Below are 56,436 nucleotides of genomic sequence, written 5' to 3'. Positions count from 1 at the left end.
GGGTCCCCTCTCTGGGCCTCAGCTTTCCCATCTGCAGACGGAGCTCTGATAACCCACCCGGTGACTCAGTCGACACTCATTCACTAAACAAGCTTGCTGAGCACCTACTATGTGCCGGACACTGTGCCAGGTGTTGGGGTTGCAGTGGTAAGTCACAGTCTCCAACCTCAGGGTACCCAGCTAGTGGGAGATACAGTGCCCGAAGAGGGGGGCACTCCCTGAGGCTTGAGGGAATCAGGAAGGGCTTCTGAGAAAAGGTGACTTAGAAGAGAGAAAAAGCCCTTCTGAGGTTATCAATCTCTCATAAGAAGAAATCAAGGTCCAGGGGTGAATTAGCACAGAAAGGGAAAGGGACATGCCCAAGATCACCCAGCAAACTTCAGATTTCCAGACATCTTCCTCTATCATCTCAAAATCCCCAGAGGACCAGGAAAGAATTATTTCCTTATTGTGTAGACAAGGAGCTGAAGCCCAGAGGAGTCAGATGAGCTTCACAAGCTCACACAGCTACAGCAGAGCTAGGGCAGGGTCAGATCTGTACACACCAGACAGATTCAGGTGCTCTGACCCCAGTGGAAGACCCACACTGCAGTGTTGACTGGCCCTCCTGTCCTACCCTCTTCCTTCTTATCCCTAACCCAACTCTCACTTACCTTCCAGTACTGTTGTGTTCCATTTCCAACCTCTGCACCAAGGTCTGCCAAGGCTTCTCTGGAAGCCCCTGGACCTCTCACTCTCTCCTTTTTTTTTTTTTCCCCTTGCATGCATCCCATAGCATGCAGCTATTTCCCGACCAGGGATTGAACCCACTACTCTGCAGTGGAAGCATAGAGTCTTAACCATTGGACTTCCAGGGAAGTCCCATCCTTTCATTTCTTCAACCCTCATTTCCTCAGATCAGAACAAGTCTCTAATCACAGATTCCTGACCAAGGGCATCATTTTTAACGAGAATCGGGTTGTGTCACCCTACTCCTACTACTGTAACACGGGGGAAACTGAGTCCCAGAGAGGGAAAGAGAGGTGTCCCAGGTGGAGCCCTACAGAGTCTGCCCAGAGCTCCTTCCATCCTGCCCTCTGTCTACAACCTTTTCCTCCAGCACCTCACCCCAGGTGTCTGCTCATGGGGGAAGGAGGTTGGGATTTCATGCCAACCACGGTTACCAATCTTGTGCTCATTTCTTGGTCTTGTCCCAGTGGGGACTGCCCAGGAGAACATTGGGTTAGACCACAGAGGGAGAAGGGTTTTTCAGACTAGGTCCACATGATGGGGTGGGAGCTATGAGAGTCTCCCAACGGAGGGGGCTTGGTGCAGCTCAGTGGCAAGGGGGTCATAGGGCAAGTCCGGGGACTCCGAAGACCACAGAGTCAGGCCTTCCTGTCCAGATTTCATCAGTCTTTACAACTCCCCTCCTAGCGTCTGCCTTGGCCATTCACCTCTGAAGCCTTGGTCCAGCTGCTAGGACCAGGTCAGTGGGGCTGGTGGGGGAGAACAAGGAGGCATTTCAAATCCCAATACCCAAACCAGATAGTCTGGGAGTCCCGAGACCCAACTATGCATGTCTTGTGTGGCCTTGGATAGATACCTCGTCCTCTCTGAGCCTCGGTTTCCCCATCTGTTCATAGCAAGCATGGGCACACTGCGCTGGAGGGCCCTTGGGATGCTCTGTCTACAAGCCTCTTAGATCTGGACTCTAGCTAGGGAGAGGAGGCGGGTGGGCCCCAGGGCAAGGGGACAGCTGGGGGCCAGAGATGCAGCACAGAGGGGAGGGGGCGGCTGCTGGTGGCTCCCCTGGGAAGCTGACGGCCGCCGGTTTCCGGCCAGCCCATCTGGAATCACTTAGCCCCTACCACCATTAACCCTTGGCAGGCACCAGGGCTGTTACGCCTCCTCACAGCTGAGATGGGGCTGGGGGATGCAGAATCACATGGAACCCCACAGGGCACTCACCGAGGGCTGGACAGTTGAGGAAGAAGGGTCATGATTGACAGGGCAGGTTTCAGAGATGGACAGAGCTTGCTTCAAACCCCAGCTTTAGCAGTTTGAAGCTACAGGATCTTGGGCAAGTCATTTAAACTCCTGAGCCTCAGTTTCCTCCTCTGAAAAAATAGAGATAATTCAAGGAATGACTCAAAAGACTGTTGTCATTTATAATGTGCCTCAAGGGCTTAGTACACTGTCTGAATTGTTCTTGAAATTGTGTTTTTCCCTCATTCCAGCTGCAGCCCACCACTGTGTACCCCTCGGCTGAGCCCTCCACTTCCTGGGCCTCAGTTTCCCCTATGTACTCTGAAGGGGTGAGCAGTGGGCAGAGCAGTGCCGTCACACTAGGGTGGTCAGCATGGCCCCCAGCCCCACTGTGGACAGGACGAGCCACAAGCCGTCTCCCACCTGTCCAGATGCTAGGGTCCGTCCTCTGACCATCCTGTCTTGGCAGAGGCTAGGGTGAGGCTGAGCGGGCAGAGCAGGGGTGCGGGGAGCCCCGCCTGAGGTAGAGGGTGCAGGGGAAAGAGGAGCTGCAGGCCTTGGGGTTTGGTGCGTCCCCTTCCCACTGCACAGTGTCATGCTCAAGGATTAAGAACCAAGGCTCTGATATGGGTAGTTCCAATCCAACTCTGCCACTTCCTAGCTGTGTGACTGTGGACAAATTACATGAACTGAGCTCAAAGAGCCTCAGTGTTTTGAGCTGTAAAATGGGGTTGTTGAGAGGCCTGAGTAAGTGATGCACCAAAGGCATTTTGTTCAAGGACTAGGACAGAGTAAGAAAGCTCCACAAAAGATGCCTGATTCTCCGGTGTCACCGGGAGCTGCCACCACCAGGGTTGGAGGGAAGCCTGTGCAACCGCCAACTTGACACCCAGGATGTCTGAGGCCCAGGGATGGAGCGTGACTATGATGTGAGTCCAGGACAGGCACCCAGGTTCTGGTCTAGACTCTCAGGACCATGTTCTTCTCTAAAGGAGGGAATCAGGCTGAACTGACCCCCCTCCTCAGCCCCCACCCACGCCCCTTAGAGCCGGAAGCTGAAGCTCTCCGTAGGGTGAAGGAGGGGGGCCAGAAAGGGCGCCTGAGTGGGAGAATTCCCAGTAGGCCAGTTCAGCACTCACTCAGGCAGCGCCAGCAGCCACCACATCTGGCTCTCCCACGCTCCCAGCACTGCCCCTCCTCCAGGCTCCCCAGGCCTGGGGTCAGGACGCAGCATGCATGTCCCACACATTGGCACACTCATCTTGGACATCAGGGCTTGAAGAGCCCTAAGCGTGCCTCCATCAGACAGGCACAGAAACTGAGCCCCAGAGAGTGGAGGGGACTTGCCCCCGAGGTCAGCAGAGACAGAAGGGGCCGGGAAGGCAGGACTCCTGACTCCCAGTGCATTATCTTTCCCTCCTGCACACCCTGAACAGGTAGGTCCTTGTACCTAAAGGCGAGGGAACCAAAAGAGGCACACAGAGGACACTGCCCCTCCCCTTCCTGGACACTCAGCATAGTGGCTATCTGGTGGGGCAGAGGGGCCAGTGGGGACTTCAGGCCACATTCCCACCCTAGATTCCTAGAACTGCTCTTGCTGGGCCAGGCTGTTGCTACCAAGGCTTGACAGGGTTCCCGGAGATAAGGGCTTCAAGACTTTGCCCATCTCAGCCTCTCCCCAGCCTCCAGTTGGCCTTGGTCTTAGGGCCCCTGGAAACAAGGGTGTGTCCTTCTGGTACACAGATGGCTCACAGATCATCAGACCAACAGGGCCCACAGGGGCCACATAGAAGGCCAGAACCCTCTTAAGGGCTCACAGCAGGTCTGGAATGGGACCTCTGCCTCGTGGGCTGTTTCTCTCATGCGGTTCAAGTTAGTAGAACACCTACTCTGAGCCCTACCTTCATAGAGCTCATAAACAAACACTAAGGAAACCACAAATTAATAATATAAAAATTATGACAAGGACTTCCCTGGCAGTCCAGTTGTTAAGACTCCATGCTTCCACTGCAGGGGGTACAGGTTTGATCCCTGATCAAGGAACTAATGTCAAGGATCTCACATGCCTCACCAAAAAAAAAAAGTGATGAAAGAAACAGAGAATAACAGGCTGGATATAGAGGTACTTGTTTAGGTAGGCTGAGACTTCTCTGGGGAAGACATATTTCAACTGGCATCTGAGGTTAAAGGGCTACATATAATGCAGGGGCAGGAACAGTGTTCTAGACAGAAGAAACAGCATGTGCGAACGCTTGGAGGCCAGAAAGCCTGGTGTGTATGAACAGGAAGGAAAGAGAGGTTGAGGCACAGAGAGGGGACACAGTCGGGTATAAGGTTGGAGAAGTAGTAAAGTATGGCCTTTGTCCTGAGGGTCAGCAGGGGCCAGTGCAGGATTTTAAATAGGAGATCGATGGGATCATGGTGGTACATTGAGGAGGATGGGCTAACAGGGGCAAGAGGTGCGGCGAGGCAGGGGTCTAGTGGGGAGGCTGCGGTAGTCGACTATGGGCTGACTGTCCCCACCCTGACTCTGTCCATCCCAGAAGCTGGAGGATGTTCCAACTGGGAGTGAGGCTCATGGGTGTGTGCTCGCTTTAGGTACAAGTCCGTGCTTGACCTCTGACTCATAGGGTGACCTTCCTTTCCCGGTCTCTATCTCCTCTGAACAACGGGTCAACACAGTGCTCCTTCAGATGAGCACATTCCACCCCTGGACCTCTGGCTCGCGAGTCCCCCTGCTCCCTAAGTAGCTGTGTGCTGGAGACTGCCTCCCTCCCCTACGTCTCTTGTCTCTGCGCTGAGAGGAGGAGAGGAATCAGCACATCCTGTGTCACGATTGAGACTCAGCCCCCAGTGAGCCTTTGAGTAGTACCTCACAGAGCCAGCAGGTGGCACCCCCAGCCACTGGAGGGGGCAGGAGGTGGAGAGGACCGTGATGAGAGGGGAGACAGGAGTGGGAAGGGGCTCCCAGGAGCCCCAGCACACACCCATGAGCCTCACACCTGTTCCCTGGAGGTGGGCAGAGGTCGCCATCCCCACTTCCACCTCAGGAACAGCTCTGAAAGGGAGCGTTCCTTGCCCAAGGTCACAGAGTGAGGTTGAGGCTGGGCTGGGACTGGGGAGCAATCCAGGTAAGCCTCCTGCTGGCCCTGGTGCCCACCAGTTTCTCTTTAGGCAAATCACTTCCAACAGGAAGCTGAACCCAGAACCTCTTCTCTTTCAGGGCCATTAACCTCATTTAAAAACCAAGTTATCACCAAGATCTTTATGAGGCCATTGTCTCTGCACCCCACCCCAGAAGGCCCAGGTTGGGTGTGTGAGAGCAGCCCAGAGGGAGGGCTTCCAGAGGGAAGAGGGGCCCAGTAAACAGCCGCTCCCTGAGATAAGGGGCTGTCACAGAGGAAGAGGCTTCGACAAGGGCGTGGGGGCTCTCCTGCTACAGAGGGTCTCAGTGCCACAGCTAGATGGCTGTCCAAAGCAACCAGCCCACAGTGGGCACCTTGGGGACACCGAAGCCCAGGGAGGCAAGGGTTCAAGGTCACATGGTGAGTCAGAGGCCAAGGCAGGGGGAAGACCTGTGATTTCCGATGCCCAGCTTGAAAGTTTTAAACAAGGTTATAGGGTCCTCTTAACATGTAACATGACAGGTAGTTTAGGTCTCTGATTGAGGGGTCCACATAGGGGTGAGGGTGGGGGGTAGCTGAGGCTCTTTTGCATGAGGAACCAGAGGAGGAAGAAGAACTAGGTATTTGTTTAGGCAAAACCCTGGGTGGGAAGGAGAGGCACATTCAGGCTCACTATCCTTCCAGGCAGCTCAGCCAGAGAGGAAAAAACTTCAGACAAGCCCCTGACCTGCTGAGTGGGCTCAGGCAGGGAACTTCACTCCTCTGAGCTCTAGCTGCTTCATCTGCAAATCAAACCGGGGATAACAATGACCCTACCTTACTGCGTTGTGTGAGGATGAAATGAGATTGATACATGCAAACAACTTCGCATGATGCCTGGCACTCAGTAAATAATCATGCTTTATGTTATTATTTACTTATTTATATTTATTAGGCATTATTTATTAATGCTCAATAAATAATGATGCTATTATTATTATTATTTCAGCACAGGTGAAAGAGAAAACACTGCAACCTCAGAAAGATTAAGTGAAAGAGTGCTGAGCTGGGCATCAGAAGACCTGGGTCTGATTCCAGCACAGCGCTGACTTGCTGAGAGAACCTGGAAAAAAATCCTTTCTTTAGGCTCCTGGGCCTCAGTTTCTCTATCTGTAAAAGGAGTGAGTTGGAGGATCCACCGGGCTGGCTGAGAAGCCCTTGGGTACTTGGGCTGGGCAGCAAGAAAGGCACCCAGCTTCGGTGCCCAGCCATGTGTAACTTGGGCCAGACACCTAGACCTCTCCATGCTTTCTGCTTCCTTTCCTCATCCAGCAAATGAGGCCAGTTTGTCCCACCAGTACCCAGGGCTCAAGAGAGAACAGGCCCAAGATGGGGTGACAGAAAGATGGGTAGAGGCCTCTCCAGGAGATGTCTGTGGAGGGGTAGACACCTCCTGCCTCCACCCTGGGAGAGGATGGCAATGAAGGGGGCCATGGAGCCCTCCCCCAATCCCTACCCACCCCCAACCCCAGGCCTCAGGCCGCCCTGACTCTGCTCTCTCCCTGGCTAGCAAAATAGTCCCTGCTTTGCCTGGAAAGTGCCCCCTCCCTCAGCCACCACCCAAGTCCTGAACACTTCATCACTCCTGGACCCCTGCCCAGCTTCCTTGTAGCTCTTGGGCTTCCCGCCTCTCCTCTGGCTCGTTCTCCACACACCAGCCATAGCCCCCTTCTCACCATGCAAAACCCTTGATAGCAACCTCCCAAATCCCTCATCAAGCTTGTTTTGCCAAGCCTTGCTCTGTCTCTCCCCACACCCATCTCTTGCCCCCGTCTTGTGCCCCCACCACCACCACTGAACTCCAAATCAGTCTTCCAATTCTGGAAGACCACGTATCCCCAGCATCAGCCCCTCTGCTCACACTGTCCCTCTGCCCACAGTGCCCTTTCCTGCTCCCCAGGGCCCTGACCCATACATCACATCCTCTTGCAAGACTTCCAGGTCTCCTTCCCTTGGGAGAACTCTCTGGATTCCTGGCCCTCTCCAAAATGTAATTTTACCCTTATTTGTGATCATTTGTTCATACCTGCTTCACCCCCTTCCCATTCTGTAAGCACCCCAAGGACAGAGCCTCACCTAGTACCTAACACAATGTCAGCATAAAGGAGTGTTAATACACATTTTCCAAACGTATGAACTGCCTGCAAAGCAGGAGATTGCCTGCAATACAGGAGACCCAGGTTCAATCCCTAGATAGGGGAGATCCCCTGGAGAAGGAAATGGCAATCCACTCCAGTATTCTTGCTTGGGAAATTGTATGGACAGAGAAGCCTGGCAGGCAACAGTCCATGGGGTCACAAGAGTTGGATACAACTTAGCAACTACCCACCACCAAACATAGGAACACAGGAACAAATGAATTCCTATACCTACTCCCAAACTTCAAGCCTTCCATCTAGCTCTGAGGTAACATATTATTGGAATCAGATGGTACCTAGAGGGCACCAACTTTCTCACTTCCCAGGATAGGCATCCTGTAAGCAGCATCCCTGACTGGGGACCTCCAACAATCACTTGTGTACCTTCTGTGATGGTGAACTCACTCTCTCACACAGCAGCCGTTTCATGGCAGATGGCCCTTTAGAGAGCACTTTACTATGGGTGGGTTGAAATCTGTGTCTGTGCCTGCAGCTTTCTCTCTCAGGTCTTAGGTCCGCCCTGTTTCCTTCCTCAAACTCAGACCTTCAAGCCACGCTCCAGGTCTTTTCTTCCTCCAGTCCAGTCTAAGCAGTGCTAGTTACACCAGCTCAGAGAACAGAGCCCAGTCCCCTTGGGTCTCTTCTCCCTTCTCTGTGTACTTCCCGGTTTCTCACCAACCCCTTGAAAGATTGGGTCTTGGGTTCAGATGGCTTCTGATCAAACCATCCCCAACAGGTCCACTTCCTGACCTTCCCTGCTGAGGCTGTAGTGAGCTCATCCATGTCAGCCATAACCCAAGAAGCCCTCTTTCCTCTCTTCCATGAACAGCATTCATTTTGCTGCATAGAGGTGGGCACAGCCCCTTTCCTTTCTGGGTGTTGGTGCTTCCCGCTATACAATGAAAAGAGCTCCTCCAAGCAGGAAAGGGCATCCTGGGCTTACTGTCACTCACTCGGCTATGGTATCCATCAGAGTCCCAGAAGAACAAGATACTGACCAAAACCAGCTTCATGGCTGAGACAGCCGTGCAGTCACTCAGGGCCCAGTGTTTAGAAGGGTGCCGTGCTTGCTTGTGCACTCTGCGGCTACCATCCTGAAATTTAAAATGAGTTTTGAACAAGGGATCCCACGTTATCATTTTGCACTGGGGCCTGTGAACTGTATCCTCATCCTGACATATCTATCTGGTCCTGAAATGATGCTGACCTGCCCTGGCTAGTGTGGCAACTCAAGGGAGGGACAGGCTGGATAGAGAAGACTCTGATTCCACCTCTGGGGCCACATGTCCCTGCACATTTAGGGGGCTCCCAGGAAACACTGGAAGATCAAACCCCATAAGGGGTTTTTACAGGCCTTCTGATCCAGAGCCCTGTTCTTCATGAATCCTTCCCCCAAAACCCTCAGTTTCACTCCCCACTCTCAATTCACTAATGGCCTCTCAACTTTTTACCCTCACCCTGTCCCCCCACCCATCATAGCTCTGAAATGTTTGATAGTCTTTAATTGGATAGGATGGGGGGAGATGCATGAAACATTTAAAATCCAAGCGGTCCCCAGCTATAATAATAAATGGATTAGGGCTTTAGGATAAACCAACTATTAAAAAGACATTTTTAAAATCAATTGAAATACTCTGAATGTGAACGGGTATTAGATAATACACAGAAATTTGCGTTAATTTTGTTAGGTTTGATAATGGCATATTATGTAAGAAAATGACCATGTGTTTTAGAGATGCATGCTAAAGTATGTAGGGATAAAATGACACGATGTTTGAAATTTGTTTTAAAATACTTTAGCAAGAAAAGGGAGGTGAGAGTTAAATAAGTGTGGCAGAATCTTGATAATGGTTGAAGCTCATGATGGGTCTATAGTGAGTCATTCTACAATTATATTGGAAACTTCTCATTAAAAGGAAGGCAAGGGTGGGGAGGAGGGAGGGGGTTGTCAAGAGAATTGTGAAAGGTTCCCTAGAATGTCTCTGAAAGAGTGCTCCTACCCGAATTCTCTAAGAACTTCCTCTGGAGAGCCAACTCAGGTGAACTCCCCAATTGTTTGCAGACTCGCGTATGTGCATATGTGCATTTTCCCCCAGGGGAAAAACGTCCACAGCTCTCAGGAGAGACTAAGAGGGGTCGTGACCCCTCCTCCCCCCCAAAAGATTAAGGACCCGCTACCTTAAAGACGAGAACCCTGTTTGAAGTCAGCGGTTCCTCCCTTTCACCTCAAACTGGTCCCTACCGACTGCGCCACAGGCCCGGTGCGGCTGTGTGGCGCTAACCTGCAGTTGCCCCACTACCACCACTCAGGTCCCGTTTCTTCACCTGTAAGATGGGGTTGCGGAGAGGTCGGTGTGGCCGCAGCGAGGACAAGGCCGCGGGGAGGACTAGCCCCCAAGGCCGCTGGGCCGGGGCCTTGCAGAAGGCTCCCATACCTAGTGGTGCCTCGATGCTCGCCGGGATGCGCCCTCCGCGCCCCCACCCTCTCTGGCCCTAGAGTCCACCTCCCGCTTGGGGCGGCAATTTGTCTCCTTTTGAACCCCCCGCCCCCGACGGGTTTCCCTCTTTGATTCGCGGCCTGGAGGCTCCCCCCCGCTTTGAAATGCAAACCCGCCTCGGTTGGGGCGGCAGGCGGCCCGGAGCTATAAAAGGCCTGGGTGGGGCGGGCGGCAGCAGGGCTGGGAGTTCAGGTGTGCAGTTGCTCGTCGGGGCAGCCGGCTGCGGCGGCTCCAGGGCCCAGCATGCGCGGGCGGCCTCGCGGCCACCATGTACGTGGGCTATGTGCTGGACAAGGATTCCCCCGTGTACCCCGGCCCCGCCAGGCCCGCTAGTCTCAGCCTGGGCCCGCAAGCCTACGGCCCTCCGCCCCCGCCCCCTGGACCCCCGCAGTACCCTGATTTCACCGGCTACTCTCACGTGGAGCCTAGCCCCGTGCCCCCTGCAGCCTGGAGTGCTCCCTTCTCTGCGCCCAAGGACGAATGGGCTGCCGCCTACGGCCCGGGCCCCACGGCTCCCACAGCCAGCCCGGCCCCGCTGGCATTCGGGCACCCTCCGGACTTTGGCGCGGTGCCCACGCCCCCGGGGCCTGGCCCGGGTCTCCTTCCGCAACCCCTCGGCGGCCCAGGCACACCTTCCTCACCCGGAGCGCAAAGGCGGACACCCTACGAGTGGATGCGGCGCAGTGTGGCGGCTGGAGGCGGCGGTGGCAGCGGTAAGGATCCCTCTCTCGCTCTGGGCCTCTGAATGGTTCCCTTGGGCGCCAGCAGGTGCTGTCTGACCTCTGCCGTGGCCCTGCTTGGGTTCCAGAACGTGGCCCCTGACCACTCTCCCTGGAGGCTGTTCTCTCAATTTCCCCCTTCTGAATCCCGGCCTGCCAGAGCATTGGAAAGCACAACCTGTCTTTCCCTGTAGGTAGGGAACCTGAGACCCAAGCAATGAAGAAAGACGCCCTGTAGGAACTGAACACAGGTCCCCAGACCTTTATCTTGGGGTAAACTTTTGGCAGCACTGGTCCAGGTGGTCATCTGCTCCTTGCACCCCTATCCCAGCCTCGGGACATGCACTATATGTGTACACACATGTCACTTTCCTTTCCAGGTTTCAGTCCCCTATCCATATAATGAAGAGATTGGTGGGTCATATCCTTTGGGCTAAAAAAGAGCCTTCTTTGGTTAGATTGCTGGTGGTTGAGGGTCCCTACCTTACCATCCCAGGGCTCTCCCTGAACTCTTGACCCTGGGGGAGGGGACAGCAGCAGCAGTTGGGAAGGTGGCTGCTGTTTGGCTCCTGAGCCTGTGAACCTCCTGCCCCCAGGCAGGCCTCTCGGATCCACCCTCTTCAAAGGCAGGGGACAGGGCAGGACAAAGACTCAGCTTTAATAAGGGGCGGCCTGACCTCTTTATAGGTCCCCCCCTTTGTCATGTAACAGGCTGGGCCTTGGCTCGGTAGTGACTCCTGTCGGCCGGAAAGTGAGCATGATACCCCATTGTCCTGACTGTGTTTGGCCTGTCCTGACAAAGGCCACCTGGCCTTAGGGGCGGGAAGTTGGCCTGCCCACCCTTTGATGTCCAGCCCCTCCTCCCTTTCCCCCAGCTGGGAGTGAGCCTGGGCTTTCCCAACCTCCCCCTCCTCTCTCTCTTCACCCCCATGTCCCCCGACACGGACAGCTCATCTGGGGCAGATGCTGCGGAGAAGGTGATCAGCAGCTACAGGTCTGGCTGCAACTGTACCACCTCCTTGAGAGTCCCCGGAACATAGAACCTCCTATCTGCCTCCAGAGGCCTCAGAGGCCCGAGGTTTCTGCTGCAGCTGTGCCACTTGTCTCCGTGGCTAAATAATAACAGCTAATTCTTACAGAGCACCTAGTAATGCAGCAGGCTCTGACCTAAAATCTTTTCATCCTTATAACTTTATCATGGGGACTATTATCACCCCCATTTTCAAGATGAAGAAGCTATGGCCTAGAGAGATGACAAAGTAGGGCAAATATAGTTAAACTTGTGTAACCAGTACACGGTGGGGCTGGGATGTGACCAAGCCTGTGCTCTAATCCTCTCAAGAGAGTCCCTTAAATCAGCCATCTTTTCTAGGTCTCAGTTTTACCACCTGTGACATGAGTGCGAAGGGTCTTGTACATTTGTTTGAGTTACAAAAGGACTCCTTTGAAAAATGTGGTGGAAAGCATAAATGTTCTCCCTAGGAAAAAAGAAAAAGTGTTTCCTAACTCGGCAGACAATTTCAGGGGTTCCAAAGGCCCCTAGAAGCTTTATCCATAAACCTCAGTTGAGAATTTTACCTTAGAGTATATGAGAGAAAGCATCTGGGGCCACTGACACTTGGGTCCTGCGGTTCTGTGTCTGTTCTCTGAAGAAGAAAGTCCACTGTCCTGCTCCTTTATTCCAGCTGCTACTTCCTGCTCATCAGCCGACTATGGAGATGGACGGGGAGGGTCTCCAGGGGCCTGTGGCAGTCAGAGGACTGGCAGGAGCCCTGAGGAGCTTCCAGGCTGTGTGATGTCAGGCAAATCCCGGCTCTCTGGGCACTGGAGCTGCCAAACCCAGTTCGGCTCGGGTCTGGAAAGTCATCTGGAAACTGTTGCCCTGGGCACGTTGGAGGCCTAGGACTAACTCTGCCCAAAGGCGAACATTCTTTTACCCTCATTCCCAGAAAGTAGAAGGGCAGGCCAAGGGAGGTTTGGGGGTTCCCAAGGAAAGGGGCCACCCCTGGAGCCAGGCGAGAACCACTCAGCCTTTTGGAAGCTAGAAGCTGCTGCCTGTCCACTCAGGTGGAGTCTGAAGCTGACCAGTGCTCTTGAGGCGGGGGCAGAACTGGGTTGAGGTTACAGACCCTCCCTGCGAGAGAGGCCAAGCTCCTCTCCTCTTTGGCCCCAGTTTGTCCCTCTGGGGAATGAAGATGTGGGGTTTCCAGGGGTGTTTCCTGGGTAACGCTGTTGTCTGGGACAGCAGAGGGAAGGTCAGTGCATGCCACCCCTCTCAGTGCTGCTGGTCCCTGATCTGATGGTATCCTTCCTGCCCCTTCTTTGCCTTCTGTGCTTCTAGCATTCTAGAATATCTGAGTGGACAGTTAGAGACCAGACATACAGATGGGAAACTGAAGCCTGGAGATTGTAAGGGAATGTTCTAGTATCACACAGGTGGAGGCTGGGCTGGGCTGGGGTATATGTTGGATGAGTCAGTTAAAATTTTCTGATGGCTTCCCATTATATTTAGGGCAAAATTTACACTTCTTCCTGAGGTCTACAAAGCTATGTGTGCTGCTACAGGCAGGTCTTATACATTAGCTGTATTCCTTCTTCCAGGAAAACTCCTTGCAAGCTGCCTCACCTTTCAGGTCTTACTTAGCTTCATGGCCACTTCCTCAGAGAGGTCTTCCATGATGTTCTGAAGTCGGTGCCTCCCCCACATACCCATTGATGATCTTTGCCTTGTTTCATTACTTACTTATTTTGTGTTTGTGTGGTGTCTATTCCCATTACTTTACTTACTTTGTGTTTGTGTGTTTGTGTGGTGTCTATTCCCACACCAACCCACCAAGGTAAACTCCCATGAAGTCCAGAACCATGTTTATTTGACCCATGACTGTGTTTCCCTGATAGCTCAGGCGGTAAAGAATCCACCTGCAATGCAGGAGACCGCGGTTCGATTCCTGGGTCAGGAAGATCTGCTGGAGAAGGGATGGGCTCCCTTGTGGCTCGGATGGTAAAGAATATGCCTACATATAAAGAATATGCCTACAATGTGGGAGACCTGGGTTCAGTTCCTGGGTTGGGAAGATTCCCTGGAGAAGGGAAAGGCTACCCACTCCAGAATTCTGGCCTGGAGAATTCCATGGACTGTTGCAAAGAGTCAGACATGACTGAGTGACTTTCACTTCACTGCTTTCTAGGCACCCAGCTCTGTGTGTGGCATTTAGTAGGTCCTCAATATTTTCTGTTGAATGAATGAACAGGGCAAGTGTGTGAGGGACAATAAGACAGCTCTGGGAGAAGAGGGGAGAGATAAGATCTCAACCTGGAGATGGGACCCACGACTGTCCAGCTGAGCCGCTCATGCCAGTGGAAGCCTAGTTGCCCCTTTCTCCCTATTCCATGGGTGGTCAGTACTCTGTTCTTACCTGGAGAATTGGCGGAGCTGAGGCTGGGACTAAGATGCCAGTTTTACCTAAGGAGAGGGCAACAAAGCTTGGGAAGGAGAGAGGCTATTATGTTGTCCATAAACAAAATATTAGCCAGTTCTGAGTGATGACTGTCACTTGACTGAGGCCAGGATAGGAAATGACTGCAAGCAGCTCTATTTTTTTTTGTCTTCCCCTTTTGCAACTATAAATATTTTCTTTAGGAATGTTATAAATCATCCTCTAACAAAGGTTCAGTCTCTGATTCACTATCAATAAATAGTTTTTCACAGGTTAATGGCCCATTGGCGTGGCTGAAGTCCCATACAAGTAGGGAAATGTCCACTCAGATGATAAGACTCTTGTAGCAGGGTTTGGATCTTGGTCCAACTTCTTCAGCTGTCAGACAGAGAAACTGAGGCCCATGGAAGGGATGAACCCTCTTCCCCCTACTACGTTCCAGGCCTTCTCCCTTGGCCCATAGCATTAGCCACCAACCTGGCCTCTCACCTTCAGCCTCTCCCCAATACCCTGCTGCTGCTGCTCCTGCTGTTTAGTCGCTAAGTTATATCCAACTCTTTGTAATTCCATGGGCTGTAGCCCACCAGGCTGTAGCCTATCACAGCTCCCCTGTCCATGGGATTTTCCAGGCAAACATACTGGAATGGGTTGTCATTTCCTCCTCCAGGGGATCTTCCTGACCCACGGATCGAACCTGCATATCCAGTGTCTCCTGCATTGGCAGGCAGATGCTTTACCACTGAGCCACCTGGGAAGCCCCCCTACTGCCCTCAGTTCAGTTCAGTCACTCAGTCGTGTCCGACTCTTTGCGACTCCATGAATTGCAGCACACCAGGCCTCCCTGTCCATCACCAACTCCCGGAGTCCACCCAAACCCATGTCCACTGAGTCAGTGATGCCATCCAATGATCTCATCCTCTGTCATCCCCTTCTCCTCCCGCCCTCAATCTTTCCCAGCCTCAGGGTCTTTTCAAATGAGTCAGCTCTGACCTTGATGTCCTCTACACCAGGGGTCTCCACCCCCTGGTACTGGTGTGTGGCTGGTTAGGAATGGGTGGCACGGTAGGAGGTGAGCGGTGGGTGAGCAAGCCAAGCTGCATCTGCCATTCCCCACTGTTCACATTACCCCCTGAACCATTCCCCACGTCCATACTTGGAAAAATTGTCTTGCATAAAACCAGTCCTTGGTGCCAGAAAGGTTGGGGGGGGGGGCACTGTTCTAAACCACTGCTGGACTTACCTTCTCAAAGCTCATCCCCTGCCCAAGAGCATCCCATGGCTCCCCACTGCCATGGAATTGCCCTTTCGCTTTATACCGTTCAACTGCTGTAATGAAAATCTAGCCCCATTTCAGAGTCCTCTTGAGAACCAGCCCAAACCCACTCTTGAAGCCACTTTCCCATTAGTTTGTTGAGATACAGAAATGCTTACCTGGGACGGTTAAGAGTCCAGCTTCAGAGCCTCAAGCCTGGAATTGTATTTCTGTTAGAAGTTGCATTAGCTGCAGTCAAATTGATGTGGATCATTTCTCTAAGCCTCAGCTTCTTCCACTGTGATATTAAGAGGATAACAGGATTACACCTTGAAGCAATGGTTCCTGTAAAACACAGCCCTGAGCCTGGCATACAGTAGGTGCTCAGTGTACTGGTGCCTGTGACCATCTCTACCTGTCATTAGCAGGTACATGAGAGCACATACCTCATACTCCCTGCCTCTCTAGTGTGGGTTCCTTGACCTGAACTGTCCTCCTCTATCTTTACCAGGTCAAATGCTGCTTCTCCAAGGCCACCTCCTCTAGGAAGCCCTCCTTGGTTCCCTCCCTCCAAGCACTGTATCAGATCCTTGTTTGAACATTTATCACTGACTGTCTTGTTGATCTCTGCCATCTACCATCTGTTATCCCCTCAAGGAACAGTCCTAGTCAGTCTCATCCTTCTCATCGTGCCTTGTACATAGTAGGAGCTCATGATAAAGCTAATAACTGTGACATCGGCTGAGTCTCTACCACGTGCCAGGCATTGTGTCAAAAACCCCGCATGGGTGATCTCATTTAAGTCTCATAATAACTGTAAGAGGTGTGAGGATCTATTATTAGCTTCATTTTTACAGATAGAGTTAATTAGGCTCAGAGAGGGTAAGTGACTTGCCAAAGCTCACCCGGCCAGGTTTGCTGCTGCCCAGGGTTCAAACCTAGCCTCTACAGCCTGATGACCATCTATCACATGAAGCAACACCCTCAGAATGGGAGCCCAAGCCCCCCTCCCCCATGTGCATTCCAGCCCAGGTGGGGAAAAGGAGGCCAGTCAGCGATGAGCTGTAAGAGGCTGAAGGGGAGGATGGGCACAGCAGGCTGTTTGAAACCGGTTCTCCAGGCAGAAGCTCCATTCGACACCTCGTCTCTCAGATGTAGCTGGGAAGGGGGGGAATGACCCAGTTAGAAGGTGGCAGAAGGCTTTTTTTGGTTGGGTATTTTCCCCCCACTTTGCAGATATTGCTGCCGAGAGCATGGGGAGTTGTTCTGAAGGACCAAAACAGCTTTATTAGCAGCAAGCCTCTCTCATTGGTGGAAATTATCTTCATGAGATGCCTCTCAAGTTTCTGTCCCAGAGTTTTTGGGACCTGGAAACAACATATATGTCTGGAGTCAGGTCCATCACCATGTTAAGAGGCTAAGCCCTTCCCCTGCCATACTTGCCCCTCAGCCTTATAGGGGTGCCCCACAAAGACCCCTCAGCATCAACAGAGGGAGGGAACAGGTGTCAGTGGAAGCCAAGACTGACCCTCCAGGCTCCGACGTCTTCCCATTGCTCTCAAAGTCAAATCCAAGCCCCTCACCCTAGGGCTCAAAACCGTGCTAGCCTTTTCAGCCTCTCGTGCCTCTCTCATTCATTCATGAGGCAGGCAGGTGGTGCTAGTCTCTGAGTCTTTCTTCTATTCTGCTAGGTGCTGGGGATTCCTGCCAGGGCAAGGCACACGGGGTCCCTCGGGGGTCTGGCCCTCTGTTGCTACTCTCTCTGCTTTAGGGCTTTTGCACATGCTCTTTTGGCTTCCTGGAATACTCTTCCCCGTTGGTGACACAGAGACCTCCTTCTCAACCATCAGATCTTGGCTTAGATGTCATCTCCTCCAGGACACTTTCCTCAAGCTAAATAAAGTAGGCTCTCTGACCCCTGCCACCCCACCCCCACATCTTAATCATAATAACTGTAAGAGGTGTGAGGCTATGCTCTGAGCTCCATGCTTCCTTTCCTTCACACTAATCACAGTTTGTAACTATTTCTTATGCTGGTTTGTTTTTAATCTACCCCCCACCCTTGAAAGTGGGAATGAACCATTTAACAAATAAGCACCAAGCACTTCCCATAGTAATAATAATACGCACTGCCATCTATTGAGTACTCACTGTGTTTCAAATGCAAGTATTTTTGACCCGAGAACAACACATTTCTCTATTAGAGCAGTGGCTGTGACTAAGGCTGTACGAACAGTGGAGTTAGACAGAAGGATGTCCTTTGGAGGTTAAGCCAACCAGCTGATGGATGGGATGTGGGGAGCGGGGAAATTGCCACCTAGGCTTTTGGCCTGAGTGGCTGGAGGAGAGGGGACATTTACTGTGAGGAGAAGGTCAGGAAGCAGTGAGTCTGTGTTAAGTTTAACAAGGATTCATCAAGTACTCCCTGTGTGTGTGTCTGGCACAGTTGTAGAACCAAATGAGCAAGATGCATGGTCTCTGCCATCATGGAGCAGGTAGGGAGCCAGGAACCAAGGGGAAGGGATTTGCTAAGGTCCCTCGGTGAGCATGAAAAGGGCTGGGGTCCAAAGCTCCTCCCTCCCTGCACCTCTGCCCCAGATGTGATTCTTCAGGACCCACACCTGCGGACGATTAGGCAGGGACCTCACCTCCAGACCAGAGAAGGGTGGCCAGGGTAGGGCAGAGGCCTGGAAACTCCACCAGAAGACAGTTGAGAGGCTGCAGGTTGTTCAGCCCAGAAGACAGAGGGATGCAGTTGCTGCTTGTAACTCTCAGAAGGGCTGTTCTAGGCCAGAGGTGCCCCCTATTTCTGGTGCCACTTGTGGAAAATCCTAGGAAGAATATAACTGGGTGATGAACGCAAGGACAGGCAGGCTGCTTTGCAGATAGTCCAAGCAGTCGGGTTAGGTATATGCTATGAGGGTGTGGGCGTCTGGACTTTGCTGGGAGTTTGGTCTAGCTGTGTTGTCCAATAGAACTTCCTGTAATGATGGCTCTGTATCTATACTGTCCAGTGTGATAGCCATTAGCTACACGTGTCCACTGAGCACTTGCTATATATATGGCTAGCATGACTAAAACACTGAATTTTTAATTCTATTTAATTAATTTCAATTTAGGTAGCCACATGTGGCTAGTAGCTGTCATATGGAACGGCGCAGGAAAATTCCTCTCCAGAGTTCCTAGCGCGGCAATCCATTCCCGATGTGCCCCTTATTCTCCACTGAGGATTTTCTGGCCTCTTTTGAATCTGCAGTCATCATCTTTTTGGCTCTGCATCATCCTCTTCTTCCCCCTGCTCCTCCTCTTCCTTTCCCTCTTATCCCCCCTCCTCCCTTCCCTTCTTTCTTTTTCTCTGCTGTCACAGATAGCTTTTATTAATATCTTGTTAAATACACGATCACATCTACTCTCCACAGCTTCCATGTCTGAAGGAGGCATGCCTGTCCTCATTTCGCAGATGAGTAATGGGATTCAGAAACATTCAGTGACTTGCCTGGGTTCCCACTGCTAGCCCATGGCCGGGCCGGGTTAGAATCATCAGGTCTGTTTGACTATGAACTTTCTGTCCTCTTCACTGCCTGCCATAGTCGAGTCAGACTGGGGACCTCCTTGAAGAAGATAGGTAAGGGGAAGATGCAGAGGCAGCCTGGGAGGAGGAGGGGGAGGTGCTGACTGAGCTTAGTGCCTAGGAAGGAGGGTGACAGTCGGGTGGAGAAGCTTGCCTAAGCCTGCAGGGCCCCTGAGTGTGGCTGGTCTGGCCATCCTCTCATCTCTCCCCCACACCCATGCTAGCGTCACTCCTGCTCCAGGAAAGAGCAGGAGTGAATGAGGAGTCGTGCTAGAGCAGCTAGGACTGGCAGAGCAGCCAAAACAAGGACTAATCATGGGCCCAATAGAGAGCCTCATGGCCCAGGGAGGATATCCATCCATCATGGAACTGAGCGACAGAAGTCTACCCACTGGTCATACACATGGGGAAACGGTTCCAAGCAGAACCTCACACGTCCAGCTGGTGGCTCAGCCAGACCTCCCCACCCCCAGGCAATGTTCTATGCCCTGAGGGCCCCCATCAGGCGGCATTCCTCCTTCTCCCAAGGGATCCCTCCAGCATCCGCTTCTACAAATAGCTCAGTTCAGCTTGTCGTCTCCATAGCTCTTTGCCCTTTGCAAACTGCTTTCAAATCCATTCTGCTCCCCAGGGGGAAGGGAAGCCCAAAGAAGTTCAACCACTTGTTAAATCCATTAGCTAAGGATGCAGACCTGGGCCCATGGGCTCAGAGCTACAGAGAAGTTCAGAATCTACAGGGCCCTGGGAGCTGACACCAAACCTTTTTCTGCTGCATCAGAGAAACAGGCCCAGAGGGGAGAAGGGACTTATTTATGGCCACACAGGTGGCACAGCACCGGGACATACTTACTTCAGCTGGTGATTCAGAGTCCCCTCTGGTAGGCTTGTTAAGGATGGCAGAGAGACCAGGGTGCAACAGGCCTGCGAGCTCGTGAATCTGCATCTTTAGCAAGCACCCATGCCTGCCTGTGTGCATTTCTCTGTGTCTGTGTCTGTCTGTTGGGGGGGGGGGGGGTTGACGTACGGCCAGTGGGGTTGGACCACACAGAGAGCGGTCATGGATTTGTGTTCCAAGCTCTGAGGGCCAGAGCTGGCAGTGTCATCCCTCAGGGCCACAGTCTCAGCAGGAAGAGGTCAAAGGAAGTGCTGACCCAGAGGCCACTTGATTTTCTGGGAGCCACCAATCCTGCCCTGGGGGCAGAGGCTGAACTCTGTCCTTGCCTGGCCCAGGCTGGATGAGGAGGCCCCACTGCAGACCGCCAGGCTCCTGCCCGCACCCTCCAGCTGGGCAGACTTTGTTTCTAGACTCTCAGACAGGGAAATCAGTCTTAGAATTCTTTCAGCAATAATAACAAATATAATCAGAGCATCAACAAACATTGGGAACTTCATGTTTCCAAGTTGGAAGGGACCTTATAAATAAATGGTCTCATCCAACATACAATCCATTGCTTAGATCCATTTCCCAGCATCCCTGCCATATGGTTATCCCACCATGGAAATCATTAGGATGTACCTTTCCCTGAATGCCTACTATGTGTTCGGTATATGCTAGGCATCATTCATCCATCCATCTCAAGTGATCCCCTATATACTCAGGGTGGCAGTTAATTATAGGAGACCTTACACTGGGTGATAGGTTCTAGTGCTGTTTCTAAAACTAGACAGACCTGGGCCAGGTCCCACCTGCAGATGTGCAGACCTTGCTGGACCTCAGTCTTCTCATCTGTAAACTGGGGCTAACACCTACACAACTTCATAGGTTATTGAGAGATGTATACAAAGTTCTTGACACATGGACATATTGGCTGTTATTAGAATAATTATTGCCATTTTGTAGATACAGAACACGAGGCTCAGAACCCAGCCAGTGAGAAGCTGGACAGCAAGCCCTAGAGGTCTGCCTGCCCAAACAACCACATGTCATGGTCACCTGGAGAGCTGTTCAAGTATCAAATCCCTGAGCCCGATTTTAGTCCCCCGAGTCTGAACTTCTGGGCCAGAATCTGTGCTTTTAAAAGGTTCCTCAGGCATTTGAGGCTGCTGGTCAGGAGTCAGGACATTTAGCCTGGAGCTTTCCAGGGCCTCTGCTGTGCATACTTTAGGGGTGGGGAGCTTGCTAACCTCTATGGCAGCCTGATGCATATGGATGGACCGTTCCTAGCATCCTACAACCAGAGCAGAGAGAAAGACTCTCATTTGGAGAGTTATCCAAGGCTCTTCTCCTCCCATGCTTCACCCCTAAGAGCTGGTGGACTCCCACCCTCTCTCCCACCTACGTGCCCTGGCATCTGGCCCAGAGAGTTATTCATTAGGTGACTGGGAGTGGCCTGGCCCCCATCAGACACCTGTTATAGGAGTCCAGACTTCCCTCTTAGGCCCAGTGTCCCAAAGGCCTGTAAATCATTCATCCTGGGCCCTCTCCCTGCCCCACCGCTGTCACGCACCTCCCTGCTCCCTCCCTCCTGGGCCCCCAGGGTGGCACAGGTGATAACAGGAGGGCAAAGGAGGGTTGCTCACAGCAGTGGGGAGTTCTGGCCCAGAGTTGGGACTGGAGCCCAAGGCGCCTGATTGTCATTAAAAATACAAATTCACATCTTCAGGGGGTAAAAATGCAAATACCCCAAAGACTCCCTCCTCCCTGTGGCTTCCCAGGCTTCAGTCCCTTCTCCAGGCAGCCCCGATACTGGCTTCCTGTATATTCTTTCAGAAAGAACTCTATGGGTGTACAAACATGTTTGAGTATGTGTGTGTGTGTATTCCATTTTTATACGAAAATAGTAACATATTATTCACACCATTTTGCCTTTTAAAAAACATAATGTTTTTAGAAATTGCTCCATGTTGGCACATATAGAGCTTTATAATTTCTTCTTGATGACTGCCTAATGATCCTCTCCATGGATGTACCATCTCTTATTAACTAGTCCTGACTCACAGACATGTACATTGTTCTTAACTTTTGTACTATCTGAAACAGCTACCTCTCTGGGCAGTTTTCTGTGGGATCACTCCCTGGAAGAGGGATTCAGGAGTCAAAGGGCATGTGCATGTTAAATGAGGCTGAGATCACCAAGTTGGGCTCCAAGAAGGACATTCCCGTTTTCACCCTCTGGTCAGCAGACGGGACTTTCTGGTTCCTGGACCACACAGTATGATTTCAAACATTTGGTTCTTTGGCAGAGCCATTTTTTCAGCAATAAATTGTGTGCTTTGAGCAACTTCCCCAGATAGAAGTTGGTCTCTGGGTTCCTGAGCCCACCAGCCCCTCTCCTGGGTCCAGGAGGCTGCAACAGGTCCTGGGTCTTCACTGGCAGCCTTGCTAGAGGTGCAACTATGCAGAGAGGAGTAACTATGCAGCCAGAACTCTATCTCTTGTCTAGTTCCTGCTGCCCTCAGAGTTGGGGGAAAGAACTCAGGCTGGAGGTCAGGAAACCTGAGCCCAGATTGATACCACTACCAGGCAGGATGACCCTCAGCAAGTGCCCTTTTCTGAGTTTTTATTTCCCCCATCTATGAAATGGGTATAATGGATGCCCACTTGCTCATCAGGGAGAATAGGAGTGAAGGTTGGATGCCTGAGGAAAAGGGTGTCTTTATAATCTCTCAGGCTGAGGTCTGGGTGGGCAGGAAGCTTCCATCCGCTACTGCCAAAAGTGAATCTTTTTGGCATTTTCAACCTGAGGGCCATCCAGGCCCAGCCAGGACTTTTGGGGATCTGCCCTCACCATGGTCTAAACCCTCTCTTCCAGAAATACAAGTAGACGGTGGGCCTGCCATTTGAGCTTCTATTGCCAATGCTTAGAGGGCCATATAGTAGGCTCTGTGGACCCCAAATCTGGTGGGATGAGGAGCTGCAGGCCTGGTAACTGCCTGGGGCTTCAGTAACCCTAAATGTACAGGGAGTTTGGACTAAAAGAACTTACAAGGCCTCTCTTATTTGGACCTCTGGCTGCTGTATAACCATTCGGAATGTCAGTATCTTCATCTATAATGTGGGAGGAGACTGAACTTCTATGACCCTTTCTGGCTTTGGCCCAGTGAACCCAGCAGGGCTGTGGGTTCAGAGATCTGCTGGCTTCCAGCGGTGGTGGCATTAGGCAGAATTGTTTTTGAGCTGGCATTGAATTTTCTAGGTCAAGAAGGGGCCCCATCTGGAGCCAAGGCCTCGGCAGCCGCTCCCTGGTCCCTTTCCTGGGTTAGGCCTGGCTGAGGGCCGGGGCTGTCTCGTGCTGTGTCGGGCAATGGGCTGAGGTCAGTGGTTGTGGAAGAGTCCAGTGTGGTTCTGCTCCTCTGGCAGGAAACTCAAGGGAAAGAGCCCAGGAACATCTGCCGTCTCCTGTTCTCCACAAACCATTTGGCTCTTGGGGAGCCCGGCACTGTCCTGCCAAGCTGTGTGGGCTGGGTGGGGAAGGCGGAGGCTGGAACAGTGTGGGGGGGTAGTTAGCACAGGGGTGCTGAGGGACAGGCAGGCCCAGAGCTGGGACCACGGAGATGAAGGTCAGGTTGTTGTGGGGGCATCTGGGTGAAGTGGGAGGGGGTCGATGGTTATGCAGACCGGCCATGCCCTGGTGGGATGCAGGGGCGAGTCTGAAAATGCTTGCATGTGCCTCCTGGTCATAGCCACGTGTTGTTTCTTACAAAAGGACACTGGTATTGAGTCAGGCCCTCACAGCAGCCCAGGCCAAGCATGACTCTTTAATAGTCTCTCCAGACAGACCTCTGATCCCAGCCTGAAAGAGATCCCTGACATTAACCCATCCAATTCCTGGTCCAAGGCTGAGTTTCATGTGGAAGCCAAGATACCACCTCTTTCTCCTCCACCACCTTCTTATGGCAGGTCTCCCCACACCTCCGCTTTCTCACCAGTCTGTTCTCTATCCAGCAGTCAGAGGCATCTTAAAACCTACATCAAACCTCATGTGCCCTCTGCTCAAAACCCTGTAATGGCTCCTGCCCCAGACAGAGCAAAACCCAGAGCCCTTTCCATGGCCTGTGGGCCTTGCATGACCTGCCCACCCCCTCTGCTCACTGCATCCTGGGCGCACCAGCCTTCTCACTTTTCCTCCCTCTTCAGACAGCAGGCACGTCCCCACCTCAGGGCTTTTGCACCTGCTGTTCCCTCTGCTTGGGCACCTCTTTCCCAGACAGCTGCATCGCTCTTTCTCACTTCCTTTAGATCTTTGCTCAAGCTCCCCTCCAAGGTAAGGCCTTCATGGACCACTCTGTTCAAAATCATAGCCTCTCTCCTCCCTAAATTCCCAGTCCTCCTTTTTTCTCTGAAAAGTTTTTCATCAATTAACATATTAATAATTTTCATATTTTTTATTTTTACTCATCTCCCTTCATTAGAACCTAAGCTTCAGGAGGGCAGGGACTTTTAATTCGGCTCCCTGCTGTACCAGGGACTTGGCCCACAGCAGGAACTCGGTAAATATCTGTGGGCTGGCCTGAGCACTCCTGCTGTGTGCCTGGGCTCAGGCTGGAGTGTGAATGGCTCCAAGCAGACTAGCCCCCTGGTGTGCAGCCCCAGCTCAGGGCTTCGTGTCTAGAACCAGGGTCTTTTGAGGAACCTGACAGGTCCTGGGGAACAACCAGCAGCCCCAATACTTTCTGTCTGATTGTTTGGCCAGCAACCAACAGGCATTCAACAGGAACTGAGGAGCATATACCCCAGTGCAGTTCTGAAAGCTTCCTGCTTCCAGCCTCTGGCTGCGGCGGCCCTTCCTGCTCTCTCCACCACAGGAGAGAAGAGCAGCCGATGTCTCTATCTCAACCTACCCCTGCTGCCAGGTGTTCCTCCAAGGATCCCCGAATTAGAACCACCTGGGGAGCTTGTGAAAAATGCAGATTCCACCCCAAGGCTTTCGAGTTTACATGCTCAGTGACACTCTGGAAGCTGTGTTTTTCACAAGTTCCCCATGTGTCTGTTGTGCAGCCACACCTGGGAACTGGTGCATAAGAGCTGGTGGGCCTGGCAGTCAGAGGAGGGCTCTGGGTCAGCAGACCTGGCTGAAACCCCAACTCCACCTGCAGCTTGCTGGGTAACCCTGGGCAAGTTGCATCCTGTCTCTGAGCCTTGTGCTTAGTCGCTCAGTTGTGTCCAACTCTGCGATCCCATGGACTGTAGCCTGTCAGGCTCCTCTGTCCGTGGGATTCTCCAGGCAAGACTACTGGAGTGGGTTACCATGCTCTCCTCTAGGGGATCTTTCCGACCCAGGGATTGAACCCACATTCTCTCATCTCCTGCATTACAGGCGGATACTTTGCCTGCTGAACCATCGAGGAAGCCTCTCTCTCAGTGTTAGGGACCCCACATGGGCATGAGAACAGTGCTTGACTCCCAAGTTGGGAGTCTCCAAACCTGATTGTTACTCTCTCAGCGTTCTTCTTCAGGGGTCCTGGATTGCTCTTCCCCCTGGGAGCCCTGCCTTGGCCTTTTGCAGGCTCCTCTCCCCACTCACCTCTCCTCCTGGCACTTCTGCTTCTCAGGTAAGACCCGGACCAAGGATAAATACCGCGTGGTCTATACCGACCACCAGCGCCTGGAGCTGGAGAAGGAGTTCCACTACAGCCGTTACATCACTATCCGGCGGAAATCAGAGCTGGCCGCCAACCTGGGGCTCACGGAACGGCAGGTGTGTAGGGCCCCTACTTCAGCCACAGGAGCAGTACTGCAAGTCTGGCCTCCAGGCTACCAGGCAGATTATGGAGCTCAGTCAAGGGAGGACAGAGAGGTTGTCTCCTGGCTATGATCATACCAACACAACAGAAACTGAGCTGCTGCCATAAATCCCCTGGCCAATAAAACCCAATATCCCTGGGCACCAATAGGGGGATAGGGGGTCTGATTAATTCTAGGCTACAGCGGGCTTTGATCAGTGCTGTTTAAATCCAGAGGGAGCAGTCACAGGGAGAACAGGGAAGGCTTCCTGGAGGAGGGGTGTTAGAGCATGGCTCTGGAAGATGGAGAGGAAGAGGGTTACAGAAAAAGTTGTCTTAAGAGTAAAGGAGCAGGGGTGGAGGGGTGGGTTTGGGGGTGGGAGGGAGGCTCAAAAGGGAGGGGATATAGGTATACTTATGACTGACTCATGTTGCACAGCAGAAACCAACACAATATTGTAAACCAATTATCTTCCCATTAAAAATAAATAAAACTTAAAAAGTAAAGTAAAAGGATGGAGGAGCAGCTGCAACTCCTATATATTGCTGGGCAGAATAAAAAAGTATTACAGGTACTTCAAAAAAAAACAAAAACAAAAAGGCAGGGGAACAGGTTCCAGGAGGGGAGAACATGTTCAGGGTACATGAACAGTTGGGGTAGCTGGAGCCGGAGGGAAGCCCCAAATGCCACATCAAGAAACAAGAGCTCCACTGCCCTCTCTCTTCCTCTTGCTCTGCTGTTCAGTGTCCATACCACCTGCCCCATCTCTGTTCTCTGACCCCACAGGTGAAGATCTGGTTCCAAAACCGGCGGGCCAAGGAGCGCAAAGTGAACAAGAAGAAGCAGCAGCAGCAGCCTCCACAGCCACCCCCGGCAGCCCATGACATCACCCCCACCCCAGCAGGGCCACCCCTGGGGGGCCTGTGCCCCAGCTCTGCCAGCCTCCTGGGTGCCTCCTCCCCAGTGCCTGTCAAGGAGGAATATCTGCCATAGCCCCCGGACCAGCCTTGTGGGCTGGAGCCCTTGAGGACTCAGGTGCTGGGCATGTGGCTCCTGTCGGGGCCCAGGAGTCTGAGTCCCAAGCCACACCACTGACCTTCTGAGTAACCCTGGACAAATCACCCACCGACTCCCTGCATCCCCTGGGCCCATCGTGCAGTGAACCTTTTCCCACTTTGGTGTTCTAGGCCTCAGGGGGATAAGGGTGCCTGGGGTGGGAAGTCTTAATCCCCAGGGGGCAAGGTGAGGAGGGGCTCGTTCCTCCTCCATAGGCTCAAAGGTGGGAGGCCGTTGTAGGGACCAGACTCCTGGAGAAAGGAGATGGAATCCAGAGAAGATGGTTTGCAGACCATGACCTGAGGGGTCCAAGGGAAGGGTGTCAGCTGCCACCTGCCTTTTCCTGCAGGCTCAGGTCTACTTGCCTCCCTCATCACATGCCTCGAACCCTCTCCTTGTGGGATGCAAAGCACAAAGCCCGCAGGATTGAGCCTGGGCAAGAGATGACCATCCTCTCTGAGCTACACAGCATATCCCCTCACACCCATTCTCAGTTGGGTTTCCAGATTGTGGGGAGGCCCCTGCAGGGGACATAGGGGCAGAGTCTACCCTACCAAATTTCTACCAACCCACCAGGCTGTCCCTTGGGGACCAGGCCTCAGAGAGCCCCCAGAGGACTTTCTCTGAACCAAACAGACCTCACAACTGAGCAAGTGTATTGCACAGAGAATGGAATCTCTTGGATGCAGCTTCAAGAATAAACTTTTTTTTCTCTTTTTAAAAATGTATAAAAATCATTATAAATAGCATGAAAGGAAAATATTTAAAAAGTGTAAATCATCCTCATCCTTCTCAGCAACTGCATAGTCCCTCCTAGTCTAAGCAGGCATACAACAAGGTCACCTTTAAAACACATTTGAAAGATCAAAACATGACATCATTAGAGTAAGTCTATGAGACTATGTCAAATTTTAAGTCCATTTGGTAAGCAGAATCATCAGATTCAATCTTTCAGTCTTTCGAATTTTTCAAATACTCAGGGATTTCGTTTAACAGATGACATTCGTTAGGTACTCCTACGTGCCAGGCATGGCTGGACCTGCCCCCAGAATTCCCAGTCTGAGCTATGCTTTAGGTATCAGGGGAGCAGAGCATCCAGGGAGTCCAGAGAGAGCTCCCAGCTTATCTTGGAGGATCTGGGAAGGCTTCCTGGAGAAGGTGATGTTTGAAGTGTGGCCTATAGGACTCGTGGGTGTTGTTAAGCCAAGATGGAGGAATGGTTAAAAAAAAAAAAAAAAGATTATGAGCAACATGAGCTTGAAGTCTACTTTTTAGAAACTCTGGAGAAAAGCTGCTATTTTCAGCTTCCTTTCAGAGGTGGAGAGGAGTCTGTTGCCTGGGGCCTTCACTCCCTAGAGGGATCCAGTGCCAGCTGCCTGCCCCTCTGTTTACTGTTCTGGGAGGTGGCCCAGCCATAAAATCCATGTGCAGCCTGCCTGCCTGCCCTTTGCTCCTAGGGCACATGACAACGCGCGAGGTAGAGCTAGTCCCCACGTGAGTCCCTGAGGAGCAGGGGCTCTGCTCTCTCCTCCTCCTCATGGTGGCCTGGGAGGCATCACGGCTTAACTGAGGATGGTGGACGTCTAAGGCATGGGGACCTGGTGGAACCAGGGGAAAGAACCAGGCTTCCAGGAGCAGAGGAAGAAGACTGGTGGCAGGGTGGCTAGCAGGGATTGAATATAGTTTTCTGATCTTCAGAAATGTTTGCTGTGTGACCCTCGGGGAATTGCTTCCCCACTCAGCCTCATTTTCCCATCTGTAAGATAAAGGAGTTTGTTCATCAAGGGAAAAAATGGCTCTGGTCAAGTAAATTTGGGAAGTCCTGCAGACTCAACCCTTCTGGGATAGTCACAGAGGTGTATTAACACATCAAAGACTGACAAGTCCCACAGCAAAGAAACTCCCTGAATTTTCTTTAATCCAGCCTTCCTCATGCTTCACTGTCGAGGAGACCCCTACCAGCACCTACCAACACCCCACAGAACACTGTGTGCTCTGGAGTGAGGGGCTGGAGGGCCATGCTTCAGCTGTGACTCAGTGTTTAGTTAGCAAGTTTGTTGTCACAAGGCCTGGACTCCAGCTTGCCTACTTCCAAGCTGTGAGACTTCAGACAAGTTACTTAGCATCTCTGAACCTCAGCATCCCCATGTGTCAAATGGAAATAAAATACTCTAAGCTGTCTCAGAATTGTGTTTAGCACAGGGCCTGGCATGCAATAAGTCCTGTGTTTTAGCCACCTGCTCCCAGGGCCGCTATATCCTAGGGTGAGACACTGGTAGGCCTGACTGATGCTCTAACTACCCCTGCCCCCAGGGCAGAGGACAGATTGTGGCTGGGAGGATCTGAGGCAGGATAAGCCTGTCCCCAGCCACAGGAAGACCTCCGTGGGGCTGGAGGTCAGTCGCCAGGCCTGGCAGGCTAGAGGAGTTGCAGCTGCTGTCTACTGGGAAGTCAAGGGGTTGGGTGGGACCTGCAGATTGGGCTGGCCATCACCTGTCAACTGCTGTTTGAGCTTCATGGAAAAGGAAACTTTGATCTAAGACAACTTCCAAGCCATGTCTTGAGCTGCCATGTGAGATAATACATTCCCTGCCACACAGAGAGTTCTGGGTGTTGTAATGGCTCAGGAAAAGTACCCCTCAAGTACTGTCAGACCCTGCAGTCACCCCAGTGCTAAGAGGTTTTCGGGTTTTCCTATCAGGAATGACCTGGTGCTGCTTCTGCTTTGCATATAGTGACTTTATGCTTCCCCCCTGGCTGGGTGGCAGGCCCTGAGTTGGTATTAGAGATGGGGAAAGTGTGGAGGCAAAAGTGAAATCTGGCCTGGCCTGGCTGTGCAAGGCTCAGGGCCTAGTCATGGCCTCTAGCACATCCGAAACATGTATGTTAGTGCTACATTTCTGTAGACCCCTAACACTGTGTTGAGAACCTGAGTCTTGTGGATGAGACTGCGTCACTGACTGCCAAGAGCCTGGTGTGGGCTGAGCGGAGAGGGCCACAGATCAAGACTAGGGAGGGACTTGCGGCTGGGAGTGGAGTATTCACAGAGATGAGGTCTCTAGCCAGGAAGCCAGCCTGACTCTAAGTGGAAGAGATGCCCAACCAGTGGGACACAGAAGCTGGGAGCAGAGCAGGTGTAGGATGGGGCGGCTTCAGAGGGTATGGCCGCTCCAGAACTACTTTCTCTGAATCTCACCAGATGGACTAGCAGTCTGGATCTTCATCTTTCACAGTCACCACTGGCTGGTGTAACAAAACACATGCTCTTCAGAGATAAAGTCTGAACATTTAAGCAAACTAAAAATGTTTATTTATATGCATTTAAAAATATCTTCCTATATAATAAAAGGAAGTACATTTTCATCTCACATTTTCTTTAAGTCCAGTACATATCCCCATTTTTCTGGTTTGATGTGAGACTAAGAAAAATTAAGGAGAGGGAGAGGGAAAGGGAAAAGGGAAATAGATTATTTATTAGGTTTGGATTCCTAACTAGTTATTTTGCCAAGTGGTACCCAAGTTTCCCCTTGGAGGGGGAGGGGGGTTGTGTTGAGAACAACTGTCAAATGTACTCAGTGGCAGAACTCATGGCCAGTTGCATAGTCATAAAACCAGCATTTCAGAAGGTGACTGACTCATGTGGACAATGTCTTGTGAAAAATGTTGGGGAAGGGGGGTTGTTTGTTGTATGAAGTACAGACTTTTCCAACAAGGGCTGTGGTGATGAGGGTGAGGATGGAGGAAGTTGTGACATGGAGGGCAGAGTCTGGGTGGGGTCAGACTCCTTGATTCCAGGCCTCACCTGCCTCTGCTTCACTGAATGATTTTCCAAGTCCTGCTTCCTCGGGGCCTCCCTTTCCCCATGTGAAAGGTGAGCCCCAGTGACTGCTGCTGCTGCTTGGTGGCCACGTCATGATGTGTTTGAGAATGGCTAAAGTCCCAGCCCTGTTCCCTTCCCCTCCTCTAGCACTGGCTCCCTCCAGGGCTGGATCTGCGGGGAGCAGGTGCTACTGGGAAGCGGCAATAAGGAGGCAAGTCTTTCAGGGCTCCTGAGCCAAGGCCTTGTCTCTACTCCCTGTTCCCATGCTTCTCTGTGCCTTGCTTAGAGCCTAATGAAACCTACAAGCCAATGAGAGGGAGTGGTTCAGTCAAGCTGCCAACCATCCTGTAAGAGGTGTGATAGCAGCCACAGGCCCTTGGATCCAGGAACCACTGGCTTTTGCCTCTCCCCAGGCATGGCCTGGAAGCAAAGATCAAATTGCCAACATCTGCTGGATCATCGAAAAAGCAAGAGAGTTCCAGAAAAACATCTACTTTACTGACTACGCCAAAGCCTTTGACAACAACAAAATGAGGAAAATTCTTCAAGAGATAGGAATACCAGACCACCTTACCTGCCTCCTGAGAAATCTGTATACAGGTCAAGAAGCAACAGTTAGAACCAGACATGGAACAACAGACTGGTTCCAAATAGGGAAAGGAGTACAGGAAGGGTGTATAATGTCACCCTTCTTATTTAACTTAAATGCAGAGTACATCATGTGAAATGCTGGGCTGGATGAAGCACAAGCTGGAATCAAGATTGCTGGGAGAAATGTCAATAACCTCAGATGCGCAGATGATACCACTCTTATGGCAGAAAGCAAAGAACTAAAGAGCCTCTTGATGAAAGTGAAAGAGGAGAGTGAAAAAGCTGGCTTAAAACTCAACATTCAAAAAACTAAGATCACGGCATCTGGTCCCATCACTTCAAGGCAAATAGAAGAGGAAAAAATGGAAACTTTGAGAGACTTTATTTTGGGGGGCTCCAAAATCACTGCAGATGGTGACTGCAGCCATGAAATTAAAAGATGCCTGCTCCTTGGAAGAAAAGCTATGACCAACCTAGACAGCATATTAAAAAGCAGAGACATCACTTTGCTGACAAAGATCCATCTAGTCAAAGCTATGGTTTTTTCAGTAGTCATGTATGGATGAGAGAGCTGGACTGTAAAGAAAGCTGAGCCTTGAAGAATTGATGCTTTTGAACTGTGGTGTTGAAGAAGACTCTTGAGAGTCCCTCGGATTGCAAGGAGATCAAACCAGTCAATCTTAAAAGAAATCAGTCCTGAATATTAATTGGAAGGATTGATGGTGAAACAAGCTTCAATACTTTGGCCACCTGATGCGAAGAACTGACTCATTGCAAACGACCCTGATGCTGGGAAACACTGAAGGCAGAAGGAGAAGGGGACGACAGAAGATAAGATGGTTGGATGGCATCTCTGACTCAATAGACATGAGTTTGAGCAGGCTCCAGGAGTTGGTGATGAACAGGGAAACCTGGTGTGTTGCAGTCCATGGGGTCACAAATTGTCAGAACGACTGAGTGACTAAACTGAACTGACTGAGGCATGGCCTAAGGCCCTCCTGGCTTTATCTTCAAAGCTCAAAGATTCAGTGATTTGTGACCCTGGGCATACAACTTCACTCCTTGAAGACAGTTTCCTCAGATGCAAAATAGGGAAGCACAAAGTTGACTCTCCAGGCTGTTGGAAAGAACTAAAATTTAGATATTGGATATGAGCGCATCAATGCACACAGTAGGGCTCAGTGAATCCCCCCTTCACTTCACATTAATGGCTAAGGGGCTCCTTCCTTCCTGGGTCTGGAGAGGCCCTGCCTGCCCTGTGAGGCTTAAAGAAAGCCCTGCCAGGCTTAAAGAAAGGAGCAGCTGGGACCTAAAAATCACCCCACTCCAAAATCACTGCAGATGGTAATTGCAGCCATGAAACTAAAATATGCTTGCTCCTTGGAAGAAAAGTTATGACAAACCTAGAGAGCATATTAAAAAGCAGGGACATTACTTTGCTGACAAGGGTCTGTATGGTCAAAGCTATGGTTTTTCAAATAGTTATGTATGGATGTGAGCTCTGGACCATAAAGAAGGCTGAGCACCAGAGAATTGATACTTTTGAAATGTGGTGCTGGAGAAGACTCTTAAGAGTCCCTTGAACAACAAGGAGATCAAACCAGTCAATCCTAAAGGAAATCAACCCTGACTATTCATTAGGAGGACTGATGCAGAAGATGAAACTCCAATACTTTGTCCACGAGCCGACTCACTAGAAAAGACCCTGATGCTGGGAAAGATTGAGGGCAGGAGGAGAAGGGGCCGATGGAGGATGAGATGGTAGGATGGCATCACTGACTTGATGGACATGAAAACTCCAGGAGACAGTGAAGAACAGGGAAGACTGGTGTGCTGCAGTCCATGGGGTCACAAGAGTCAAGCACGATTCAGCAACTGAAGAACAATCAGTGGGACCTGGGGAGGAGAGGTAGACCTGGGAGCCCGCCAGGCCCTTTATCCAATCCTGTGCTATGCTTTAAACTCTCCCTGTCTTCCACTCCAGGGAGAGGAGAGGCAGCAGACACTTAATCTCATTCTCCCCAAAGACCTCCCCGTGTTGGCTTCCAGTAGGGCAATGCCTGAGCTGGGACACTTTTGAGAGTGATAGGAGCGTGATTTGTAATGTATATGCTGGGCCTGCTACCAAATACGGGTTCAGTTCCACAAACCAATGCATATAATCGTGTTGCTCAGTCATTTTCGACTCTTTGTGACCTCATGGACTATAGCCCACCAGGCTCCTCTGTCCATGGAATTTTCCAGACAATAATACTGCAGTTGGCTGCCATTTCTTACTCCAGGGGATCTTCCCAACCCAGGGATTGAACCTGAGTCTCTCGCATCTCCTGCATTAGCAGGCAGATTCTTTATCACTGCACCACCTGGGAAGCCCTAGCTAATAATTTCCCATCCTACCTGTGGGCTTACTGGACCCTCACAACACTCTGAGAAGTCAGCCAAGCCCAAACTGGCTGATGGCCCACTTTACAGATAGGAAGCTAGAACATCTTCAAGGTCATACTTCTGGGGAACAGGAACCCACGTGCTCATGATCTAAGTCGCTATCATCACCATACAGTGGCACTTGCCCTATTCTTTCCCCTCACCCCAAAGTTCTTATTTCACTTTCATCCCAAGAAAAGGGGCATGTTCAGGACCACTACTAGTCTAGAAGGCCCATGAGGCCTGACTCTGTCACTAAGGTCCCTCACTAGCTCTGTGAACTTGAGTAACTCAACTTCTCTGTGCTTTAGTTTCCCCTTCTGTTAAATAAGGATAATAACCTCTTCTCCAGGTCACTGTGTTGAGAAAATATTAGCACCTAACCCAGGATCCGGCACACTTTAGGTGCTTAATAAATATTGGTAGGTTAGGTGATTGAATAAATACCTGGCTATTGGCTGTTCATTTGTTGGCAAGAGTGGACAACTCATATGGACAAGTCCATAAATGTTTACTGAGCCCCTACAATGTGCCAGGCCCTACGCTGAATGTTTTCTATGCACATACTTCTTGGATTCCTCACATTCTTGTCAGGAAGGTAAGTTTGTTGTTACCACTTTCCAGACAAAGAAGCGACAGCACAGAGAGTTTAAGTAACGTGGACAGGGTCACACAGAAAAGAGGAGGCACAGGGATGCTGGAACCTAAGACTGGGCTGTTAGTGTTCATGTGCATGGCCTGTCTCCCTCATTGCCCAGCTAGGGAGAGGGAGGCCCAGAGAGGGCAGAGTACTTGCCCAAGGTCACGCAGGGGGCAACAGCCGAGGCCTCAGCACCGAGGGCGTCCTTCCTAGACTCCCCTCCTCACGCGCTCGGGGCCCCTCCAATCCGCAGCTCTGCTTGCGGGGGTGAGCATCCCTTCCCCCCGCCTCCCCCTCCTCCTCTGTCCATCAGTCAGCCCATCAGTCTGGGAGTCTACACCGGCTCAGTGGTGCGCCCCTCCCCAGCCTCGGGCGCTGCGCAGGGAGAAGCAGGGCGTTTGCAGCGCCCAACCCGCGCCCCACGCCCGTAGCAGACGGCAGCGCCTGCGCCCACGGTCCCCCAGCCAGTGTGCGGGAGTCGCGGAGGCCAAGGCGCGGCAGCCGGCCAGCGACACGATCTCTTGCTCCCTCGCCCGCTCTCTGCGCTCAGGAAAAGCCAAGCCGGGAAGCCCTAGCGACCTGCCTTCCAAGATGAAGAAGCTCCAGGGAGCTCACCTTCGCAAGGTAGGGCACGAGGGCAGGGGCGCACCTGAGGGAGGGGTGCAGAAGCCCGCCCCCTTTCGAGCCCCCTGGGAGGGTTGGCGAGGACACCTACACTTGGCTCAGGGCTCTCGGGGAGGCCGGCTGAGCTGGATTGCAGGGAAGGGCGGGGTCACGGTCTGCGCGGGGTAGGGGGGTGGCCTTCCCCATCTGGGGGTCCGGATGCAGTGTGACCGCGGAAGTGGGGGAGGGGAGGCGGGGAGAGGCTAGGGTTCATTGGGCCAAGTTCTGCAAACAGGTGTCTGCAGCCACTGTAGGCGGGAGGTAGGGGTGCTGGGGCTAGGCATGCGCCCCTCCCCAGTACCTGCATCCCTTTCCCCCAGGAGCTAATTAGGGGAGTCGGGGGATGGGGGATGCTGGAGTAGCTGAGGCAGCCCTGAGCTGGGTTAACGAGGGGGGTGGTGGGGGGGCTTGGACCAGGTCCTTATCTATGCACTCTACACTGAAGCAGCCTCAGGGAGCCAGCAGGGGCACTCTGGTTTCCTGCAGGTGCTTCTGCCCCTGCAGCGCCCACCACCTCCTTCCTCCCCACTGGCTTCGTTCTCCTGGCAGCTTGAGCTTCCCTGCTAAGACCCCAGGCTGCCCCTCAGCAGGACACAAGGGAGGCAAAGGCAAGGAGGGAAGAAATGCAAGACCCCATAGCTCAGGAGGTGGGGTGGAAGCTGGCATGAGAGAGGAGGCCAAGTCTCTATTCCTAGACACAGACCTCAGCCCCTCCCCACCTTGTCCTTGGGGTTGGACCTCCCAGCCAAGTTGCAAGTGCATAAGAAGGGAGAGTCTTGGGGGAAGTTTCTGGCTTTGGGCTTAAAAGTACCAGTATTAACCAAGAAGTCCAAACTCATGGGTAGTGTTTCTGCAAATGCCACTTACCCGGTGACTTTGAGCAAGTATGTTGTCTAACCTGGACCATCGCTGGTCCCAAGTGAGGGGCACCAAAGCAGGCCCCCCAGTCCTGGGGTGGGGGGATACCATGAACTCACAGCAGCTGGTATTGTTGACTGTCCCCTCTCCCACAAGCCACACCCTCACCCCCAACATGCACTCATTCAAGCTGTCTGCCCTGGGGCAGCTGAGTGTGGAACTACTGTGATAAATGGGTTCTTTTTATTTACTGACATGAGTGACTTGTTGGGGTCATTTGTGGATCTTTTGCGTCTTAAGTCCAGCCGCTGTTCTTTTCCATCCTACTCTCTCCTCCTTCCTCTCCCTCCTCACAAGAGCCCCCACCCCTCACTGGCACAAGGCCACTCATTATGTAAATACCCATGTTGTGTGAAACCTTATCTCAAGTAATTCTCCAACAATTCTGGGAGCTGGGTCTTATTATCCCCCATTTATAGACAAGGAAACTGAGGCACAGAGGGGTGCAACTTGCTGCTTTCCTGAAGGTTAAAGTGAGCAACCTAAAACCAACAGGGCAGGGGTGGGGCCCTTGGCCTCAGGGTCCCCTCTCTTGGTCTTGAAGAGAAGCGGGCAGGGAGTGAGGAAGTACCAAGTGTGGCAAAGGAATGGTGTTGTTCAGAGAGGAGCATACAACTGAAAGTCAGGGGTCTGGGTCCCGGCTTTGCTCTGCCCTTAATTTACCATTTGACCTTGAGCTCACCTCTTCTCCTCTGAAACTCATCTCCTCGTCTGTACAATGATGAAGTCAGACTCCAAATTCCTACTGTCTCTCTCATCTTGAAGAAGGTATGAGAGCCTTGGCTTGGGAAATCCTACCTCTCCCAGACCTACTGCTGCTGGTGACTACATTTGCTGGTCCCTAAAAGAGAGGTGCGGATCTGGCAAGCTAAGATTTGTGTTCCTCTGTGACTCTGGGTGGGGAGTGGGGGGATCAGGGGTGGCAGCCTCACATTCAAGCAGACATGTGAAGCTACTCATTAAGCTTCCAGCCTGCCCCATTGATTTGGTTGCTTTCCTGTCTCTCAATTAGTTCCATCCTTGCTGTGCCAGCCCCCTGGGATCTACCCCGTGGTTGGGATGGAGGTACCACATGGGTTTTGGATTGGCTCAGCTTTGGAGGACCCCATCCTCTGTCCCTGGAGCAGAAACAGGTTTCCCTCTGACTGGGGGAGGAGCTGACAGCATCCTGCTCTTGAAACTCTTGTCACCATGGAAACAGAGAGCCAGGACCGCTCTGTGAACACAGAAAGGGCAGCAGCTTCTCAGGAGGGATCAGAGGAACCTCATTATTGGGCCCTCCTGCCAGCTGGCCTGAATGGGACTGGGGAGTCACAGGGTGTCAGGCCTGCCTCCCCATCCAATACCAGGGGCCAGTGTCAATGGCTGCTACCCTATCCCTCTTAGAGTTCACCTGGGAGGGAGTGGCTCCAGAGGGCTGAAACCCATTCAGCTGGAGAGTGAAAGGGAATCGGAGGGAAGAGGTGGGTTTCATACAGGTCCGGGAACTGCTGCTACCCTCACCCCAGCATGTCTGAGATCACAGCTAAGAAATTACTGGCAACATACTGGTTTCAACCCTTAGAGCCCCGTTACTTGAAAAGCAGCTTTTTCATGCTCTTTCTCATTGTCACCGTCACCCACAATCATGCTAGGCTGCCCTCATCACCACTGCCCCTCTGGCCGATAGCCAGCCTCAGGCGGGATCACCACCACGGCTGTCACTATCACCGAGGGCCCAATGCTGTTACATTTCTGCCAGTGCAGCCAGAAACTTCCAGTCCTGTGACACCTGGACCGTCCTTTCACCATCCTCATGCTAGCGCTTGTCAGATGACAAGTCACCAGCAAAGTTTCCTCTGTTACCTGATGTGTATGTAGACACCTCCTTGGGCTGGTGCCAGGAAGCGCAATTTTAGGAGATAAAACAAATCGGGTGGAGCTGTTTGCTGAATCCCTGTGCTTGGACCTGATCTGATTCGTGACCACTGCAGTGAAGTCTCCTTGGTGAATCTCGCCTCACAGACCATCAGAGCCAGAAGACTACTAACTAAAGATTATCTAGATCTGTGTTTCTGCCAAGGATATCCTGGCATGCTAGCTCCTTGAAACCCTTTTCTTAAGTAGAATTGGAGGATATTTGTCTGTTCTAGAACCTACTTGGAGAGTCACAGTGCACAGTGGCCCATTAAAGGATATGACAAGTCCTGCAACAAAGAAACCTGTTTTACCTTGTGATAACCCAGCCTTCCCCAAACTTTTTTGATTAAAAAATCCCTTGTTCCCTCAAACATCTACAAACATTTCAAGTGATTTGTTTTTGGGAATCTCCTCAGTGTCCATATGGGGAAATTAAGGCTCAGAAGAGTCTTTCCTAAGGTTGCATAGTGAATTGGCACAGATCGGGGGTGAGAATCGTCATCTCCTGACGTCCAGTCTAGTGGAATCACAGTTTCTCATGGTTGTTCCTCGGCAGGAAGCAGGAGGTCCTTTTTCCTGTCTGAAAACCATGACACTATTTGATAACCTGCCTTCTTTGCAGCTCTGTTCTCTACATGGGACGTGGCTTTCAGAGTCAAGCAGAAAATGTCTAGCTGCCCCTTTTCTCCTGCCCTGCTCCCAGGGGCACTTCTGGGAGCTGCTGTGTGAATTTTAGATAGTCATCCTGGGGACTTTGGGCTTTCTTCCGGGTCCAAAGCCCAGATAACTCACGGACACACTACCTCACATCCCTTGGGCCAGGATTCCAAGCACCCTGAGGAGGGCCTCCATCTCCCAGCCCCAGCCTAAAGGGAGGATGCCCAGTGAACTTCTCCACCCTCCTCAAATTATGGGAGGGGATATTAGGGACAGCTGGTTCCCATTCCCCTCTGTGCGAGCATCTCTCCTCCAGAGACAGGAAGGTCACAACTTCCTTAGACAGACTGGGGCTTCAGTAGCTTCTGCTTCAGAACTAAAATTCACAGTCCTCAGCAGGCCTCTTTGAGCCACACAGCATACATCTAAACCCAAGGGAGCCCACGTTCCCTCCACGCCCCATCCTTTCTATGCTAAGGGCCCTGCTTCTTCCTCTTGTCCTCCTGTAACTGCTTTTCCTGAACATGCTCCAGTCCAGCCACCTGCTTTGTGCACATGCTCCAAACTGCTGGTATCGTTCTTAAAATACGGCGCTCAGAATGGAGTAGTGGAACTCCGGCACTGGGTGATTGAAGATCTGGGCCTCAGCATTAGGAAGCCTGGACTGGAGACCTAGTTCTCCCACTAGTCAGCCTTGTAAAAGCTCTGGATGTGTTATTGATACCTCTTTGAGCCTCAGTTTCCCTTTGATGAATACTTAGCTCTCAGAGATTCCCAGGGGGCTCAGTGGTAAAGAACCAGCCTGCCAATGCAGGAGACACAGGTTCAATCCCTGGGTGGGGAAGATCCCCTAGAGGAGGAAATAGCAACCACTCCAGTGTTGTTGTCTGGAGAATCTCCATGGACAGAGGAGCCTGGCAGGCTACAGTCCATGGTGTCGCAAAGAGTTGGACACAACTGAGTATGCAAGTACCTCTGTTTGTACCTAGCTCTCAGAACTGTTTTGGGAATGAAATCAGGTAATGAGTAAAATGTTTCGCACAGTGAGTGCATGATAAGTGCTCACGCATGGTAACTGTTATTAAGATCATCATCAAGATAGGACCATCACTTGATTGCACCTCTGTGTTAGCCAAACTAAGATTAAGATAGCTTTCTTAGTGCCAGAGCCACCCTGCTGCTCTCAAAAGTTTGTAGTCACCTGAAATCTTGAGGAGCTCCTGCCGTGGAGCTCCTCGGCTAACGTTAGCTCCTGGGCTAACGTGTCAGCCCAGCGTAACAGTGAGAGCAGCTGATTGTCTGAACTAATAGAGTTCTTTGCAGTTAGCCCTGTTTGAGTTCATATTCTTATTCGAGATGGGAGTGGGGGTGGGGGGGTCCCAGTTCAACCTGGCCTCGCCTTTCTGTCTCACCTCTTTGGTGTCTCTCGCTGGCAGCCTGTCACCCCAGACCTGCTAATGACCCCAAGCGACCAGGGCGATGTAGACCTGGACGTGGACTTTGCCGCAGACCGGGGGAACTGGACAGGCAAGCTGGACTTCCTGCTGTCCTGCATCGGCTACTGTGTCGGCCTGGGGAACGTCTGGCGTTTTCCCTATCGAGCCTATACCAATGGAGGAGGTATGAGCCCGATGCCTGCATGAGGGGTGTCGAGGCCAGTGGACCAAGGCTCAGGGTGGAGTGAGGTTTTGAGTGACCTTGGCCACTGTCCCCTATGTGACCCTGGGCTGATTAGTTGAAAGCGGTGACCTGGGCTGGAAGTAGGCGCTCACCCGGCCTCATCGCCTTTCCTCTCCCAGTCTCTTCCTTCCCCTCTCATCCCCAGGGTAGATACTCACTCAGTTCTCTCCCTAAGCCTTGGCACTTCCTGGGCCCTGAGTGATGGGCAGAGGGGGCTGCCTCCGCTTTGTGATAAAGAGCTGTATCTGCCTGTCAGTGGTTACTGCGCTCTCAGTATTCTCTGCATCCCTTCCTCTCCCACCTCACCTCCCTTGGAACCTCACTCCATCAATCAGTTACTCCTGGGTTCTTAAATCTTCAATCTAGCTTTGCCTCTTGGTTCCTTCCTTTCAAGCTGCAAATACAACATCTTTTCCATCTTAAATTCTCTGTCCCTGCTTCTTCATCAAGTGGCTATTCTAAGTCTCACCACCAATAGCTGGGGTTGAGCACTCACCATCTGCCAGGCCCCAGGCCTGCCTCACTTAACCCTGATGACAACCACCTGGGTGGGCACTGTTGTCTTGATGGGCCACTGTGCTTGGAGAGGCCAGGTTCCTTGCCCAAGGTCACAGGCTGGCGACCCAACGTTCCACCCCAGGGTTATCATCTCCGGAGCCAATCTGCTCCTGCCAGCACTCCGTGTCTCCTCCTGTCTCTACCAAACTCCTTAAAGAAGCAGATGTTGGCAGAGCGACAGAAACGCAAGGAAAACTAGATGAAGCGAGGACAAGATGAATTGGGACGACAGGGAAGTATGGGATGAGTGCTAGCCTCTGAAGCTCCGGGAACTCGGGGATGTCCACAGTGGTCTCTGCCCTCCCTCTCCCTGGTTCCCGAGGCTTTTTCTTTCTGTGTGCTGACCTCATTTTCCCTGGATCAGACTTCCTCCCTACAGGTGTGTCGGGGGTGGCCAAAGACAACTATGGAATGACTTCCTCCTCAGAACTGTTCCCTCTGAATGAATCTATGTTGGATTGCAGGGAAGGTCTCTAATTGGCCTGCCTTGGGATATGTGCCCAGGAAGGGTGGGCAGGGGTTGGCTGGTGTGACTGGGAGCCTTTCCAGAGCCATATGGTCGTAGGCAGTCCTGTAAAGGAGCTAGCTGCCAATATGAGAAGAAAAGGAAGAGGGATGCTGGGCACAGGAACCACAGGTGGCAGCCACAAGCATCTGAGGTGCCACTGGGAGGAGGGGAGGAGCAGGTAGACAGGAGGCAGATTCTAAAGGTCGTCGACTTCTGTACTGAGGAGTTTGTGCTTTACCTGGCAGGGAATGCATTCATTCACTCGCTCATTTGTTCATTCATTCACTCAATGTCTGTCTGAGCCTAGTCCTGGCCTGGGCACTAGGGCTACAGAGGTAAGTAAATCCCCGTATGTCCACTTGGCCCTCAGTGATCTCCTGGCAGAAAAGAAGACAGTCCCGCAGTGCCCAGCCCCACGTGAGAAGTGAAGGTGTCTGCCAGTCATGGGAGGGGGTGGGGCTAGAGCTAGGCTTTAAGAGGAGCTGACCTCCCATCCCTAGACCTCCCCCTCCCTCCCTCCTCCTTGCAGGCGCCTTCCTCGTCCCCTACTTCCTCATGCTGGCCATCTGCGGCATCCCCCTCTTCTTCCTCGAGCTGTCTCTGGGCCAGTTCTCCAGTCTGGGACCCCTGGCCGTCTGGAAAATCAGCCCCCTCTTCAAAGGTGAGGCCTTGTAGGGGTGGGCAGTGTTGAAAGCCTGAGGGAGGCAGGGAGGTTGCCCCCTACTCTCTGTCCTCTAGGCAGAGAAGGAGGTGAAATCTAGAAAGGGGATGGCTTCCTTGGCCTGAAGGCCGCCCCTCCCCCCACCAGGCGCCGGCGCGGCCATGCTGCTCATCGTGGGCCTCGTGGCCATCTACTACAACATGATTATCGCCTACGTCCTCTTCTACCTCTTCGCCTCCCTCACCAGCAACCTGCCCTGGGAACACTGTGGCAACTGGTGGAACACGGACCTCTGCCTCGAGCACAGAGGCTCCAAGGATGGCAACGGGGCCCTGCCCCTCAACCTCACCAGCACTGTCAGCCCCAGCGAGGAGTACTGGAGGTCAGGCCCCTACTGGCCCAGCAGCAGTCAGGGAGGGACAGGGGGCAGCACTGTGCCCGTGCTCCTATGGGGCTCTACATGCGCCTCAAAGGTTGAGTTCAGGTGCTGTGTTGGATGGACTCCGAGTGCTAACCCCAGTTCTTCACCTAACCAGCTGTGTGGCCTTGAACAATTTATTTGGTTTGTGATGCTTTATCTTTGAATCGGGTGTGATAGTATCTGAAGGCTACTGTGAGGATTAAAGGAAAGAAGGCATATAAATTGTGCCGCTCAGCCTGGTGGATAGTGAGTGCTCAATAAATGCTAGCTGATAGTAATGATGTTGATGATAACAGTCATTGTCAACATCTGGAGCCTCAGTTTCCTCCTCTGTACAAGGGGTAGTGAGAGTCCCTGCTTCATAGGATGGTATCAGTCACTCGTTTATTTATTCAATCTGTGTTTATTGAGCGCCGACTATATTAGCAGGCAAAACACTTAGCAGAGATCATGGTCAAACAGGACCATCTCGGGTTAGTCTAACAGGAGAGAGGAGACTCTAGGAGAGTAAAGGGTTGCTTGAGAATGACACAGTTAACTCAGAACCAGCCACATCACGAGCCCCTTTGAGTGGTGGGGGTCAGAAGGGCATCACTGCCCACTGGCCTGTCCCAAAGTCCCACTTTATAGCTGAGAAAACAAGGCCCAGAGGCTTGCTCAGAACTTACTGGCAGAGGCAGCACTAGAATCAAGGCCTCCTGATGCTTGATCCTGTTCTGGAACATTCCAAACTAGCCTTGTTCCTAGGTAGGGACCATTGGCTGACCAGAGGACACAGACCAGATAACCATAACCCTTTGCCTGCAAAAGGCTACTCTCAGGCGTTTTCTCCCAAATGAGCCCCATGTTTTTAAATGTTTTAGCCTCCAACCTGCATTTATTACATAGTTCATTCATTTGTCCATTTGAAATGAATCTAAAGTGTCTGCACCTGCTGAGGAATATGTCTGACCAGTGGGGAAGGACAGGCTTGGGTCTGCAACTAAAAGCCAAAGAACATGACATGGTCACTGGCAGCTGCCTAGGGTCTCCATGGCAATGCTGTGGCCTGCTACATCACTTGGGGAGCAGGCAGAAAGCAGATGGCACTGTCACAGGGCTTCACTGAAGGGAGTTGGGTGAGTGGAGGGACTTCACAGAGGTGCGGGGATCTACATGGAAATGTGAGGCACCAGGGACTAGCAAGAGGTACAGTCATACCGCCCCTGAGGCAAGGAGGCAGTGTTATCAGAATCAGGGGAGATCGAAAGCCTCAGAGGAAGGGCCACCTAGCCAGCGCTGTGCTGTAGAGCCTCTGATGGTGTGCAGGCGTGCATGCTTACACATGTATACATGCAAGTGTGCAAATACCCTAACCCATCATCCAGTCTCCGGCTGTTGCCTCCCATTGGCCAGACCCATGTGGAGACTGACGAGGAAGGAGCCTGGGTGACATTGTCTCTGGAGGCCCAGCTCCTGGGCGCAGAGCTGCTCAGAGAAGGACGGAGGGGAATCAAACACAGAATAGCTAGGATAGCCTTGCGGGCTGGCCACAGCTTCACTCCATGTCTGTGGAGCATGGCAAGTGGACCAGAGGACATTCAAGCCTTGTCTCCCACAGCCGCTACGTCCTCCACATCCAAGGAAGCCAGGGCATCGGAAGTCCCGGGCATATCCGCTGGAACCTCTGCCTTTGCCTGCTGCTCGCCTGGGTCATCGTGTACCTCTGTATCCTCAAGGGTGTGAAATCCTCGGGCAAGGTGAAGCTGGGAGGCCCTGGAGGCCTGAGAGGCTGGGAAGGGCGAAGGCTTCCTGGAGGAGGCAGGGTGTGGACCGAGCCTGAGAGGATGAATGGACTTCAACTGGGAAGAGGGGAAGGGAGAGGAGATTGAGGGGAAGGGGGAGGCGCTGCCTGAAGAAAGATGTGGAGACGGGGCTGGATGGCGGCCAGGCTGGCTCACTAGACTAGAAATATGCCAAGGGCAGGACCTATCTGTTATTCAAGCTTATATCCTAATCTAGTGCTTGGCACTTTGGAGAAGCTCAGCAAGTGTTTGTTGAATGCCTGGAGGGTGCGCATGAGTCACAGCTCTTTGAAATGCAAAGACTAGAAGCCAGTTATCACACTCAGTTGGAAAGTCCAGAGGGTCTGCTTCAGGTACAGCTGGATCTAGTGGTTCAGATCAGGAATGTTGTTCTCTTGGTCTCTCAGCAATGCTTTCCTCCAGATTGACTTCTCAGGCTTCATTCTTCATGAGGTTGCCCCTAGCAACACCAGGCATACATCTTTCCTACTTAGTGTTCTCCCTTGCCCTGCTGCTGCTGCTGCTAAGTCGCTTCAGTCATGTCCAACTCTGTGTGACCCCATAGATGGCAGCCCACTAGGCTCCTCTGTCCCTGGGATTCTCCAGGCAAGAATACTGGAGTGAGTTGCCATTTCCTTCTGCAATGCATGAAAGTGAAAAGTGAAAGTGAAGTCGTTCAGTCGTGCCCGACTCTTACTGACCCCATGGACTGCAGCCTACCAGGCTCCTCCTTCCATGGGATTTTCCAGGCAAGAGTACTGGAGTGGGGTGCTATCTCCCTTGCCCTAGGTTTCAAAAATCCTAGAATTGAGTCTCACTGGATAGATGGGTCTTAGACTCATCTCTGGACCAGTCACCTTGGGCAGAAGGGTGGAGTGCTCTACTTAGCTGGGCCTCGAGCTGGAAATTGAAACAGCCCCAGGTGGAAAAGTCAGGCAACTGTTATGCGAAAAAGACCAGCTAGAAGCTGGGAAGACAAAGCCCACTGTAGCTTATGGAGGGTAGGAAGGGCCATAGAGCTGTTTTAGGAGTTGGAAACCTTCTGAGTGGTTTACTCAATCATTTATAAATTAGAACTTATCTCTCTGCAAAGTGCTGAGATGTTGTCCATGAGGAAAAGAACTATTAAAAGAAAGGTTAGAAAGCATGGAGACCATTAGAAAGCCAGGAGAGGTCATCGTGGTGCAAGCCACGGCAGTGAGGGGCTTGGGACTTGATGGTGTTTGCTGGGGGTGAAGCTGGAGGTTTGGGAACAGGTGGAGACAGGACAGAGAGTTTGGGCATGTCCAATGTCTAATGACCATGCAGGCTGCGTTTGTGTGGGGGAAGGGGTGGAGTGGGGGGCCTGGACCAGGGCGCAGGGCTGGAGAGAGTGGATGGGTGGGAACAGCCCTGGGAAGCAGTGATGTGTGGTGGGAGTGAGGGAAGGAAAGAGAGCATCACAGATGGTGGCTGTTTCTAACTTGGGCTACCTGAAGGTTGGGGAGGTGAGTCAGTAAGATGGGGGTTTCTGAGAGGAGGAGAGAAGAGAGAAGGTCACCCGCCTCTGTCCCCATTTACTGTCTCTCAGGTGGTGTATTTCACGGCCACGTTCCCCTACCTCATCCTGCTCATGCTGCTGGTCCGTGGAGTCACCCTCCCTGGGGCCTGGAAGGGCATCCAGTTCTATCTCACCCCTCAGTTCCACCACCTGTTGTCTTCCAAGGTGAGACCCTCAAGGCCAGCATGTAAAGGGAGGGGTCAAGCTAGGGAGTGGAAAGAAGACTCCCTAGGGAAAGGGAGTTGGGGGGAGGATCTTCCACATGGTGAATCCCCTGTACCAGACACCGTGCTTGGCACTGTGTATCTTTTTCCTTTATTACTATACACGATCCTATGCAGTAGACATTACTCTCCCATTTTACAGATGAAGAAACTGAAGCCCAAAAGAATTAGCAGGTCACACAGCTAGGGAGCAGCAGAGTTAGGATTTCCTCCCAGACCTGCCTGTAAAACCCAAGGATGATATTAGTAATAATAATAGAAAAATGGTCCTGACAGGTAGCATTCTTACTTGTTGGTGGATGACTATGTCTGCCCCGTGCTCTAGCATTGTGCATAATGTAGTCATGTGATCCTTACCACCAGCCAATGAGGCAGGTACCATTCCTATCCCCTCAGTACAGATGGGGGACATGAGGGCTGGAGAGGTAACTGGCCTGAAGAGTCTACACAGCTCAAAAGTGGGGGAACTGGGATTCAAATCCAGGTTCCTCCAACTCTAGAGGCAGTAAAAGGGTTACAGGGGCTGATTGTCAGTATACATCTACTGAAAATTTATACAAGGCACTACTTTCTTCAGAACTGGACCAAGCTTAGAGAGTATCTTCTAGATCCTAGATGGGGAAACTGAGGCCCAGAGAGAGGAAGGAACTTGACCGAGTCCTGCAGTGTTAGAGCGGGCCTTGCTCCCAGGTGCTGTCACTCATTAGCCAGGTCCTTCATCACAGCATCCCTGGGCCTGTCAACCGGCTCTTGCCCTACCTCCTTCCCTCTCTGGGCACCACGGTGTGCCAACCTCTCCTCTCTGCCCTCCCTCTGCATCCTTCCCTGCCACAGGTGTGGATCGAAGCTGCTCTTCAGATCTTCTACTCCTTGGGTGTGGGCTTCGGGGGGCTCCTCACCTTTGCCTCCTACAACACATTTCACCAGAATATCTATAGGTCAGTGCTGCCTCCCGGACCCCGGCAGCTGGAGTGGGTAGGAGAGTGGCTCGCCGGGGAGGGCCTTGTGGGTGAGGATGGAGGCCGCTCACCCCGGCCTGTGCCTGGACTTCTCCTGGCAGAGACACCTTCATTGTCACCCTGGGCAACGCCATCACCAGCATCTTGGCTGGCTTTGCCATCTTCTCCGTGCTGGGCTACATGTCTCAGGAGCTGGGTGTACCTGTGGACCAAGTAGCCAAAGCAGGTGGGCAGGCTGCCTGGCCCTGGTGGGTGGAGGGTGCATCGGGCACAGCTGGGCTGGGCAAGTGAGCATATATGTGGACCAGCAAGGTTGTGGATGGGTATGGTGTGTGTATGTGTGTACGTGCATAGCATGCATGCAAATGAATGTGTTTGAGCTGTTTTCTGAGTGTTCAAGTGTAAAAGGATGGGTGTGCAAATGAATATGTATCAACCTGTGTCTGGAGAGAAGTGACTTTCTGGAGGAGACTGTCGTGTTTTGTCACACCTCAGGAACTTGCCTTGCTTGTTCAGATGAGTCACACCCTGTATGGAGATGCCTGTGTAAGTGCATTGAGGGTTTGGATGATGTTGTGAATCAGTGTCTTGCGCCAATGGGAGTATCTGAGTGTGTGTGTGTACATGGAACTGTTAGTGCAAATGGTTGTGCACAAAAGCGTATTCAAATGAGGGTTCCTATTTGGTCTTGTGTTTACTCATGTACTTATTATTAATTCATTTTTTAAATCAACCTGTGTTTATGGAGCACGGACAGTGTGCTGGCCTGTGTCTTAGGAGTTAAGAAAGTGTTGGAAGTGTGCAGTGAGTGTACATCTCTGGGTTTGACGCAAGTGGGTGTAAGTAGTAGTCCCGTGTGTTTAAGCACATGTGTGGGGCCCCACGTTCCCCAGGCTGCTGACCCCGCGTGCCCTCGGCCCAGGCCCTGGCCTGGCCTTTGTCGTCTACCCGCAGGCCATGACCATGCTGCCTCTGTCGCCCTTCTGGTCCTTCCTGTTCTTCTTCATGCTGCTGACTCTCGGCCTGGACAGCCAGGTGAGCTGCCCGTGCCAGTGGGCGTGCCTTGTGGTCCGTGTCTGCCGTGCGTGCGCGTCTCGCTGCACGTGTTATCCGTGTGTGATGCGGGTCTATCTGTCTGTGTGTGCATCTATGTTTGTGTGTATCTGTCCAGTGTGAGATGTGTGCCTGTGTATCTGTGTATGTCTTCACATGATGTTTCTGTTTGTATGATATGTGTGATGTGCGTATGACATGTGTGTACTGTGTGTGTTTCTGCATCTGTGGGATGGACCTCTGTGTGTGTGTTTGTATGTGTGTGGTGGGGGCAGAACTCTGAGCCCCCCTTCTCCCCCCAGTTTGCCTTCTTGGAGACCATTGTGACAGCTGTTACGGATGAGTTCCCGTACTACCTTCGGCCCAAGAAGGCTGTGTTCTCGGGGCTCATCTGCGTGGCCATGTACCTGCTGGGGCTGGTCCTCACGACGGATGTGAGTGGTGCTGTGGGGTGGGCGGACAGCTGGTGGGCAAGGCTGGGGCAGACACCTGCAGCGCTGTCTGTGGCCAGGCCAAACATGCCCCAAGCTACCTGCTTCTTCCTCTGTGGGAGGAAGCTAGTCGACCCCAGAGCCTCTTTCTCAAGAGGCAGCTTGGCCTATGACCCAGAGTTCTGATTTTAGAGTCTAAAAAGTCTTCAAGCCTTATTCCTGCACTGATAAGTGACCTCAGGACAAGTGGCTTCACCTTCCTAAGCCTGTTTTCCCACTGATAAAGTGGGGTCTACATATGGGCTATCGGCTTGTGAGACTCAAATCGGATGGTGTGTATGGAGAGCTCGCAGGCAGACAGCAGTCACGCTCTATCATCTTGCCCTCCCTGCTGGCCTGCCCGCTCCCAGCTCACTTCCTGCCTGGAGAAGGGGCAGCATTGGGGATCGAGGCTGGGATGAGGGCACTCCAGAGCTGTGACTTGTGTTCCAGGGGGGCATGTACTGGCTGGTCCTTCTGGATGACTACAGCGCCAGCTTCGGGCTGATGGTGGTGGTGATCACCACATGCCTCGCCGTCACCCGGGTGTATGGTGAGAGGGGCTGTGGGAGGTGGAGTCAGGCTCCCCGCTGTGGGAGAATGGGAGTCTACCCTGGAGCCCCCCTGCACTGGGTCTCTGGTCCCAAGGGCCAGGGTTTCCAGTGGGGGCAACTGGGGTGGAGGAGGGGCTGATGGTGCTTGTGAGGCTGTGGGTGGGGCCATTCCCTTCTTTTCCCCGTGCAGGCATCCAGAGGTTCTGCCGGGACATCCACATGATGCTGGGCTTCAAGCCGGGCTTCTACTTCAGGGCCTGCTGGCTGTTCCTGTCCCCAGCCACGCTCCTGGTAACCAGGGTAGAAGGGAGGGCTGCTGGCTGGAGGCTTAGGGGTGAGAGCAGGGCCCTTCTGGGCATCCAGTCTGGGAGGACTGCCCTGACCCTCAGTGGACCTCTGTCAGGGCTAGGGGATAGAGTGAGTACCAGGATCCTGGTCTACTTCCCTCTCCCGTGGTATCCCCAGCTTTTGTAGCTGTGCTGGGCCTGGCCCTGCGTCTGATTGGCAGAATGAGTGGGGCTTTCTTAGGCTTCAGAGCTTTAGGGCTGGGGTGTTGAGGCTGTGCTTCTTAGCCTTGGATTTGGAGCAGCTCAGGGATAGGCCATCTCAGGCTTTGGCATTGGGTCAGCTTTGGACAGGGCTGTCTCAGGACTTGCAAAGGCTCCAAAGATGGGCCAGCTCAGGTTCTGGTATAGCTTCGGACTGGGCTTTCTCAGAGACTGGGTGGCTCTGGGCTGGGCTCTCTCAGGCCTTGGGATGGCCCTGGGGTGAGCTATCTCAGGCTTTACAGTAGCTCAAACCTGGGCTATCCCAAGCTCTGGGGCCTGCCCGAGGCCCTCTGTGATGCTGGGAGCCCCCACCTGCAGGCCCTGCTGGTGTATAGCATCGTCAAGTACCAGCCCTCAGAGTATGGCAGCTACCGCTTCCCAGCCTGGGCAGAGCTGCTGGGCATCCTGATGGGCCTGCTGTCCTGCCTCATGATCCCAGCCGGCATGCTGGTAGCCGTGCTTCGAGAGGAGGGCTCGCTCTGGGAGGTGAGTCTGCCCCACCCCTGCTTGCCCCCAGCCCCCAACCCCATGGCCCTGCTCTGCGCCCAACCTCTAGAGCAGACAATCTCTGCTCCAACACCTTTTTCAGGGCCTGCAGGGTGCTTTTAACTGGGAAGAGCATTTTTTTCCTAACCAGTAGCCTGAGTTGTGAATCAGCTCAGATCGGCTTGGGCTGCGGCATGCTCTGAGGCCAGAGTCCTGTCCTGTGGCCCCTCATACCACGCGGGGCCTCTGGCAGGGGAGGGGCGCAATCCAGAGACCACTAATGTTGTCCAAGGCCCCCCTGTCATGGGGGAACCTGAAAGGACAAGGGGTTTACCCACCGTCCCATGGTGAGTTGTGCACGGGTCAGAATTTGAACTTGGGTTGCTAGCTTTCCTATGGAACTCCGGGTCTGAAGCAACATTGAGGGAACCCAGGGATGAGCTTTCACCCTCCTCCTGTGACCAGGAGCCCTGCCCATGGCCAGGGCTTTGTGGGGAGACCCAGGAAGCATACAGACTGCAAGCCGTTTGGCATGGGATTCTGCAGGCTCAGAAGACGGGAGGAGGGGCCCTCTGTGGGTCAGTGGATGTGCCAGGATGCTGTATGGCTGCTGAAGACCCAGCCCCTCTGAACCTCAAGTGTCCTCGGCATGCTGGGTCCTCCGCTTCTAAGGCAGTGGGCGGGGAGTCCTCTGGTGGCAAGAGGGTGTCAGAGTGAGCAGGGCTGAGTGAGCATGCTAGGGCCCAGAGACAGCCTTGGGACACACACACATACACGCCCACCATCAGAAGTGTGCTGGAGCCACCAGCACTGCTTCATGAGAGCTAACTGTTAAATATTCAGGAAAACTGTGAGCCAGTTGTCAAATCGTTGATAACATGAAATTGACAAGGGTGGGAATAATTGTAACAGTGAAATTGGCTTGGAATCAGGACTCCTATGCCCCTCCACTCTTCCCCAGCCTGCTAACCAGCACACTGCTGCCCCCCTGCTCGTTCACCTTCACTATTCCTTGGCTGTCCCTCATCCCACCTTCCAGTTTCTGAAGAGAAGCTCAGAGCCCTTCCCTGGCAGAAGTGGACTGTGGTCACGTAGCACAGACCACAGGGGAGTCCTGGAGTCCAGCCATTGCTCTGTCTCCAGCTGCTGTGTGACTTGAGGCAAACCCCTTCCCTCTCTGAACTGCAGGAGCCTCACCTGTGCTACTAAAGGAGACTTGTCTCCATGTTGAGAGCCAGGGTGTCTGCGGAGGGAAGGAAGAAGTTTATGGTGCCCAAGCCTGGCTTTGTCTCCCTCCTGTCCCGCTGCCACCACCACCCACAGTCAGGCAGAGGGGCCAGGGCACTGGGGGCTCTGTGAGTCCCACAGAGGAGTCACTGTCCAGCTCAGGAGTGCCAGCTTCAGAGACCAGGGCTCCCAGCACTGACACACTAGGATAGGAGTCCTGGGGCTGCCACTTGCCAGCTTTGGGATCCTAAGCAAGTGAGTGCACCTCTCTGAACCTTGCTTTCTCTGTCTTTAAAATGAGGGCAGTGTCCTTACCTGTCAGGGGACTTGCCATGATCACGAAGGTGTTTTCCAGGGTGTGGTTCATCCAGCGCACTCCAGATGTGCTAACCCCTGTGATTTCCCCAAATGCAGAAAACTCGACTGCATAATTTGTGGTAGTGGGGGACTGAGTTCACGCTCTCCCTAGGAAAAAAGGGGAAAAAATAAGTATAGTGATACCTGCCCATAGGGTTGCTGTGAGAAGAAAAAAAGCTCATCAACATAGTCAGTACTGTGAGACACAGAAAAGCAGGGTAGTTTTCAAGTTCAGGATGCGGTCAAGACTGCCTGGGTTCAAACGCTAGCACTACCACATCCCCCCTGTGCGACCTTGGCCAATTTAACTAATGTCTCAGAACCATTCCTTCAGATAGTATCTGTGGGGCTGGAGGTAATAATACTGCCCTCTCACAGGGATACTCTAAGGATTACATAAGCCCATCCTCAGCACAGAGCTGGGACGCACGAGGCTCAGTTCTAAGCCAGTTCAAAATCGCCTCAAAATCAGGGGTGATTTTGCCCTTAGGGGACACTGGGTAATGTCTAGAGACTTTTTGATTGTCTTGAGAGGGCAGGGCTAGAGGAAGAATGCTACTGGCATCTGGAAGTCAGGGATCCTGCTACACACTGTTCAGTGTGCAGAACTCCTCTCTAACCACAGTCAGCAGGGCTCTCGGGTTGCGAAACCTGGTCTAGACACTAGAGTGCAGCTGGAAACAAATTTCAGTCCTTAAACTCGGGGAGCTTGTATTTTAATGCAGGAGACAGACAATAAACAAACATATGAAGGCAGTGGTAAGTGTAATACTTAAAAACAAAACCAAGCCAGAATACAGGAATAGAGAGTGAAGGAAGTTCAGGCCAGGGTGGCTACGGGAGACCTCTCTGAGGAGGGGATACAGACCTGACTAAACTGCCAAGGTTAAGATGTCTAAGGGGAGAGCATCCTAGGCAGAAGGACAGTCAGTGCAAAGGCCCTGAGGCAGGAGGAGCGAGCATGTTTGAGGCCAGCAAGGAGGTCAGTGAGACTGGATCAGAGCTGGTAGAGAGAGCGTGGCAGGATCCAGCATCACAAAGATAGAGAGGGGCCAAGACGCGGAGGCCAGGTGAGCACTTTGGATTTCATTCCCAGTGAGATGACAAGTTTTTGGCAGGTTTTTGATCAGTGGGGTAACATGCTTCCAATAAACACATTTAAATGGACATCACTATGCTTTGGGTATGGGGCTGTGTGAGGCCCTTAGCCCAGGGCTCACATACATTATCTCCCTTGGAACCTACACCCCATGGCTCCACTTACTGTTGGTGTCTTTCTTCACTGAAGAGTTTGGGGCTCTTCTCCCTGGCAGGGCAGGCAGAGAGCTTGGGAATGTGGTTTGAGGAAGATGGAATCCTAGAATGTCTAGGCTTAGTTATCATCTTAGTCAGCGCCCTCCTTCCATGGAAACTGGGCTGGGAGAGGGAAAGGTCAGAGTGAAACAGAGGCAGAATGTCAGAGATGGCCACTCTGGGATTTCCCTAGTGGTTCAGCAGTTAAGACTCCACGCTTCCAATGCAGGGGATGTGGGTTCAATCCCTGATCAAGGAACTAAGATCCCACATGCCACCCACTGTGACTAAAAAATTAAAAAGAGAAAGAGGCATGGTCCTTCTGTCTCCATCCTTCTAGGGCATGGGTGTCCCACCAAAGCTCCCAGCTCTTCAAGACTCAGCATCTAGGGAAAGGGACCTAGAGTGGACTCCCAGACTGCCTACCATGTAACCACAACAGCAGCCACCATTTACTGGGCCTTACTCTGTTGCCAGCACCCTGCTGAGAGCTTTATCTCAGTGCCTTGCTAACCATCCTTTGAAGGCATCCTGTTCCCAAGGTACAGATGCTGGAAGCAGAGCTTAAACTTCATGCCCAAAGACCACCCACCCAACTTGTGAGCTGCAGGGCAGGATTCTCTCCACTTATGTGACACTCCTCTGGGGAAGTGACAGCACCCCCTCCCTTTCCCCAGGTTTTTGCAAAGACTAATCCAGGTGACTTGGTGAGGGTTTTACCAGTGCTCAGCCACAAGAAGCACTCCACCAGCCCTGGTTCTCACCCCTGTGGTTGCTTTGCTGCAGCGGCTTCAGCAGGCGAGCCGGCCGGCCATGGATTGGGGCCCATCACTGGAGGAGAACCGGACAGGCATGTATGTGGCTACGCTGGCCGGGAGCCAGTCACCCAAGCCATTGATGGTGCACATGCGCAAGTACGGGGGCATCACCAGCTTCGAGAACACGGCTATTGAAGTAGACCGTGAGATTGCAGAGGAGGAGGAATCCATGATGTGAGACGGGAAGAAGGCAGATGTCAGGCTCTGCCGGCCCCTGAGGGGAGCTGCACACTCTCGGGGGTTCTGAGAGGCCTGAGGCTGTTGGAGGCTGCCATGGTGATGCTGGTCCCCAAAGCAAGTCCTTCTTGTGAACTCTGCCTCTCCCAAAACCTCTGTCTGCTCCCTACACACACACAGACATTGAAAGCTGAGATGAGCCAGCTCAGCCCTTTCTTCACAGACAGACAGACTGAGGCCAAGGAGGAGGGACTTACTCAAGGTCACATGGCAGAGGGGGCCGGACCCCAGGCCTCCTAACCAGCGAGCTTCCTTTCTCACATGGCAGCTGGCACCACCGTCTCATCTCTGTTCAGGACTCAGCCCCCTCTCTTTCCCTAAGGGAGCCTGCCCCATCCACTTCAGTGTAGCCGGAATCTTGAGCTGCCAGGGACACTTGGGTGTCCCAAGGTTCATGAGGCCCCATCAAGGGTTAGCAAGTCAAGTGGAAGAAAGATTCCCATGGGGTCACGGGTGCAGGCCAAGTTTCCTAAAGGAGGTAGGGCCTGAGGCCCTGGAGGATGGGCAGATTTGGGGGGAGAGAGAAAAAGAGGAGGGCAGGGTGGGGAGGGCCTCTGGCCAAGGCGCTCACCCAGCCAAGGTATGGAGGTTAGAATATGGCCCCGTTTTCCTCCCCTGTGGCCAGGAGGCAGTCCAGGGAGTGACCAAGGGCACGTGAGAAGGGAGAACGGTGGGAGAAGCAAGTATTTTCAGGTTACAACAGGTTTCAGGTGTGAATGAAGACTGAGGGAGTGGGGGAGTCAGGGACGTGGGCAGGCAGGGCGTTTGCATGATCCTGTGCTTTAGATAGAATATACTTCTGGCTCAGTGCACAGGGTGGAGGTGGGAAGCCTGTTGAGGACAGAGCACAGGGGCCAATGCCTAAGCTAGGGTGTTAAGCAGGTGGAGGGAAGGGGAAGGAGGAGGACCCCACAACTGCCCTCACTGGACCCCATTTCCTCCTGTGTGGGGAGCCGTGGACATGCTTAGGACTGGAGGAGGGGGCACCTGACCTGCCCTGTAGAGGTGGAGACAAGGGGTCAGTCAGGACCTAGGGCCCTCTCCTCCCCTCTTCCTTGTCCTGGGAGCCCTCACTGTCTCCACCAGCTCCAGGCATTGCTGGGGAATTGACCTTGGCTATGGACCACCAGGCAACTAAGAGACTTGGAGCTGGTTCACACGCATGACTGTCTGGTCCCAATGCTGCCCACTTTGCTTCAGCACGTGGGTCCCTGGGCATGGACATGAGGGTAGAGGCAGAGAGCAACTGACACCCCAGGCCTGTGACCTGGGGACAGGTTACCCAGAGACTCTGGCATCTTCAATCCCCAGGCATGGGAGGGGCTGCCCTAGGGTCCCTCCTTCCCTGAAGGGTGAGGGTGGGGTGGGAAAATGCCTGAGCAGCTTCCCTGCACATGGCATCCTCTGTGGGGCAGGGCGGCCTGGAGTGGTTGTCCAGCCTCTGTGCTCTTTCTCTTTCCCAATGTCTCCCCAACTCATCTGTGTTCTGTTGGCTTATTGTTAATAAACACCAATGAAGTCATCTTCCTTACATTGCCTCCTTGCCAGTGAGAGCCCCAAGGTGGGCAGCACAGAACTTCCCGGTTCTCAGTGGACAGATAAGGAAACTGAAGCTCAGCTGCCACCTTTCCTGGCCCTCCTGGCCTGACACTAGCTTTGCGATTTGTCCAAGGCAGGGGCGGGTGGGTGGGGCTTAGGAAGGATGATAAGGAAGGTCCTTAATGACCACTTAGTCTCCCATTATACATGTGGACAAACCAAGGCCCACCAAGGGGTAGAGACTTGCTCAAGGCTACCCTGTGGAGACAGGCAGAGCTGGGGACAAACCAGGGCCCACCAGTCCTCTTCTTTTCCCTGGCTGGCTGTCCTCCTTTCCTCCCCAAGTCTTCCTCAGCCTTACCTGCAGTAGCAGCTAGAGCTCCAAGAGAGGGACTGGGAGGATCCAAGAGTTTCCCAGGCTGGAAGAATTTCCTGGTTCTACCCACCCCCATCTGGCAGGACCTTGCCAATATAAAAGGGCCCCAGGGCCTTTCAAATGCGAGGCCCAGGTGTCTGCAAAGGCTTTGATTGGGGCAGAGAGGAGGGGCTGCTGCATATTTCGGATATTAATAAATTTCCCCTAACAAAGGGTCAGAGCCCCCTCTGCCCCACCCCCCTTTGGGGCTCTAGGTAGGGGAGAGATGGGTTTGCTAATTTGCAAAAGATGCAGGAATGGCCATCACAATTCAGAAGGCTTCTTCCCACACCCTGGGGGTGGGGGTGGGCTCAAGCCTTGCTCACAGAGCCCCTGGTGCCCAGCCTGCTCAGAGCTGCCCTGGACTTGATCAAGGACTGAGCCTGGGCTCTAGGACTGAGCTGTAGGCCTGGGTCCTGGGAGTCAGGAATGGAGGATCCTAAGAGTTTAGGCTTTTCTTTTCCTAGATTCCAAGTCTGCATTTGGAGGATTCCAGGTTTCTACAGACCCCCACCAGCTTCAGCCTCTCCAGCCTCACTCACCTGCCCTGCTTCCTCCTGCCTCTGCAGCTCCTGGACTGTCCTCCCTGGCCCAGTCTTCCAATCTTTCCTGCTTTTCCCATTCCTGCTGCTCCCACAGCCTTCCCTGCCATGCCACACTTCTGCTCCCTCTGCTGCCCACACCGTGTCCCCACTACTCCCATCCTGGTCCCCATATTGACTTCATATCTCCCTGCCTTATACCAGATGCCAGTTAGGCCTTGATTGCAGTGGGAGCCGATTGGGGATCAGGGACCTGCAGCTGGAGGAAACCCTGACAGCACAGTGCTCACCTGAGAGGAGACATCGGCCTTGTCTGGAGTAGAACCCTAGCCTGGAATCCTAGAGTGTCCCAGCAGGTGCCAAACCCAAGTGCCTACAGGGACTTGGGCAGAGAACCTGCGTGAGCAAAGCTGTAGGTTTGAGTGGGAGAGTAAGTGGCAGCTGACCCTTAGTGAATGTTAGAGAGACAAGAGGGCTTGGTGC

At 52.7% G+C, this 56,436-nt stretch overlaps 2 protein-coding genes across 3 annotated transcripts; both read left to right on the top strand.

The window, feature by feature from the left end:
• CDX1 (caudal type homeobox 1) lies at nucleotides 9,959–27,191 on the top strand. Its single transcript, XM_018051720.1, has 3 exons — nucleotides 9,959–10,481; nucleotides 25,240–25,385; nucleotides 26,198–27,191. The coding sequence occupies exons 1-3, from the start codon at nucleotides 10,037–10,039 to the stop codon at nucleotides 26,402–26,404; spliced, it is 798 nt and encodes a 265-aa protein (XP_017907209.1). The 5' UTR covers nucleotides 9,959–10,036; the 3' UTR covers nucleotides 26,405–27,191.
• Nucleotides 34,265–54,984, top strand: SLC6A7 (solute carrier family 6 member 7). Of its 2 annotated transcripts, none has more exons than XM_018050161.1 (14): nucleotides 34,265–34,566; nucleotides 39,516–39,699; nucleotides 41,355–41,486; nucleotides 41,634–41,868; nucleotides 43,508–43,646; nucleotides 45,262–45,396; nucleotides 46,290–46,393; nucleotides 46,516–46,640; nucleotides 47,337–47,449; nucleotides 47,770–47,901; nucleotides 48,391–48,490; nucleotides 48,682–48,782; nucleotides 49,358–49,525; nucleotides 53,189–54,984. In XM_018050161.1, exons 1-14 carry the CDS (start codon nucleotides 34,534–34,536, stop codon nucleotides 53,396–53,398), a joined length of 1,911 nt encoding a protein of 636 aa, XP_017905650.1. In that variant the 5' UTR covers nucleotides 34,265–34,533; the 3' UTR covers nucleotides 53,399–54,984. The 2 variants fall into 2 exon arrangements, with proteins under 2 accessions (XP_017905650.1, XP_017905649.1); XM_018050160.1 differs by having other exon boundaries at nucleotides 49,307–49,525; nucleotides 53,189–54,979.

This window comes from Capra hircus, chromosome 7 (genome assembly GCF_001704415.2).
Source record: "Capra hircus breed San Clemente chromosome 7, ASM170441v1, whole genome shotgun sequence".
In the NCBI taxonomy this organism is placed as follows: domain Eukaryota; kingdom Metazoa; phylum Chordata; class Mammalia; order Artiodactyla; family Bovidae; genus Capra; species Capra hircus.
Note: the sequence above shows the minus strand (reverse complement) of the source record. Positions and strands in the feature narration are given on the sequence as shown.

Coding starts and splice junctions, on each gene's coding strand:
- CDX1 (XM_018051720.1), top strand. CDS start 10,037: ATGTACGTGGGCTATGTGCTGGACAAGGATTCCCCCGTGTACCCCGGC. Junction 10,482..25,239: donor TGGAGGCGGCGGTGGCAGCG/GTAAGGATCCCT, acceptor TCTGCTTCTCAG/GTAAGACCCGGACCAAGGAT. Junction 25,386..26,197: donor TGGGGCTCACGGAACGGCAG/GTGTGTAGGGCC, acceptor CTGACCCCACAG/GTGAAGATCTGGTTCCAAAA.
- SLC6A7 (XM_018050160.1), top strand. CDS start 34,534: ATGAAGAAGCTCCAGGGAGCTCACCTTCGCAAG. Junction 34,567..39,515: donor AGGGAGCTCACCTTCGCAAG/GTAGGGCACGAG, acceptor TCTCGCTGGCAG/CCTGTCACCCCAGACCTGCT. Junction 47,902..48,390: donor GGCTGGTCCTCACGACGGAT/GTGAGTGGTGCT, acceptor CTTGTGTTCCAG/GGGGGCATGTACTGGCTGGT.